At 44.9% G+C, this 72,089-nt stretch overlaps 3 protein-coding genes across 3 annotated transcripts; 2 read left to right on the plus strand and 1 right to left on the minus strand.

The window, feature by feature from the left end:
• The first annotated feature begins 20,606 nt into the window (after positions 1–20,606).
• On the plus strand, positions 20,607–23,510 carry LOC125514473 (heterogeneous nuclear ribonucleoprotein 1-like). Its single transcript, XM_048679814.1, has 6 exons — positions 20,607–20,801; positions 20,937–20,977; positions 21,813–21,976; positions 22,211–22,310; positions 22,396–22,568; positions 22,803–23,510. Exons 1-6 carry the CDS (start codon positions 20,773–20,775, stop codon positions 23,319–23,321), a joined length of 1,026 nt encoding a protein of 341 aa, XP_048535771.1. The 5' UTR covers positions 20,607–20,772; the 3' UTR covers positions 23,322–23,510.
• Positions 23,511–27,670: 4,160 nt separating this feature from the next.
• On the plus strand, positions 27,671–31,678 carry LOC125514472 (aspartyl protease APCB1). Its single transcript, XM_048679813.1, has 9 exons — positions 27,671–28,332; positions 29,551–29,668; positions 29,779–30,002; positions 30,110–30,346; positions 30,514–30,667; positions 30,744–30,826; positions 30,931–31,027; positions 31,153–31,225; positions 31,327–31,678. The coding sequence occupies exons 1-9, from the start codon at positions 27,767–27,769 to the stop codon at positions 31,440–31,442; spliced, it is 1,668 nt and encodes a 555-aa protein (XP_048535770.1). The 5' UTR covers positions 27,671–27,766; the 3' UTR covers positions 31,443–31,678.
• Positions 31,679–44,470: 12,792 nt separating this feature from the next.
• LOC125516869 (aluminum-activated malate transporter 6-like) lies at positions 44,471–48,329 on the minus strand. The gene is made up of 5 exons (XM_048682154.1): positions 47,987–48,329; positions 46,770–46,907; positions 45,956–46,228; positions 45,719–45,855; positions 44,471–45,628 (listed from the first exon to the last, which is right to left on the minus strand). The coding sequence occupies exons 1-5, from the start codon at positions 48,327–48,329 to the stop codon at positions 44,471–44,473; spliced, it is 2,049 nt and encodes a 682-aa protein (XP_048538111.1).
• Between the last annotated feature and the right edge of the window lie 23,760 nt (positions 48,330–72,089).

Raw genomic sequence — 72,089 nt, forward strand, 5'->3', positions numbered from 1 at the left:
TCTGAGCTTGCCGCGGCCTGTGAGAGCGCGAAGAGTGCCAAGGCCGAAGCCCAAAAGGCCCTCCAAGAGATCGACGCGATGAAGAAGATAGCGGCGGGTAAGGCTTTCTATATGCAAAGCAAGCATGTAAAAGTAATTTACCGATTACTTACCCGAATCTGGAGCTCTTCAGGAGCATTCGCAGATTTGCCCCACAGTGTGTCCGATGCCGCACAATTTTACCAGGCCAAGGATGGAAGCTCGACGGAGAAGCTGTTTTGGTCTCAGTATGCTGAGGCCGAACATCCGGTGCCAATGAGCGACCAGCTGAAGCAGATGGTCGAGCTACATAAGGCGGCCGACCAGGCCATGAAGGGCCTCATAGTCCGGCTGTGGCCTGGCGACGCCCTTCCGAATAGCTTCTTTGGCCCGGTGAGGCGGCTTGTGGATGCCTGCCCACGGCTGGAGGTCGTCAAGCGATCCGTCTGCATTGAAGGAGCACGCCGGGCTTTCGCCCGTGTCAAAACGCAGTGGGTCAAGCTAGACGCCGTGAAGCTGATCAAGGAGGGGCCGCTGGAGGGCAAGGAGCACCGCCACCCCGAGATGTACTACGAGGGTGTTCTGTCGGGCGCCCGTCTTATCGCGGATGAGTGTTCACGAAATGTAATATTTGAATGAGACTTGCTCGTTTTTTATCCTGTGTGATGAAAACTTGTTTCATATGCGCTATGCAACGCTTGTGTGAATTTAAAATATTACCTTCTGTTTGGCTGTTTATCCAATCTGAGAGATGGCTAGTCCTCGGCTTCTGCCCCCATACCATGAGTGCTGGGGTGTTCGGGATAAACCTGAGCACTCTTGTTCCCATGTTTGGGTCCTTCGAGGGAGGTGCTCAGCACAACGAACAAGGCAACCGGACTAATAATGCTTTATCACTCTCACTTAGCCATAGAATTCTATAATTTTAAATTTCGGCGAAGCCCCTGGTATTCGGAAGGCCGAATTCGGGGCGCGATACACACCTGTAAGCCGGACAGAGCCGGCCCCTCGCCCTAAGCGGCATAAGTCTTTAGGGACTCGAAAAACCTCGCCGAACAGCGACCAGTCTCTCGCCTTATCATGACAGTCAGTTTTAGCTTTCTCTACCGAGGTGCTCAGCCCGGCAGAACCAGGGCACAATCGCAGTAGTTCTCCTAGCGCTACCTTAGCCGATAGAGCGGAACATAAGGTACCAAAACATAGGAGCCGGGCAAACCCAACATTTGACCAAAGACATGATTCAGAGCTGATGCATATAATGCTATAAGTTCGGGGTGCCGCACTTTTGGAAGTGTTCGGACACCATACTGTGGGTACGTAAGCCCCTGGTGCTTTGGCCATACCAGAGTGTACGGTTGCAAGGCGTCGTTGATGAACACATAGATATATATAACAAGAATGCAATAATAGTCGTAATGTCATGCATTGTTTATTAAAAATTGCATTACAACAGAGTGATACAGATAGTGTAATAAGCAAAAGAGTAGGACTATGTCCCTTCCAAGGGCAAGATGAGGAATGATATGAAATTTGTAATCAACCTGGGGATTCCGTTATATAACGTAGTTGTCTGTCGCCTTGGTTGTTGTATCATGTGTGCGGCAATAGAGCTGCCGGACGGTGTCTCCAGAGATTAAAGTCCTGAAAGAAAAAGAAAAATAACCAAACGGGAAGCCCCTAGTGCGGTTTAGGACGCGTTTTGGGGCGTGCCGCAGTTGTGCCCCCCCCTCCCCACCTGTGCCCATGGTATTTTTAACGTGTACTTATGTACGCGCGGCACGAATAACGCCGTTGGGCTGGGATTGGGGTGGCCGCTGTATTGCTACGCGAGCTCAGATCGCGCCAGGCGGTCTGTCTGCCGATTGCCCCGAGCGTGCTTGAAGGTGTCCGGGCTTTGAAACGCCGAACTGGTAGATTGCCTTGAGAGGCTGCTTTGCGCTTCTGTTGCAAGGGCCGCAGTGTGCTCCTCTGTTCGGAGAGAGCGCTCTATGTTTCCATTGACTGTGATAACTCCGCGAGGTCCTGGCATCTTGAGCTTGAGGTATGCATAATGTGGTACCGCATTGAATCTAGCGAATGCGGTTCGTCCGAGCAGCGCGTGATAACCACTGCGGAACGGGACTATATCGAAGATTAACTCTTCGCTTCGGAAGTTATCCAGGGATCCGAAGACCCCTTCCAGTGTAATTGAGCCTGTGCAGTGGGCCTCTACGCCTGGAATGACGCCTTTAAAGGTAGTTTTTGTGGGTTTGATCCTTGAGGGGTCTATACCCATTTTGCACACTGTGTCCTGATAAAGCAGGTTCAGGCTGCTGCCGCCATCCATAAGGACTCGAGTGAGGTGAAATCCGTCGATGATTGGGTCTAAGACCAGTGCGGCGAATCCGCCATGACGGATACTAGTGGGGTGGTCCCTGCGATCGAAGGTGATCGGACAGGAGGACCAAGGGTTGAACTTTGGGGCGACTGGCTCCAATGCATATACGTCCCTGAGCGCACGCTTCCGCTCCCTCTTGGGGATGTGGGTTGCGTATATCATGTTCACTGTCCGCGCTTGCGGGGGAAACCTCTTCTGTCCTCCAGTGTGCGGCTATCGGGGTTCTTCCTCGTCATCGCTATGCGGCCCATTGTCCTTGTTTTCGGCAATTAACTTGCCGGCCTGCTTGAACAACCAACAATCCCTGTTGGTGTGATTGGCTGGCTTGTCTGGGGTGCCGTGTATTTGACACAAGCGATCGAGTATATGGTCCAAGCTGGACGGACCCGGCGTACTTTGTTTGAACGGCTTTTCCCGCTGACCGGGTTTAGAGCCTTTGAATCCGACATTGACTGCCGTATCCTCAGTACTTTCGTTGTTAATGCGGCGCTTATGCTTGTTGCGACGTGACCTGCTATTGCCGTCCTTGGTATCGGAGGTACCATGGTTCTTTGATATGTTATTACTGCGAGCCAACCAGCTGTCTTCTCCCGCACAGAAGCGGGTCATGAGCGTCGTGAGAGCTGCCATAGATTTTGGCTTTTCCTGACCAAGGTGCCGGGCTAGCCACTCGTCTCGGATGTTGTGCTTGAAAGCCGCTAAGGCCTCCGCATCCGGATAGTCGACGATTTGATTCTTCTTTGTAAGGAACCGAGTCTAGAATTGCCTGGCCGACTCTTCTGGCTGCTGAATTATGTGGCTCAAGTCATCGGCGTCTGGTGGTCACACATAAGTGCCCTGAAAGTTGTCGAGGAATGCAGCCTGCAGATCCTCCCAACAGCTAATGGAGTCTGCTGGCAAGCTATTAAGCCAATGCCGCGCTGGTCCTTTGAGTTTTAGTGGGAGGTACTTGATGGCATGTAAGTCATCACCGCGGGCCATGTGGATGTGGAGGAGGAAGTCCTCAATCCATACTGCGGGATCTGTTTTGCCGTCGTACGATTCAATGTTTACAGGTTTGAAACCTTCTGGGAATTGATGTTCCATTACTTCGTCTGTGAAGCATAAGGGGTGTGCGGCGCCTCTGTATTGGGCTATATCGCGACGCAGCTAGTATGGGTCCTGCTCGCTGTGTTCGGCCCAGCCGGATTTGCTTTTACTCTATCCGGCGTGACGTTTACCGTCTCGTAGAGTGATGGGCCCCCGTGATCCGTAGATCGATCTTGAATGCTTTGCTTTGTCCTCCAATATGTCTCGCAGGTCTGGCGTATCTCCCCATGCCTTTTTATTTGGATGGCGTTGGGGTGGAGGCTGAGCTTTTGGCTGGAATGCCTCTCTATCGCGGCCACGAGGTGGCCGATCAGCCGTATCATACGCTCCTTCCTCCAGTTGGGGTAGTAACCTGCGCCTTGGGTAACTCTTGGAGGGACGCTCGGGTTTATATTCCTCGGCCGCGAGGACTTCAGTCCATTTGTTAGCTAGCAGATCTTGATCAGCTTGAAGCTGCTGCTATTTTTTCTTCAGGCTATTTGCCGTGGCCATAAGCCTGCGCTTGAAGCGCTCTTGTTCGACGGGATCCTCTGGTACGGCGAATTCATCGTCGCCGAGGCTTGCCTCATCTTCGGAGGGGGGCATGTAATTGTCATCCTCCTCCTCTCCGCCAGCCGCCCTCTCAGGAGAGCTGGATCCTTCATCCTCCTGCTCTAAATCTTGCTGGAGGGGATTGTTGTTGTCTTCGGCGCTATCCGAAGTGTTATTATCTCCTGTGCCGGTATCACCACTTTTGCTTTGGTGGGACTTAGAGCGGCGCCGCTGACGTCGGCGCTTGGGTTGCTTCTTGGAGGGGTCATCCTCCACTATCTCGTCGCCGTTGCCTTCATTGGGTGTATTCACCATGTATATGTCATACGATGAGGTGGCTTTCCAGTGCCCTATAGGTGCTGGTTCATGTTCGTCTCCTACATCGTCGTCCATACCGTCGATTTCTTTGGAGTCGAAGTCGAGCATGCCGGTTAAATCATCGACAGTGGCTACAAAGTGGGTGATGGGTGGGCGTCGAATTTCTTCATCGTCCGCATCCCAATCCTATTGGCCATAATCCGGCCAGGGCTCTCCTGACAAAGAGAGAGACCTTGGTGAATTCAGAATGTCGTCGAAGGGCGAGTGCTGAAAGATATCTGCAACGGTGAATTCCATGATCGGTGCCCAATCGGATTCGATTGGCGGTGGCGCGGATGGTTCAGGATCCGTAAGAGAGTCCGGCACCTTGGAGTCACGGGTTGCGTAGAGGATTATGCTGGTGTTTGGCTCGATCGCCGTTGAGACTGCAGCCCCTGAGGCGGTGTATAGCCACCCGTCCTCGATTGGCGCAGCTGGCTCCGAGCTAAGGGTCGGAGCTGATGTGGGCGCGGCCTCTGGGGTACCGTCCGGTGGCGACGACACAGAGGAACTCTCAATGAAAGCACCAATGTCGGTGTCAAAACCGACGGATCTCGGGTAGGGGGGCCCGAACTGTGCGTCTAGGCCGGATGGTAACAGGAGGCAAGGGACACGAAGTTTTACCCAGGTTTGGGCCCTCTTGATGGAGGTAAAACCCTACGTCCTGCTTGATTAATATTGAATATATGGGTGTTACAAGAGTAGATCTACCACGAGATCAGAGAGGCTAAACCCTAGAAGCTAGCCTATGGTATGATTGTATGTTGTGATTGTTGTCCTACGGACTAAAACCCTTCGGTTTATATAGACACCGGAGAGGGTTAGGGTTACACAAGGTCGGTTACAAAGGAGGAGATATCCATATACGTATTTCCTAGCTTGCCTTCCACGCCAAGTAGAGTCCCATCCGGACACGAGACGAAGTCTTCAATCTTGTATCTTCATAGTCTAACAGTCCGGCCAATGGAGATAGTCCGGCTGTCCGGAGACCCCCTAATCCAGGACTCCCTCAATGGGCATCTCCATAGCCCATTTATTAGCCTCGTTGATGTGAGACTTTCTCTTTTTTTGTCTTCTCCACATAACCCCCTCATTATATTCTATTCCACCCATAGTGCTATGTCCATGGCTCGCGCTCATATATTGCGTGAAAGTTTATATGTTTGAGATTACTAAAGTATGAAACAATTGCTTGGCTTGTCATCGGGGTTGTACATGATGAGAGCATTCTTGTGTGACGAAAATGAAACATGACTAAACTATATGATTTTGTAGGGATGAACTTTCTTTGGCCATGTTATTTTGAGAAGACATAATTGCTTAGTTAGTATGCTTGAAGTATTATTATTTTTATGTCAATATGAACTTTTCTCTTGAATCTTTCGGATCTGAATATTCATGCCACAATTAAGAAGAATTACATCAAAATTATGCCAAGTAGCACTCAGCATCAAAAATTCTGTTTTTATCATTTACCTACTCGAGGACGAGCAGGAATTAAGCTTGGGGATGCTTGATACGTCTCCAACGTATCTATAATTTTTGATTGCTCCATGCTATATTATCTACTGTTTTGGACATTATTGGGCTTTATTATCCACTTTTATTTTATTTTTGGGACTAACCTATTAACCGGAGGCCCAGCCCAGAATTGCTGTTTTTTTGCCTATTTCAGGGTTTCGAAGAAAAGGAATATCAAACGGAGTCCAAACGGAATGAAACCTTCAGGAACGTGATTTTCTCAATGAACAAGACCCAGGAGACTTGGACCCTACGTCAAGATACAAAAGAGGAGGCCACGAGGTAGGGGGCGCGCCTACCCCCCCAGGCGCGCCCTCCACCCTCATGGGCCCCCTGTTGCTCCACCGATGTACTGCGTTGGTTATCCCCGAAGAGGAAGGGATGATGCAGCAAAGTAGCGTAAGTATTTCCCTCAGTTTTTGAGAACCAAGGTATCAATCCAGTAGGAGGCTACGCGCGAGTCCCTCGTACCTGCACAAAACAAATAAATCCTCGCAACCAACGTGTTAAGGGGTTGTCAATCCCTACATGGCCACTTACGAGAGTGAGATCTGATAGATATGATAAGATAATATTTTTGGTATTTTTATGATAAAGATGCAAAGTAAAATAAAAGCAAAGTAAAAGCAAAAGGAAATAACTAAGTATTGGTAGATTAATATGATGAAGATAGACCCGGGGGCATAGGTTTCACTAGTGGCTTCTCTTGAGAGCATACGTATTCTACGGTGGGTGAACAAATTACTGTTGAGCAATTGACAGAATTGAGCATAGTTATGAGAATATCTAGGTATGATCATGTATATAGGCATCATGTCCAAGACAAGTAGACCGACTCCTGCCTGCATCTACTACTATTACTCCACTCGTCGACCGCTATCCAGCATGCATCTAGAGTATTAAGTTAATGAAAACAGAGTAACGCCTTAAGCAAGATGACATGCTGTAGAAGGATAAACTCATGCAATATGATGAAAACCCCATCTTGTTATCCTCGATGGCAACAATACAATACGTGCCTTGCTGCCCCTACTGTCACTGGGAAAGGACACCGCAAGATTGAACCCAAAGCTAAGCACTTCTCCCATTGCAAGAAAGATCAATCTAGTAGGCCAAACCAAACTGATAATTCGAAGAGACTTGCAAAGATAACCAATCATACATAAAAGAATTCAGAGAAGATTCAAATATTGTTCATAGATAGACTTGATCATAAACCCACAATTCGTCAGTCTCAACAAACACACAGCAAAAAGAAGATTACATCGAATAGATCTCCACAAGAGAGGGGGAGAACATTGTATTGAGATCCAAAAAGAGAGAAGAAGCCATCTAGCTACTAACTATGGACCCGTAGGTCTGAGGTAAACTACTCACACTTCATCGGAGGGGCTATGGTGTTGATGTAGAAGCCCTCTGTGATCGATGGCCCCTCCGGCGGAGCTCCGGAACAGGCCCCAAGATGGGATCTCGTGGATACAAAAAGTTGTGGCGGTGGAATTAGGGTTTTGGCTCCATATCTGATCGTTTGGGGGTACGTAGGTATATATAGGAGGAAGGAGTATGTCGGTGGAGCAACAAGGGGCCCATGAGGGTGGAGGGTGCGCCTGGGGGGGGGGGGGTAGGCGCGCCCCCTACCTCGTGGCCTCCTCTTTTGTGTCTTGACGTAGGGTCCAAGTCTACTGGGTCTTGTTCGTTGAGAAAATCACGTTCCCGAAGGTTTCATTCCATCTGGACTCCGTTTGATATTCCTTTTCTTCGAAACCCTGAAATAGGCAAAAACAGCAATTCTGGGCTGGGCCTCTGATTAATAGGCTAGTCCAAAAAATAATATAAAAGTGGATAATAAAGCCCAATAATGTCCAAAACAGTAGATAATATAGCATGGAGCAATCAAAAATTATAGATATGTTGGAGATGTATCAGTCACCCATCCTAACACTACTCCAAGCTGAGCACGCTTAACTTTGGAGTTCTGTCCGAATGGGCTCTCGGAAAAGAAGGAATTCCTTATTGATATGAGTAGTCTATCATCCCTAATAAGCCAGGCCATCACATACACCCCCACTCAGAGGAACCGGCGTCCTCGTTGGGCCACAAGAACGTTCCCTCTTGGCACATACGTTTGTGCATTCAGTCCGGTACATGTACCATGCCGTGTGCCACGACGGGTCACACACATCATGAACAACATGACCGCGCACCTGTCCGCAAACATCCGTGTAACCGTGAGGGTCGGCTCTGATACCAACTTGTAACACCCACGATGCGGCTATATCTCTCACGTGTCGGAGCACGACTTAGAGGCATAACCGCATGGTAGGCATGTCGCAAGAGGGGTAATCTTTACACATCCCATGCACTGAATAAGAAAGGTATAAAGAGTTGGCTTACAATCGCCACTTCACACTAATACAAAGTTAAACATACATCATCCATAATACAATCAAGGTCCGACTACGGAACCAAAGTAAAAGAAGACAACCCCAAATGCTAGATCCCCGATCGACCCGACTGGGCTCCACTACTGATCAACAGGAAACGAAACAACACAACGAACACGAGCTTCATCAAGATCCCACTTGAGCTGGGTTGCGTCATCTGCACTGGTATCATCGACACCTACAACTGACAACGCTATAAGAGGGGCTGAGCAAAGCGGTAATATAGCCAAACAACGGTTTGCTAGGAAAGGTGGGTTAGGGGCTTGACATGGCAATATGGGAGGCATGATAAAGCAAGTGGTAGGTATCGCGGCATAGCAATAGAGCGAACAACTAGCAAGCAAAGATAGAAGTGATTTTGAGGGTATGGTCATCTTTCCTGAGATCCCACAAGGAAGAAGAATGAGTCCATGAAGAAGACAAACAGACGTAGTCGAACGAATCCTCACAAACACGACGTTATCGGAACTAACCCGAAGAAGCAACACCGGAAAGAAGCAAACAACATAGTAAACAACCATCACATGACCATGGCATGATTCACAACCAAGTATGATGCATGTCCGGTTTAATGAAACATGGCATGGCAAAAATGCACAAAACAATCCCACAAATTAAGTGGAGCTCAATATGCAACGAGTTGCATATTGACGGAACACCACAACAATTATTTAGTTCTCTCCCGTTTAAGTACTCAAGAAAATTAAATGTTGGTTAGCATGGCAAGGGTGAAGCATATGAAAACTACCTATCTAGGCAAGTTTAAATGAGGCCAGAACAACAAACAACAAGTCCGGAAACTCCTAATGTGCATATTTTTAGGTTTGGTACTATTCTGCCCTAAACCAAATTTTAGAGTTATTAAACATGCAAAGTAATGCCACCATGTTAAACTAGGCATTTTTCTACCCCATTTACATATAAAGTTTGTTAAGTTTGGAGCTACGGTTATTTAGTTATGAATTAAATCATTTTAGCATGGCAATAGAGCAAATTTAAACAAACAACATTTTAAGCATTTAAAACATGGATGAAAGTAGCAAATTATTAATCTACACAAAATTCTAAGCATTTTTCATATTTGAAGTTTTTACATATGATGCATGGTTATAAAGTTATTAAATGCATGGACTATAGGGACTATTCTGTAAAACTGGTCTCTCTGGAAATTAGACAAAATCGCAGGTCAGAAAAAAAAACAATATGGGCCGAATCTGCTAGCCCAATTGTATACAGGAGGGGGCTCTGGAAGTGGCCTCACCACGGGCCTGGCCCAGCTCGGTGGGAGGAGGTCGGGCAGGCCGGCTGGTGCTGGGCCTGGGAGGCTGAGGCCCATGCGGTGACCCACGCGGGCGAGAGGGCTCATCTCCCCCGCGCGAGATCGAGCGAGGCCATGGCGTGGCCGGCGGCAGCTTGCAGCCGGCGGGGCAAGGGAGGTCTGGCGCGACGCGGGACAAGGCGGATCCGGGCATGGGGCCTCCGGATCTGGCCGTGGTGGTGGGAGGCGGCGACTGGCAGAGATCCAGGGCGGCGGCGATCCCTACGGGGAGAAGAGAGAGAGAGAGAGCGAGGTTAGAGAGAGATCGGGCCAGAGGAGGAAGAAGAGAGGAAGGAGGGAGAGACGGGCACGGCGACCTGGCTCCTGGGCGACTGAAGGAGGTCGCCGGTGGTGAGGTGAACGGCGACGGGGTCGGGCGGCGCTGGGGCAGAGGAGCTCAGCTCCTCCGAACCAGATCGGGGGCGAGGGAGCAGGAGGCGACGCGGTCAGGCCCCGATGGGCTCGCGCGGGCTCGGGCGGGGCCGCGGCTTGCTAAGGTCTGAGGTGGCGCTGCAGGATTGGTCGGGGTGACGCTGCGGGGTGAGGTGGCGCGCGCTGGTTGGTCCGGACACGGTGGCGGCGGTGCCAAGTGGCGGGAAGGGGTTTGGCCGGCGCAGAATTCGAGGCGGCGGCGGCTAGGAGGTTAGGGAAGGCTAGGAGGGTAGGGTTTAGGCTAGGAATGGCCATAATTGGAAGGAGGGGGTCTATATGTAGCAAGGGGGGCTAGGGTTTGGGGGTTATCATCCGTTTTCGGGCATCGGATCTCGATCCGACGGTTCGGAGTGGAGGGGGTTTTAGGTGGGCTGCAGGTGGGCTGTGCAGAAGGCCAATGGCTGAGAAGAGAGGGAAGATGGCAGCCCGGCAAGGGTTTCGGAGACTGAAAATGTCCGACGATAGATCGACTACTATGTTGGAAATATGCCCTAGAGGCAATAATAAATTGGTTATTATTATATTTCCTTGTTCATGATAATCGTTTATTATCCATGCTAGAATTGTATTGATAGGAAACTCAGATACATGTGTGGATACATAGACAACACCATGTCCCTAGTAAGCCTCTAGTTGACTAGCTCGTTGATCAATAGATGGTTACGGTTTCCTGACCATGGACATTGGATGTCGTTGATAACGGGATCACATCATTAGGAGAATGATGTGATGGACAAGACCCAATCCTAAGCCTAGCACAAGATCGTGTAGTTCGTATGCTAAAGCTTTTCTAATGTCAAGTATCATTTCCTTAGACCATGAGATTGTGCAACTTCCGGATACCGTAGGAGTGCTTTGGGTGTGCCAAACGTCACAACGTAACTGGGTGGCTATAAAGGTACACTACAGGTATCTCCGAAAGTGTCTGTTGGGTTGGCACGAATCGAGACTGGGATTTGTCACTCCGTGTGAACGGAGAGGTATCTCTGGGCCCACTCGGTAGGACATCATCATAATGTGCACAATGTGACCAAGGAGTTGATCACGGGATGATGTGTTACGGAACGAGTAAAGAGACTTGCCGGTAACGAGATTGAATAAGGTATCGGGATACCGACGATCGAATCTCGGGCAAGTATCGTACCGATGGACAAAGGGAATTGAATACGGGATTGATTGAATCCACGACATCGTGGTTCATCCGATGAGATCATCGTGGAACATGTGGGAGCCAACATGGGTATCCAGATCCCGCTGTTGGTTATTTACCGGAGAGTCATCTCGGTCATGTCTGCATGTCTCCCGAACCCGTAGGGTCTACACACTTAAGGTTCGATAACGCTAGGGTTATAGGGAAAGTGTGTACGTGGTTACCGAATGTTGTTCAGAGTCCCGGATGAGATCCCGGACGTCACGAGGAGCTCCGGAATGGTCCGGAGGTAAAGATTGATATATAGGAAGTATGTTTTGGCCACCGGAATTGTTCCGGGCATCACCGGTAGTGTACCGGGACCACCGGAGGGGTCCGGGGTTCCACCAGGTGGGGCCACCAGCCCCGGAGGCCTACATGGGCCAATAGTGGGAAGGGACCAGCCCCTAGGTGGGCTGGGGCGCCTCCCACCAAGGCCCAAGGCGCCTCCAAGAGGGGAAGGGGGCAAACCCTAGGGCAGATGGGCCCTAAGGCCCACCCTAGGTGCGCCTCCCCCTCTCCCCCTTGTGGCCGCCTCCCAGATGGGATCTAGGGGCTGCCGGCACCCCTAGGGAGGGAACCCTAGGTGGGGGCGCAGCCCCTCCCCTCCCCCTATATATACTTGAGGTATGTGGGCTGCCCAACACACGATTTGCTCTCCCTGTTGGCGCAGCCCTACCCCTCTCCCTCCTCGCCTCTCGTAGTGCTTGGCGAAGCCCTGTTGGAGTCCCGCGCTCCTCCACCACCACCACGCCGTCGTGCTACTGCTGGATGGAGTCTTCCCCAACCTCTCCTTCTCCCCTTGCTGGATCAAGGCGTAGGAGACGTCACCGGGCTGTACGTGTGTTGAACACGGAGGTGTCGTCCGTTCGGCACTAGGATCATCGGTGATTTGGATCACGACGAGTACGACTCCATTAACCCCGTTCACTTGAACGCTTCCGCTTAGCGATCTACAAGGGTATGTAGATGCACTTTCCTTCCCTCGTTGCTAGACTTCTCCATAGATTGATCTTGGTGATGCGTAGAAAATTTTGAATTTCTGCTACGTTCCCCAACAGTGGCATCATGAGCTAGGTCTATGCGTAGTTTCTATGCACGAGTAGAACACAAAGTAGTTGTGGGCGTCGATTTTGTCAATTTACTTGCTGTTACTAGTCTTATCTTGATTCGGCGGCATCATGGGATGAAGCGGCCCGGACCGACCTTACACGTACTCTTACGTGAGACTGGTTCCACCGACTGACATGCAGTAGTTGCATAAGGTGGCTAGTGGGTGTCTGTCTCTCCCACTTTAGTCGGATCGGATTCGATGAAAAGGGTCCTTATGAAGGGTAAATAGAAATTGGCATATCACGTTGTGGTTTTCGCGTAGGTAAGAAATGTTCTTGCTAGAAACCTATAGCAGCCACGTAAAAACTTGCAACAACAATTAGAGGACGTCTAACTTGTTTTTGCAGCATATGCCTTGTGATGTGATATGGCCAAAAGGATGTGATGAATGATATATGTGATGTATGAGATTGATCATGTTCTTGTAATAGGAATCACGACTTGCATGTCGATGAGTATGACAACCGGCAGGAGCCATAGGAGTTGTCTTAATTTATTTATGACCTGCGTGTCAACATAAACGTCATGTAATTACTTTACTTTATTGCTAAAGCGTTAGCCATAGTAGTAGAAGTAATAGATGACGAGACAACTTCAAGAAGACACAATGATGGAGATCATGATGATGGAGATCATGGTGTCATGCCGGTGACAACGATGATCATGGAGACCCGAAGATGGAGATCAAAAGGAGCAAAATGATATTGGCCATATCATGTCACTATTTGATTGCATGTGATGTTTATCATGTTTTACATCTTATTTGCTTAGAACGACGGTAGCTTAAATAAGATGATCCCTCACTAAAATTTCAAGAAAAGTGTTTCCCCTAACTGTGCACCGTTGCGAAGGTTCGTTGTTTCGAAGCACCACGTGATGATCGGGTGTGATAGATTCTAACGTTCGAATACAACGGGTGTTGACGAGCCTAGCATGTACACACATGGCCTCGGGACACATGCAAAACACTTAGGTTGACTTGATGAGCCTAGCATGTACAGACATGGCCTCGGAACACAGAAGACCGAAAGGTCGAACATGAGTCGTATAGAAGATACGATCAACATGAGATGTTCACCGATGTTGACTAGTCCGTCTCACGTGATGATCGGACACGGCCTAGTTGACTCGGATCATGTTTCACTTAGATGACTAGAGGGATGTCTATCTGAGTGGGAGTTCATTAGATGAACTCAATTATCATGAACATAGTCTGAATTGTCTTCGCAAATATATTGTAGATAAATAGCTCACGTTGTAACTCCCTGTTTCAATACGTTCCTAAAGAAAGACCAAGTTGAAAGATATTGTAAGCACTGATGCGGACTAGGTCCGTAGTCCGAGGAGTGTCCTCACTGCTACACAGAAGGCTTACGTCTTTGATGCACCGCTCGATGTGCAAACCCCTACAACGTCGTCTGTGGATGCTGTGAACACCTGACAGACACACTGATGACTACTTGATAGTTTAGTGCACCATACTTTACGGCTTAGAATCGGGATTCCAATGACGTTTTGAACGCCATAGAACATATGAGATGTTCCAAGAGCTGAAATTGGGATTTTAGGCTCATGCCCGTGTTGAGAGGTGTGAGACCTCTGACAAGTTCTTTAGCCAACAAGATGGAGGAGAATAGCTCAACTAGTGAGCATGTGCTCAGAATGTCTGGGTGCTACAATCACTTAAATCAAGTGGAAATTAAACTTCCAGATAAGATAGTGATTGATAGAGTTCTCTAGCCACTATCACTAAGCTACTAGATCTTCGTGATGAACTATGACATGCAAGGGATAGAGTTGATCCCGGAGCTGTTCGCGGTGCTTGAGACCGCAAAAGGTAGAAATCAAGAAGGAGCATCAAGTGTTGATGGTTTAACAAGACCACTGGTTTCAAGAAGGGCAAGGGCTAGAAGGGAAACTTCATGGATGGCAAACCAGTTGCCGCTCCAGTGAAGGAACCCAAGGTTGAACCCAAACTCGAGACTAAGTGCTTCTATTGTAAAGGGAACGGTCACTGGTAGCGGGATTACCCCAAATGCATGGTAGATAAGAAGGCTGGCAACTTCAACAAAATTTATACGTGTCATTAATGTGTACCTCACTAGTACTCCCAGTAGCACCTGGGTATTGGATACCGGTTCAGTTACTATTATTGGTGACTTGAAGCAAAAGCTATGGACTAAACGGAGACTGGCTGAGGGCAAGGTGACGATGTGTGTTGGAAGTGTTTCCAAAGTTGATGAGATCACCATCGCACGCTCCATCTGCCTTCGGGATTAGTATTGAACCTAGATAAATGTTATCAGGTGTCTACATTGAGCATGAATATGATTAGATCATGTTCATTGCAATACGGTCATTCATTTAAGTTAGAGAATAATGGTTATTCTGTTTACATGAATGATACCTTTTATGGTCATGCACCCTATGTGAATGGTTCATTGAATCTCGGTCATGGTGATACACATGTTCACGCCAAAAGATATAGAGTTAATAATGATAGTACCACTTTCTTGTGGCACTGCCGCTTAGGTCATATTGGCGTAAGATGCATGAAGAAACCCCGTATCGATGGATGTTTGGATTCACTTGATTTTGAATCGCTTGACACATGCGAGCCATGCCTCATGGGCAGGATGACTAAGACCCCGTTTTCAGGTACAATGAAACGGGCAAGTGACTTGTTGGAAATCATGCATGCTGATACGTGTGATCCAATGAGAATTGAAGCGTGCGGTGGATATCGCTATTTTCTCATCTTCACTGACGATTTGAGTAGATATAGGTATATTTACTTAATGAAGCACAAGTCTGAAATGTTTGAAAAGTTTAAGCGATTTCAGAGTGAAGTTAAGAATCATCATAACAAGAAGATCAAATTCCTACGATCTGATCAATGAGAATTTCTGAGTTATGAGTTTGGCAAACACTTAAGACATTGTGGAATTGTTTCACAATTGAAGCCACCTGGAACACCATAGGGTAATGGTGTGTCCGGACGTCATAGTCGAACCCTATGAGGTATGGTGCGATCTATGATGTCTCTTACCAATCTACCATTTTCATTTTGAGGTTATGCGTTAGAGACAGCTGCATTCACTTTAGATAAGACACCATCTAAGTCCGTTGAGACGACATCATATGAACATTGGTTTGGCAAGAAACCAAAGTTGTCGTTTCTTAAATGTTTGGGGCTGCGATGCTTAAGGCTTCAGCCGGATAAGCTCGAACCCAAAGCGGACAAACACATCTTCATAGGATACCCAAGGGTGACAGTTGGGTATACCTTCTATCTCAGATCCGAGGGCAAATTGTTTGTCGCTAAGAACGGGTCCTTTCTCAAGAAGGAGTTTCTCTCAAAAGAATTGAGTGGGAGGAAGATAGAACTTGATGAGGTTGTCGAACCTTTATTTCAACAGAAAGTGATGCAACACAGAAAGATGTTTTCTGTGGCACCCACATCTGTTGAATAGGAAGTTAATGATAGTGATCATGAAGCTTCGGATCAAGTTGCTATCGAACCTCGTAGGTCGACAAGGATATGTACTACTCCTGAGTGGTACGGTAATCCTGTCTTAGATATCATGTTGTTAGACAACAATGAACCTACGAACTATGGAGAAGCGATGGTGGGCCCGTATTCCGACAAATGGTTAGAAGCCGTGAAATCCGAGATAGGATCCATATATCAGAACAAAGTATGGACTTTGGTGGACTTGCCCGATGATCGACAAGCCATAGAGATAAATGGTTCTTTAAGAAGAAGACGAACGTGGGCGGTAATGTTACCGTCTATGAAGCTCGACTTGTGGGAAAGAATCTTTTCACAAGTTCAAGGAGTTGACTACGATGAGAATTTCTCACCCGTAGCGATGCTTAAGTCCGTCGGATTCATGATAGCATTAGCTGTATTTTTCGATTATGAAATCTTACAGATGGATGTCAAAACAAGTTTTCTTACCAGTTTTCGTAAGAAAAGTTGTATGTGATACAATAAAAGGTTTTGTCGATCCTAAGGATGCTAAAAGGTATGCTGGCTCCAGCAATCCTTCTATGGACTAGAGCAAGCATCTCGGAGTCGGAATATATGCTTTGATGGAGTGATCAAAGCTTTTAGGTTTATACAATGTTTGCTAGAAACTTGTATTTACAAGAAAGTGAGTGGGAGCACTACAAAATTTCTGATAAGTGTATGTGGATGACATATTGTTGATCCGAAATAATGTAGAATTTCTGGAAAGCATAAATGGTTGTTTGAAAGAGTATTTTTCAAAGGAAGACCTGGATAAAGCTGCTTACATATTAGGCATCAAGATCTATAGAGATAGATCAAGACGACTGATGGTACTTTCAAAGAACACACACCTTGACATGTTTTGAAGGAGTTCAAAATAGATCAGTCAAAGAAGGGGTTCTTACCTGAGTTGTAAGGTGTGAAGTTGAGTAAGACTCAAAGCTTGACCATGGCATAAGAAAGAGAAAGGACGAAGGTCGTCCCCTATGCTTTTGTCATAGGCTCTATACGGTATGCCATGCTGAAGTACCGCACCTGATGTGTGCCTTGCCACATGTCTGGCAAGAGGGTACAAAGGTGATTTAGGAGTAGATCACCAGATAGCGGTCAAAATTATCCTTAGAGGAATAAGGAAGTGTTTCTCGGTTATGGAGGTGATAAAGAGTTCGACGTAAAGAGTTACGTCGATGCAAGCTTAACACCTATCCGGATAGCTCTGAGTAGAGATATCGGATACGTATAATGAAGCAATAATTTGGAATAGCTCCAAGTGGAACGTGGTAGCAGCATCTACGATATAAAGTTTTGCGAAATACATAGGGATCTGAATATGGCAAGACCCGTTGACTACAACCTCTCTCACAGCATAACATGATCAAACCCAAAACTCTTTGAGTGTTTATCACATAGTGATGTGAACTAGATCATTGAGTCTAGTAGACTCTTGGATGTTGGTCACATGGCGATGTGACCTGCGAGTGTTGATCACATGGCGATGTGAACTAGATTATTGACTCTAGTGCAAGTGGGAGACTGTTGGAAATATGCCCTAGAGGCAATAATAAATTGGTTATTATTATATTTCCTTGTTCACGATAATCGTTTATTATCCATGCTAGAATTGTATTGATAGGAAACTCAGATACATGTGTGGATACATAGACAACACCATGTCCCTAGTAAGCCTCTAGTTGACTAGCTCGTTGATCAATAGATGGTTACGGTTTCCTGACCATGGACATTGGATGTCGTTGATAACGGGATCACATCATTAGGAGAATGATGTGATGGACAAGACCCAATCATAAGCCTAGCACAAGATCGTGTAGTTCGTATGCTAAAGCTTTTCTAATGTCAAGTATCATTTCCTTAGACCATGAGATTGTGCAACTCCCGGATACCGTAGGAGTGCTTTGGGTGTGCCAAACGTCACAACGTAACTGGGTGGCTATAAAGGTACACTACAGGTATCTCCGAAAGTGTCTGTTGGGTTGGCACGAATCGAGACTGGGATTTGTCACTCCGTGTGAACGGAGAGGTATCTCTGGGCCCACTCGGTAGGACATCATCATAATGTGCACAATGTGACCAAGGAGTTGATCACGGGATGATGTGTTACGGAACGAGTAAATAGACTTGCCGGTAACGAGATTGAATAAGGTATCGGGATACCGACGATCGAATCTCGGGCAAGTATCGTACCGATGGACAAAGGGAATTGAATACGGGATTGATTGAATCCATGACATCGTGGTTCATCCGATGAGATCATCGTGGAACATGTGGGAGCCAACATGGGTATCCAGATCCCGCTCTTGGTTATTGACCGGAGAGTCATCTCGGTCATGTCTGCATGTCTCCCGAACCCATAGGGTCTACACACTTAAGGTTCGATAACGCTAGGGTTATAGGGAAAGTGTGTACGCGGTTACCGAATGTTGTTCGGAGTCCCGGATGAGATCCCGGACGTCACGAGGAGCTCCGGATGAGATCCCGAACCCATAGGGTCTACACACTTAAGGTTCGATAACGCTAGGGTTATAGGGAAAGTGCGTACGCGGTTACCGAATGTTGTTCGGAGTCCCGGATGAGATCCCGGACGTCACGAGGAGCTCCGGAATGGTCCGGAGATAAAGATTGATATATAGGAAGTATGGTTTTGGCCACCGGAATTGTTCCGGGCATCACCGGTAGTGTATCGGGACCATCGGAGGGGTTCGGGGTCCACCAGGTGGGGCCACCAGCCCCGGAGGCCTACATGGGCCAATAGTGGGAAGGGACCAGCCCCTAGGTGGGCTGGGGCGCCTCCCACCAAGGCCCAAGGTGCCTCCAAGAGGGGAAGGGGGCAAACCCTAGGGCAGATGGGCCCTAAGGCCCACCCTAGGTGCGCCTCCCCCTCTCCCCCTTGTGGCCGCCTCCCAGATGGGATCTAGGGGCTGCCGCCACCCCTAGGGAGGGAACCCTAGGTGGGGGCACAGCCCCTCCCCTCCCCCTATATATACTTGAGGTATGTGGGCTGCCCAACACACGATTTGCTCTCCTTGTTGGCGCAGCCCTACCCCTCTCCCTCCTCGCCTCTCGTAGTGCTTGGCGAAGCCCTGCTGGAGTCCCGCGCTCCTCCACCACCACCACGCCGTTGTGCTGCTGCTGGATGGAGTCTTCCCCAACCTCTTCTTCTCCCCTTGCTGGATCAAGGCGTAGGAGACGTCACCGGGCTGTACGTGTGTTGAACACGGAGGTGCCGTCCGTTCGGCACTAGGATCATCGGTGATTTGGATCACGACGAGTATGACTCTATCAACCCCGTTCACTTGAACGCTTCCGCTTAGCGATCTACAAGGGTATGTAGATGCACTTTCCTTCCCTCGTTGCTAGACTTCTCCATAGATTGATCTTGGTGATGCGTAGAAAATTTTGAATTTCTGCTACGTTCCCCAACATACTATTGCCGCTAAATTTATCCGCTGGGGCATCAAACGAACTCCGAATGCGATGAAACATGGCAGGCGACCTACTAACAACATAACAACACCGCATGCCAACTTTCAACCCATTCCGAGAACATTTTCCGGCCACTTATAAAATAATATTTCGGACGTGCCGCAAGCACGTGCAAGTGTGTCTGGACTCAGAACGGACAACGGAAGAAACGGGGAGGCCGGGACGGATGCAAGCTTTGAAAACATGATGATGTGCACATGATGACATGACAAGATGTGACACGCAAGCGAATGACATGGCAACAACAACGAATAACTGTAAGACACCTAGCGCAACGGACTCGGGGCGTCACAACACTCCACCACTACGAGAGGATCTCGTCCTGAGATCTAGGATGGCACCGGAGAGAAACGGAAAAGGAAGAGGAGAGGTAAACTAAGTTGCTTCTTTGACAAACGAGTGAAACCAAAGAATCTTGAGAGGTTGAACAAATTAAAAGAAAGAAAAAACACAATAAAGTTGAACGAATTTGAGAGCACTCCGGTAGAAAACAGAAAAAAGGAACATTACTAGAACCTTGTAGGTTGAAAGACATAAGAAAAATGGCTGCAATGGATAAGAAGTATATGCAAGCACTCTGGTAGAAACGAGATGTACAAAGAACGATAAGGATCAATTATGACAACACTCCGGTTGAAAATGGAGGGCAGTAATATGAACTTGATAAAAAATGAAGGCACTTGGATGTGAGTCCGGTTAGAAGAGGAATGATAGCCACAACACTCCGGTGCGCTCCTCACCTGCCCCGGCCGATGCGTTTGCGCCAAGCTCAGTTGTAGTAATCAATCAAAAGGGTCGTTGAAGCGGCGAGAGTGAAAGAGAGATTTGAGGTAAGAAATAAGAAAAATAGAGTATGCTTTTCATGAACCCCACTACAAATCGGACGTCAATTTTTTGACCATGGAAAATCAAACTTTTGTATAACAATTTGTGTTTGCCGAGAATAGCAAGTTTAGTTGACAAGCACGGTAAATCCGTCTGAGTTCATTTTTTTTCCAGTCGTGCTCGTAATCTATATCTATCATCCTCACGCCAATTAAATGTGCCTAAAAAACATTTGATTTGCCATGTTTAAAAATATCATGCCAAATTTCTAGCATTACTCTTTTTATTAGGCTGACACATGGGCCCCATGTTGAGGTGGCGGTATAAGTCTTTTTTTTTTGATCGTATGGCGGTATAAGCCCACGGTGTAAACCGCCTCTCGACAACATTGCGAGGGGGGGTTGTAGCCGAATTGTGAGACTCGAGGGGTATATACACCTCCCCGTCCGGCCCAGCCTAGAGTTCCAGCAAAATCCCCAATCCCGCAGAGCACGCTCCCTCCGCCCCTCGTTTCCCCACCCACCAGCCTAGGGTTCCGGCGAGATGAAGCAGCAGGATGGAGCTAGCCCGGCGTGAGCCCTCTCTCCCTCTCTCTCCCTCCCTCCTCGTACCGTCCGTCCGTCGGCTCGTTTTCTGCATCTCGACTGCCGAGACGTGCTTTCGCTGATTATGATTTCTTGTTTTTCCTCTGGGGCGGATTCGTGCAGCAAGATGTTCATCGGCGGGCTCTCCAGGCAGACAAGCATGGGTACGTGCAGATCCGTTCTAGACTTGACCTTGTAGCTTGTTTACTTGTTATCCTGCCGCAAGCTTCTCGAATTCGTTAGGTTCCGTTCGTATTCTTTCAGATCTAGTTCGTTGTTTGCCCTAGATGTCGATTTACCTTGTTGTGGAGGCTTGTAGCCTCGCAGATCCAGCGGATGGCAGTCTGTTTGTTCGCAAAAAAGTTGTGATTTGGTTGGATCGTCGTTAGGGCATGCGAATTGTTAGGATACACGGCGTTGCAGTTAGATATGAAGGGGGGTAGACCTGGAAGTTCTGTTATGGAGTCTATTTGGGTAGAAAGAAGTGAATTGTTTGTTGGAAAATCATTAAACGATACTGGGTGCATATGTTAACTGATTAATTAAAAAAGAAACACTTCTGTGTTATTAAAGAAACGAAATTGCTTCATATACGGCGTTCTATATCCGATTTCCATCCGCTGTCATGCATCGTCGGATTTGCTTGTGACGTTGGATCGAAGGGTCACGACTCAGTGTCGTACATGCATCGGACGAGAAACTGTCGTATGTACATTGTGGGATTTGTGAACACATGTCGCACAGTAGGATTTTTTATGCAGTTATTAAGTCGAGCAATAGTTAAAGCGTTCCACAACTGATATTCACTTTCTTCTTATGTCTTATTATCTTGGTAGGACCTAAAACGCTAACCTTTACGATATTTTTGAACCTGTTAAGCAGGTTACTTTGGTGCTTGATGATGAGTTAGCATACCAATGTAGATGTTTTAATGCTGTTTTGTTCTCCTGTTGAACACCGACTCGCTACTAATTGATTTGCTTGTTTCTTGACGTGCAGGTACGTTCAAAGAGTACTTCGGGAAGTACGGGGAGATAATCGATGCGGTAATAATGAAGGACCGCCATACCCAAAAGCCTAGAGGCTTTGGATTTATTACCTATTCAGATCCTGCTATTGTTGACAGAGTGATTGAAGATAACCATGTCATTGATGGCAAGCAGGTACACTCCGTGGTTCCTATTACTGCTGGAATTATATCAGTTCACATGGGAGTTCATCGCTTTTCCTTGCATTTTTTAGTACGCAAGTCATATGTTATGAAGTTTAAGATCCTTGACTATGCCACAGCAAAAAAAAAGCAGTTCTATCTTTAATGGGGTTTCTTTTTAAGAATCAAAAAGCTTAAAGCCCCCAGTGTCACTTCAAACTAACTAGACATAATATGAAAATTCCAGGTCGAAATTAAAAGGACTATCCCGAAGGGTGCTGCCCCCCTGAAAGATTTCAAGACAAAGAAGATTTTTGTTGGCGGATTGCCTACTGCTCTAACAGATGGTATTATGTGTTCTTTTTTTTACTGCCAGTTAGCTTCGTTGCTCTGGATAATTAGGTTGAAGTCCTCAACTTGTTGATTTAACAGGTGAATTCAAGGACTTCTTTTCAAAGTTTGGAAAGGTGGTGGAACATGAGATCATCTGTGATCATTCGACCAACCGGTCACGAGGATTTGGATTTATAGTGTTTGATGCAGAAAAAACTGTAGATGAATTGTTAGCTAAGAAAGGCAATAAGATTGATCTAAATGGTACTCAGGTGAGACTTCGTTGGTGCTTTCTAAACTTTCGTGAGCTTAGTTTCGTGCAACACACACTAATAATTAGTACGGGCCTCCAGTTACTTGGAGTAATCACACCATATTCGCCTGATTTGCTCTTTCGTTTGAGTCGCCAGTTGTGTTCTTACATAGGTGGCAGATTATTAGCACTCCATTCTTGGAAGTAAATAGAATTGAAAGAGACATAGGTTGACTTTCTTGCTTTGCTGTAGGTGGAGATCAAGAAGGCAGAACCAAAGAAACCCTCTAACCCACCTCATTCACTTGATAGCAAACCTAGGAGATCTCCTTATGCAGATGGTTATGATGGATTTGCCAGCCGTTACAACAATGGTGGTCGCCTTGCCCCCTATAAATCACCTGGTTTTGGCGCTAGGCCTGGCAGCTACAGTAGTGCTTATGTTCCTGGCAGCTACAGTAGTGCTTATGTTCCTGGTGACTATAGTAGCGGCTATGGTGGTTATGATGGAGCATTTGGAGGTTATCATGGAGAATCGTCGCTCTACTCCAGTCGTTTTGGTGGCAGTTATGGTGGTGGTTTAGGTGGTGCATATGGGCGTGATGCTGTGCCTTATGGCACGTCTAGCTATGGGCCTAGTTATGACTCTTCAGGTGCCAGTGCCGATCCTAGTGTTAGGTCTGGCATGGGTGGACTCTATGGTGCTAGGGGAGGCTATGGTAGCAGCAGTGGTGGTGGTGCTACTGGTCGCTACCATCCATATGCAGGGTAAGCCTGTGGATGGTCAATGCTAGATGAGAACTTAAGAGATATCACCTGCAGCTAGAAGAACCTTGTGATCTGCTTAGTTTGCTACTCCATGGTTGTAGAACTTAAAGGCGTTGTTTAGTGTTTGAAATTTAAACATACTGAAGTTGAAATTTAGACTTAACTCAAGACTTGTGCATGTTTCTTTCGGTTAGATGCCAAGTTCCATGTGAAATCGCTTGCTATATTGGTTTTGCTTGTTTTTGGTTGTTGATTTGGAAGTTGCTTCACATACAGCATTGCCAACGTATCCACCATCACAATTTTCAATTGCTGATCCTATAGTGCTCTAGGTTGCTGATCATTTAATTTCCCTTCTTTGGGATGACATTATGGTCCTTTCTTGTAATAAGCTAGTTTAGGCCTTTGTCAGTTAATCCTCTTCCCAAGGGGATTGGAGAGGGTTAGACCTCTGGTTTGCAGGAATCTCATAGGAATTCTGTAGGATATGATTTCTATAGGAAATTTCCCTTTGATCCCTTTGTAGCATTGGTAACTTTTTCAAAGGAAAATAAACATTACGCAAGACTCAATGGAAAAAAAAAATCCTATCCCGTGAACCAAGATTTAACCCCCCTCAGCCCTCTTCCATCCCCACCAAACTGAGTGTGCCCTTGGTTGCATTGTGAACTTGTGTTTAAATCTGAAGATTTTGGTTTGTCGAGTTTACATGTTCAATTATACCATTATTTCTTATGTTCTGATGTGTGTAACATTGTAGTAAGCACTTTTTCACGTCTTTCAATTATTAATGTTGTGAACTAAATGTCTCCGCTTCTGAGATATGGAACTAAATTGACGTATTCATGTGTTCAATGGTTTGATAGAAGCCCTGGCAAAAAAAGAAAAAGGTTAATAGAAGCATGATCATCCATGACCCAAAGTATATCACACCTAATTATTGTAGAAGCCTCTCACCAAAGAAGCCTAGGATGGGAGAAAACCACGAAGTCGCTAGTGTGTCTTTGGTCATGGTAGCAGCCTACCAGTTCCTAATATGTAGGCCGTCCACCTTCACGGTGAAGGGGAGATCCGCCGAGTCGGTGTTTAGAATATAGCTTCGCCAATATCATGGCACAAGTTTCCTCAAAAAATAAAAGATAAAAAAAATCATGGCAGAACTTCTCATGAACACGCATGGGTGTTAAAGCTGGCTTGCAATTTGTCACGTGAGTGCGCTAAGTAGATCAACGCCGTACCTTTCTTTCACAATCACAGGATTGTGAGCCACTTCACTGCCCAAGACGTTAATCATATAGTGGTGTGGTTATTTTGTTAGGCAAAAATGCTTAAGGAAAATATTCTACGGCTGTCTTTGCATGCCACAGAAAGGGCTAGACGATTGGATCACTCACTCTTCTTAGAAGGAAGACACAAAATGGGCCCAGCTTAAAATTAATAAAGCCCTCGACTGGCTATAGGGGCAAGGCAAAGTTGGATCACTTAATTGCATAATTTCCCTATAACACTTTGTTTGCTAAAGCTTTCTATCAAGATGCGCCGGGCCAGGTGGGTGGCCGTCGATGCATAGGCCAAGGCCGTACGGGCACTCGTGCCCCCTCGTCCCCGATGGAGGTGTGGTTGAGGAGGTCAAAGCACCGCTGGTGATTGGTGAGGTCGTGCAAAGATTACTATAGCCACAATCAGGTTCGATAGTGCGTCGTGTGTGAGGTGATGTGACCGGCAGCGGTGAACGAGCAGAACAACCGTCGTCGTTGCCTAGGGGAGGGCTGTCTCGTTTGTGATGGTCATAGTTATTTTCGACATTTCTATGTGCGGATTAGACGCGGTGGCACATGGGTTAGTGTAGCTAGGTGGTGGTGAGGTTTGCCAAATCAGATGGATTTGGCGCGATGCATCGGGCATCGGGTTGGTCACATTGGGTGGTTGTGCGAGGTGCACCCCTCTCCCCCGCTGCTACCGATGATAGTTGTCGAGATGGCGCATCTCATTTTGGTAATTTCCATTTTTTCCCCTTTGGCCGGCTAGTTTCGTGTGAATAGATAGAGTGGTGGGTGGTGACTATGGCGACAAACATCGTGGATGTGTTTTCTTCGGGTGAAAACTCAGGATCTTGCCTTGTTGCTTGATCAGGCAATGTCAATGTTGTTACCTTATTGAATTGCCTATGTTGTTACCTTAATGAAAGTGTTTTGACCCCTTCAAGGGTGATATCCCATTGGCCCGACACATCTGTTTGGACCAACCAACAGGCGCGATTCCTTCTTGAAGTCGTTGTCTTGGAGCTTTGCGTCCTTTTTTCTTCTAAAATATTGTGGTGCATTTGGTGGTATGACATGGAGATGTTGTGAGGCATGTCCCATTTCCTATGTGGGTGGACTCAATTTTTATGATGCTCCTCTTTGTAAGCTGATTTGTTTGGTATTATCAATAATTGGTAACATATGCTTGTGTGCATCCCTCGATATAGAGGGCCTTCCCTCCCCTCTTTCTAAAAAAAGAACTTGAGATCATTGTAATTGAGGCAGGCATGCTGCCATCAACATCTTCACCCAAATTCTACCTTTGCATTTCTCAATATGGCAAGTCACATATGCGAGTAACCAACAAATTATCATCATAGCACGTATATGCTTTGCAGAAACAATTTTTTCCACTGTCCGATAGCTCGTTGAGATTGGCCAAGAAGAATCAACAAGGCAAGCCTAAAAACTGTCACCAGCTAGCTCTTTAGGAGTGACTTTGTCACAAGCTCACGTGGTAAAAATAACTAGCTCCTACCGTGCCAGGGTGACCAGGCAAAGTACGCAAGAATGTGGTCTGACCGTCGCAGCGTTGGAATCTCTACAGCAAAAGAAGGTTACGAGGCTACACTTATTTCCGCGTGCAAAACCTCAACAGCATATCGACGGCCGATACATCCTTGTTTTTTGTTGCGAGATGACGGCCTATACATCTACTTCCTCCGTCTCAAAATAAATGATTCAAGTTTGTACTAACTTTATACTCCTATTAAAGTTATAAAATTGAGTCATTTATTTTGGCAGGAAGGGAGTATTTTTTTAGGGAATGCCAGTATGGCTTACTTTATTGACCAAATAAGAACACTTACATCATTCACAAGAGACACATTAATGAAAGACAGAGGATCATCTATTACAAGATAAATAGTTATCTTATTTTTTTAGAATGATAGTTCTCATAGCTATACTTGGCAATTTCATGTGCGACTCCATTGGCCTCCCGAAGACAATGAGTAAGCCGGGCATTGCCCATCTCCATGATCAAATCAGCGTAGTCTGCAAACATTGTAGCTCCTTCATACCACCATGTACTTCCTCCACCACGAGCATCAATTACTTCTAAACAGTCCGATTCCGTCACAGCATGTTGGAGGCCTAAAGAAGACGCCAAAGGTAATCCTTCTTTCATTGCCAAGGACTCCATCATCAGGGCGACTAAGCATAGGGGACAAATGAACATGATGTGGCAATAAAATTCCCATACCCGTCCTCCGTAATTGCGCCTATTGCTCCATCTCCTTGATCACTATGGTACATAGGAAGCATCTACGGCCGATACATCTAACTATGAGAATTATGAATAATTTGCCAATAAATTTCAAAACTAGACCTCATCAACACACTCGTCGCGGTAGCATCAACATGCGCACGCCATAGCAGCCCACCAACCTCCGGCCCACCAAGCTCCCCGTGATTGGAACCCCGCTGCCCGCACCACGCCGGCTTTGCCTGGCAACGCACCCCGGCTGTGGTGAGAGGGGCGGTAGACGGGTTGGTGGCTAGGGTTTCTAGTCACCTCGTGAGACCTCGTAACGCTTCGTGTACCGTCTGAACGAAAAAAACTAAAATATTAAAATGTACAAAGAAGAGGTCAGATTGGAGGGGCTACAATTCAAGGTCCTCCTATTCTTGGAACACGTCTTGCGATGCACATTAACAACACTCGGACATAGCCCATGTTACATCTACACGTCCACGTCCTGATTCTTATAAAATTACGAACTTCCTAGTTCAACATTGCAACGTAGGCTCGCTCTGTTTTCCTCCTCCTTGGCACTAAGCAGTATTTGCAGCACATGGTTTTGGTTTCATCGCTAAACTCTCGGCAACTTATATAACGCACATGTCACCAGCGATTATATATTATTATTCAGAAGCAATGTTCACTCCCGTGCGTAAGCCAATGCGCGTCGCCAACGTAAACAAAAATCATGGCAGCTCCAAGAATATTATCTGCCGAGAAATTCCAATCATGCCCTTCTGTGCCAAAAGTCAAGTCAGCGGACCAATCACAGTCCGCCGAGCTCACCAAAGCCATCCCCCCCCTTTCCCCAGCCAGTTTCCTCATCACTTGCCCCCGATGGCCTGCCCTCCCCGCCGCCTCTGACCCCGCCCCGCCGGAGCGCCGCCGGGATCTCGACCGGAGATGCCGATGCCGCCGCCGCCGCCCCCTCCCCCGCCGCCGGAGCCCCCGCAGCTCCACGGCGTGGTCATCATCACCCTCCCGCCCCCCGACCAGCCCTCCAAGGGCAAGACCATCACCGCCTTCACCTACACCGACGAGCCGGGCGCCGGCGCTCCGGCCCCGCCGCTGAACCGGGGACCTCCGATGGCTACCGCGGGGAGGGAGGCCAGGCGATCGAGGCGGGCGGTCTCGCGGCGCGCGGGGGCGATGGTGCTCGTGCTGGGCGCGCTCGCGCTCGCGGCCTACTACAGCTTCTACTCGGACGTGGCCGTGCAGTTCCTCGGGATGGAGGAGGAGGAGGCGCAGAAGGAGCGGAACGAGACCAAGTCGTTCCTCTTCCAGCTCTACCCCAAGGCGCACCAGGGCCGCGCGCTGCGGGAATTCGGCAACATCAAGCTCGCCGCCAAGAGGGTCGATGACGGCGGCGGCAGGAAGGTCACGAAGAAGCTGGATGTCAAGGGGGCGACATCGGCTGGGACTAACTCCACGGTTCTGCTCCCGATCAAGGGCAATGTGTTCCCCGATGGGTGCGTACCAATTCTTCAGAAGTTTAATTTGACTCCAAGAGTAAATTTTACTCCGTTGCCTTATGATTCAATTTCAAGAAAGAGGGGGGTTGCTTTTGATGATCAGATGTACTAAAACAGGTTAGATCCCTCTTTGGGAGTGGATGGACAAAGCGAACTTTTAGAATTTAGATCCCTCTTAATGCTTTTATATCACAAAATTGGGTTCAATCTGATCCCAAGAAAATGTTTGGGTGATGTGATGATACTATTTTGATTTAGTAAGTACTAAAACAGGTTAGAAGTTTCGCTTTCAACAAATTGCACATTTCTGTTCCATATACTAGTAAATTATATGTCCATTGCCATGCGAGAGTTAAGATAATCAAATTACAACCAACGATCGGTATATTGTTACTTTATTATGATAGACAGATGAAATCATTTTAGGCATATGCGTGAAGTATAAGATGCAAAACTCGGGTAAAATATATCCAGTGTGTTTTGTCTAGGTGTATTTTTGGGTATATCATATTAAAATATTAAGAATAGCTACTTCTGTATCTGGAAAGATAAGTATGATTTATGAAGGCACATCCATAGCCATAAAGAAATAATGGATGATAGTTAGATAGAAAAGTAGTTAAGAGAGTCTAGATATGGAAGAGTCTAGAACAAAGTAGAAGTGTGTTTAAGTTTTGTGCAAAATGTCCATAGGGCTTAAGCCCAGCCATAGAATCTTCTAGGTAGTACACATGGCAGAATCTGGTGTAGTAAAGAGAATATCCAATGCTCAGCAACACTCGGATTGGCCACCTCTACCGTCTGATCGACTTCATCCAACAGTTGTTTTTCAAAGTTATTCGTACATATATGAAGAACTTAAGGTGTAGTTAGTTTAGTTGTACTGGTGTAGGCTGTAATGAGTATATACATCAAAGCTAGAAAGTCCTTTTATGTTCCAGAAATGCAATTCTGCTCCCAAGGTCATAAGCAGACAGTTCTTAAGGTCTGAGGATCTATCATTTTTAGTTAAGGCTACTATTTATGCTAATGTGTCTGATATATTTATAGCCTATTTACCAGAATAATCTCTATATTCGATGGACTGTTCTCTATCCATAAAAGGCTACTATTTATGCTAATGTGTCTGATAGTAAGCCATGCTCTCTTATTTTAGATTTCTATAAAGCTGGGTCTGCAGCTGTTGAGGCTAATATTATCTTACCCCGATTGCAGGCAGTATTACACATCTATCTTTGTTGGCAATCCACCAAGACCTTATTTCCTTGATGTTGATACTGGAAGTGATTTAACATGGATTCAGTGTGACGCACCATGCACAAACTGTGCCCAAGTAAGAAATTTAACAAATCTGGATGTTTGAGTATATCAGTTTGTGATTAGCTGCGCTATTCTATCCAAGTTTATTCAACTGCTCTAAAAAAATATGTACCGCAATTGCAGGGACCTCATCCTTTATATAAGCCAGCAAAAGAAAAGATAGTCCCTCCCAGGGATTTGCTATGTCAAGAGTTGCAAGGCGATCAGAACAACTGCGAAACATGCAAGCAATGTGACTATGAGATTGAATATGCCGATAGAAGCTCGTCTATGGGTGTTCTTGCAAAGGATGATATGCATCTAATCGCTACAAATGGTGGAAGGGAAAAGCTAGACTTTGTATTTGGGTACGGTCAAACCTTTTAGGAGATGACCCTTTTGCACATTCCTGATACATTAGAGCAAATGCTTTTAAATGATCTAAGTATCTTACTGGTTTTTATCTACCAAATAGGTGTGCATATGATCAGCAAGGCCAGCTTTTGTCCTCGCCAGCAAAGACCGATGGGATTCTTGGTCTTAGCAGTGCAGCAATAAGCCTTCCTAGTCAGCTGGCCAGCAAAGGAATTATTTCCAACATTTTCGGTCATTGTATCACTAGAGAAACAAATGGTGGGGGGTACATGTTTCTGGGTGATGATTATGTACCAAGATGGGGAATGACATGGGCTCCTATTCGAGGTGGTCCAGAGTAAGTTGCATCCTCCTTTTTAAAAGTTTATTAATTGCATGCACTGCCATTATTAGCATTTTTCTTTGGCTCCTAAATCACACACATAATGAACTTGTATTTTTGTTGCAACAATCCTTGAAAACCTTGCGCTGTTCTTTGATGATTTTGGTTTTCAATATTGTCAGCAACTTATACCACACAAAAGCCCAGAAAGTAAATTATGGAGATCAGGAGCTCAGCATGCATGGGCACGCAGGAAATTCTGTTCAAGTGATTTTTGATAGCGGGAGCTCATATACATACCTTCCAGAGGAAATGTATAAAAACCTTATTGATGCTGTAAGTCTCATTAATTATTCGTTTGGGTGAAGTTATCCGATTTCATTTACTAACTTTGTGTCTTGTAACATGTCAGATTAAGGATGATTCTCCCAGTTTTGTCCAAGATAGCTCAGATACGACATTACCTTTGTGCTGGAAAGCTGATTTTTCTGTTAGGTAATACTCCTGTAAGATGTCTCTTTTAGGGGCGGTAGTTCGACAGGCAAGCCCCGGTAAAAAAAAACTACTTTCTCTTTTTCTAATCATATCGGGATTTTCAGGTCCTTCTTCAAGCCCTTGAACCTTCATTTTGGGAGAAGATGGTTTGTCGTGCCGAAAACATTCACCATTGTTCCCGATGATTACTTGATTATCAGTGTAAGTCTTCTATGTATTTTCCATAAAATTCTGTTAGGTCTTGTAACATCGATCTGCATCTCTAACACGAGTTCCATGCTGAGAACTCATGCTTATGCTTATTGTTCTTGCTTGACTTATTCCAGGAAAAGGGCAATGTTTGTCTTGGGCTGCTAAATGGAACAGAGATCAATCATGGGTCGACCATAATTGTCGGAGGTATAGATTCTTCTCTTACCCCCCAATCGGTAATCTTGCTGTGCAGTGACACGATTAATTGTGTCAAACTTGCAATGATCATTTCTTGGTTCTCCATTCAGATGTTTCTCTGCGTGGCAAACTAGTTGTGTATGACAATGAGCGGAGGCAGATCGGATGGGCTAATTCAGAGTGCACCAAGCCACAATCACAGAAGGGCTTTCCCTTCTTCCTCTGACGGGCATTGTTGCAAAATATACATATGTAAGTGGCACAATAGAGAATACGGTTGGAGCTGCACTCTAGATAGCAGCTGCCATCAGTGCCGTATTTCATCTAAAGTCACTAGCCATGGTTCCCGCTTTCTGTTGTAATACTTGTTTGTAATGCACTGCATTGTTTGTATATACACAAGAATCAATGTATGTACGTATTATGAGCTGTAGATAGAATTTCAGCCTATATTGAAGTCAATAGCGCGTCTTGAAATTATGCAAAGCTGTGGTGCTTCCTAAATGACCTGATAACTAATTTTGATGCAACCAAAGGCTGTGTAGTTTCCAGGCCTAGCAAAAAGCTCCTTCAGTGCATGGTGTTCACTGGTATGTTTATCCATGGAGTACATGAACTTGCTTAGCGATAACCGATTTATACAAAAACTTGAAAAAGCATGAAAACTGGTCACTTAAGCCTTGATGTGGTAACAGTTTGATACAAAACCTTGATCAGCTGCCAGATCGGACACCATGTCATCAAAGTGGCGTGCACTTGTGCTCGTTCTTTTTTGTGAAAACCCCCTGATTGAATCACATATATTTCTGAGAAGTCCTTAACGATGAGATGAAATGAAAACTTGTAAAAATGGTCCTGTTTTGCCATGAAATAACACGTGTATGTACTCAATGTGGCTGCTCCCTCAAGAGCTTGGTGCCTCAATTTTGTTAGGTTTTTACCCGTATATGATCAGTTCATGTTCTCCATGATCCTTTTTTTTGCGAAAATAATTCTTGCATTACTCAAAGTTCAGTTTACATCTCGTTCAACAATCTCCAGGACCTTTTCCGGACCAGAGCCTAGCCAAACAGCAGTTTGGCATTGCAACCTACCAAAATTAGCCATGAAGTGACTAGCCCTATTACAATTCCGACGAGAATGAGTAATGCAAGAATCTCTCTCTCTCTCTCTCGTACTGTACTATCAATGATCTCTCACTGTAAAAGCATATTTTGATTTGTTTCCAGCTCCTTATCATCTCTAAACAATCTGTTTCGATGTCAATGGGTAAATTACTCCATTGCAGTGCCAAAGAAATTCCTTCTTTCAAAGCCAACAACCCAGCTTCCAATATACTCCGTATATCTGCATGAGTAAAGGTGCCTGCATGATGTAAAGATGATTGATCCAGCGTGATCTCTAAGGATCATACCTGCTCCTGCATTTGATCGTGACACTGAACCATCTGTTTTTAATTTTACCCTTCCGGTAGTTGATTTTGACCATGATCCGGCTGTGCTCTAGGTCAATAAACATTGATGCACTTTATGTTTGTATTCCGGACAAAGGACAGATTTGCCCTTTACTGGATCAATGACCGTGGTATCTTCTATGACTTGCAAAGAGGCCAAGTAGCTTGCTAGGAACCGGACTGAAACATGTACAGGAGGCAATGGTTTAGAGTGCACCAATTCATTCCTAACATACCATATTCTCCAACGCATAGATCGTGTTTTTTGGCTGGAAATGATCTGTTGGTACCCGAAGTACATCTCCTTTGCATGATTTTGGCTAGGTCGGCTAGATGTGCTTGTTGGATTTTGGGAAAATTAATTCAGAGAATCGACTTACGTATAGCTGACCACAGTAGTGTAGAGGCTAGAGTCAAAATGCACTTTTGTGTGATTCGTGTTTGTGAATGCATCCAGGATGTTGCTGTAGAATGTAGCTTTTCTTAGGGGAAATAATTACTTTGCCTGTCATACATCTGTAGTCCAACCTCTTAGCAAGCGGCAAGGGTGTACTACAAAAATTCAGTCATAAGCTCCAGGACGTTCAAATATTCAATTAAAAAGGTTTCATCATAATAAACAATTCAAGATTATGAGCATGGGGAGCATAAACAAACAAAGCCAGTACATGGTTATAACACAAGCACATTCAACTGTGCTGAACAGAGCCTACTAGGATTCTCCATGCTTGAGCCGCTCAATCTGTCAACATCAAAGTGATCAACGACCACATTTCATTATTTTACACACACCAGTCCAAAAGATGGCCGTTATTCAGTATCTACATGCTCGTTACAATAATACTACAGATAACTGTATTTCAATGTTTAGGCTTTTTGTTCTCGGCTGCTGAAGTTTGAAATAGATAGCTCTGAATTATTATGTTTGAACATACTTTGGGGCAATTAATTTTTGAAAAGTGCATGGTGGGTTGGAACTTAAGGCTTAACTACTTCTCCAAACAGAGTTTGGCTTTCATGCTCTTCCTTCTCTCATTGAAATGCATTAAAGATTTAGTCACGAGTTTCAGAAAATGTGTCATATAATACATGAACTAGTCGTTCCGCAATCCTGATTCGCTAAAGGAAAAGTAAATAGAAAGAAAGTCAAGAAGTCATAAATTACGAACAGTGTCTACATTATTTTGTACAGGCCAGAAGAGACTAAATTGTTTTGTAATTTTTACTATTTACTACAACAGACAGTGTCTTTTGCTGTATCTTGTTACTGCAATTCTAACTATGTACTGCACCAAACAGAGGCTTTTTTCATGTGCAAATTTGATGTAAACTTCCTTTTTTTGCAGTTACTTCATGGGAATTTACACCTATGTTCTCAGTAGAATTTGAACACAATGGACTTTTCTGTGGATTGGGTGCTATTAGGCAATATGTTGGATGCACACATGTGTTCGATTATTGTCATCCTGATAGTTTGTCAACACAAGTTATGAAGGACTGCTTGGAGAAGATTGGATATGATACTTTAGATCCTAAGATGTGCTTGCCTGAGAACAAGTCAATTTTTGATGGTATGATTTGTGTGGATAATGATGAAGTAATTGCTGCAATCAACGCTCCAAGTAGAGAACACAAGACACTATATTTGCTTGTGGATGAGAAAGATCACATATGGTATGATGTGGTAATAGAATTGCCAACAAGAGCTAGACGGGGTGAAGGAACTTCAAGGATCAATGCTGCAACAAATATTGAAGAGCAAGAACAACATCCAGAGCAAGAGCAAGCAGAACCAGAGGTAGCGGAGCAAGCACATGAAGTAGAGGGAGAAGTTGAAGAGACTGACTCTGAATTTTATGAAAGTGATTATGATGTGGAAGATGGAGACAATGATCTCTTTGATGAAAATGTAGACAAAAATGTGGAGGATAACAATGTGCAGAATGAGTACATGGAAGAGGGGTATCCACCAGACGAGGATGATTTAATCCTTTCAAAGGAAGAGCTACAAAAGCTGAAGTATACTTTCAGGACTTTCAGTGCAGAGATTGACATGGACAATCCAGTGTTTAGGGTTGGATTAGTTTTCAGCGATATGAAAGAGGTGAGAAGGGTGTTGGATGCATATAGTGTCAAAGAGACAGAGTTAAGATCCGGAGAGCTAGAAATGAGGCGACTAGGATGAATGCATTTTGTTTAGAAGGTTGTCCTTGGATTTTTAAAACATCTAAAGACAACAGGACAGGGAGCATTGTCATTAAGAAGTACAATGGCAACCACACCTGTCAGTAGAGCTGGGATTCTTAGTGCTTGACTGTGAACTTGCTTGTAGAGAAGTACATTGAGCAATTTACCGAAAAAGGCTTTCACCCCACTTTATATATAAAGCACCACACATTGAGCAATTTAGGGATGACCAGAAGATGGATTTGAGCACCTTTGGGAAGAAAGTTCAAAGAGATTACAAACTACTCCCAAATAAGATGAAGTTGAGCAGGGCGAGAAAGGCAACACTGAAAATGACAGTTAATATCACCATAAGTACATGAACTTGCATAGCGATAACAGATCCATACAAAAACTTAAAAAAAGCATGAAACTGGTCACTTAAGTCTTGATGCGGTAACAGTTTGATACAAAATGTTGATCAACTGCCAGATCGGACGCCATGTCACCAAAGTGGCACACGCTTATGTTATTTTTGTTGCACAAAGCCCCCTAGTGTTATTATGTAGATGCATTATAAGGTCTTGCTCAGTTGCTTACAGAGAAGTTCATCAGGATAATATTCTCTGCGCAAGCGTTTTGAGAGCTAAATATTATCCTGATGGAAATCTCTTGAAGGTAGGACCGAAGAAGGGATCTTCATTTACATGGAAAGTATTGTTGTCGGTCTCCAGACTTTCAAAAGAGGGCATATTTGGAGAGTGGGATCGGGAAGTAAATCAATATCTAGGATGATCACTGGATACCGAGTAGTCCGTCCAGGAAAGTTATATCTAGAAAGGGGGTTTTCCTTCTGAATACTGTTGATGAGTTGATTAATCCATGGAGAGGGAGATGGGATGAAGATTTAATTTTGGACAATTTTGTTTCGGTTGATGTTGAAAGAATTTTGAGGATCCCTTTGAGCACAAATTAACTGAGGATTTTGTTGCCTGGCACAAGACTCGGACATACTCCTTTTCAGTCAGGTCCACGTATTATACTGAGTGGGAACACCAATTTGGTGCAAGAATCAGAAGAGTTGAGGTTGGACCATCAAAGTCTAACCCAGTTTGGGAGATTCTGAAGCTTCAAGTTCCTAGTAAAATAAATACCTTTGGTTGGAAGGCTTTACATGGGATGATATCGGGTATGTCAGTCCTTGCAAATCGTTGTATACCGGTATCTGGATAATGTCCTTCTTGTAAGGGGGGAGCTGAAGACTTGCGACACCTCATGTTTACATGTGTTTGAGCTAAAGAAGTGTGGAAAGCTTTGAGTCTTCAGGAAACGGTCACCCAAGCCCTTGTTTCGGACCGATTTGGTGGTGTCGTGCTTGAGAATATCCTCAGAGATCAAAGGTGTAACTCAACCACACTGCAACATCTTGCCTTCCAAGAGTCTATCTTGGTTGGAGCTTGGTACATTAGGTGGCAGAGAAGGGAAGCTGTGAAGGGCGAAGGTGTGGCCATTTCTTCCGAAACAACACTCTCCATACATGCGATAACATCCAATTATGCTGGCTCAAGGAGTGCGACCAGTGTACCTGATGTTAAATGGTCTAAACCTGCTCAAAATCTTTATAAAGTGAACGTGGATGCATACTTCATGGAAGATGGAAGCAGAGCCACAACGGCGGTTCTTCGAAACCACTGAGGTGAGGCTTTTACTGGGTTAACAACTCTCTTTACGCATGTGCTTGATGCCGCTACAGCGGAAGCTTTGGTGTTGAAGAATGGTATGGAGCTAGCGGGCCAGTGGGGATGCTCAAATGTGATCTTTGAATCTGGTTGTATTGAGATTATCCTAGCATGTAAGAGGGAAGTTGATAATCCTGAGTCCTTATTCTACTACTCTGAATGAGTGTTTTCATTTAGCTCAAAGTATTGGTTCAGTCTTGTACTCTCACTTTTCAAGGGAAGGGAACAAAATGACACACAAGCTTGCTAGGAGTTCCTATGATTCTAATTCTATAATTTCTTGGGAGGACGATCCTCCGCAGATTATTCTAGCTGAACTTGTTAGTAATGTAACAATTATTTGATTTAAATAAAGTATGACACAAGTTAAAAAAACTCTCATTTTGATAAATAAAAACAATAAACTATTTTTTCTAAAAGGAAAATCCGGTCGATTATTTGGGTAAGGTCTAACGTCCTACAGTTGGACCAAAAAGTCAAAAAAGCATTAGCACATGCTTAGGGAAATAAACCGAGCCCATTCAAGAATGTATCTGGTGCACTGGTGCTTGTGATGCTACCGGTGCACTGGACGCATTAGCGCATTTTAAAATGTTTCAAAAAATTAAAAAAATTCTAACACATTGGCATACCATCAATATACACAAAATTTTGTATGAAAATTCAAAACATTGCTCAAGATATAAAAATGGCAAATTTGACATCAGTGTGATAATGAGCCAAATCTAAAGCCTCACTTGTGTTATATACTATTCAATGTCGAATTTGTCATTTTTATATCTCAAGCTATGCTTCGAATTTTGATACGAAATTTTATGACAACATACATTAATATTATGGTGGTGTGCTAGATTTTTTTTTTCATTTTTTTTGAAATATTTTAAAAAGTTCTAAAAAAGTTTGATGCACTGGTAGCACCAAATGGTCCGATGCATTTCTCCTCCGTGGTCTACGTACTCACTAGCCCAACTGATCCAAGAACCAACGTTGCCCATCTCAGCCTCTAAACCGAGTCAAGAACACAAAAAGAGTTAGGGTTTCTGCCTCTCGCCGGCGCCGCCGCAGATCCGCTCCTCTCCGGTGGCCATAGGGCCATGGGGCGCGGTGGATCTCGGCAAGGGCTGGCAGGAGGGCTCCATTTTTAGTCGTTTCTTTCAATTTTGCTAGGGTTTGTGTCCTGTTCAGGAAGACGAGACGGCGACGGCTTTATGAAGATGAAATAAAGGTCTCCCCGCCTAGACCCTGTTCCGGCGGTGTGTCTAGCACTGTTGGTGGGCATGTGGAGGTGTGTCTCCGGCGGATCTATCTTTGGTGGATTTGCTCGGTCTCGTCGTTGTTCGTCTACGTTCGTGTGTCTTCGAGTTGGATCCTTCTGATCTATGTTATTCTTCATCTGCGGCGGTTGCTGTTCTAGTGCGCTGGTCCTACGTGGCCTTAGCACGACGACTTCCTGACTGTCTACTACAACAAGTTGTGCCCGACTCCGGCGATGGAGGGGCAATGATGGCGGCGCGCCTTCGGTTCGCTTCAGTGCTTGTAGTTTTCGCTGTGTGGTCTACGGATCCGGATGTAATTATTTTCATTATTTCTGGTATTCGTTGTACTGCCATGATTGAAGATAAATAGATTGAAAATTTTCTTAAAAAAACCAGAGAGGAAAAAAAGAGTAAAGCAAGAGAGAGAAAACAAGACGACAAGCGAGAGAGAGAAAACGCGAGCGCGAGGCGGGCGTAAAACGCCGCGCGAGACGAGTGGGCCCTGTATGTATCCCGCCGCTCTCGATATAAGATGTGGAGAAAAGCAATTCTCCCATGTATGGAAGGTCCCGTGCATGGCTCAACCGTTGGATTTAGATGGAGACTTTGGAGTAGTTGTATTTCATCCATTAATGAACCCACCCTTTCCCATGCAGCACACTACACCCATGCTTTTTCATGTGATTCCAAAGTTTGAAGTCATTTTATCTTATGAACCAAAATCCCGATTTCACCTTTGTTTGCATATTTATGTTCCTGGTGACGAGGACTTTTAAACAAGATCACTATTCAATATATTTTTCATAATTTTTGAAACATGAATAAACCTTACGAAAGATGGTGAAATTCCATGAAACATGCATGGTGTAAAATTCTATGATATAGTCTGCGGAACTCATTTCATGTCAATTTGTTTCTATTAAGAACATCGTATACAGTTTTGTAATTTGATGAGCTTTATATTCTATAGTTTCACCAAGTTAAAAATTTCTTTAAAAAAATTATGAAAATATATCCATGATTGATCTTGTTTAAAAGATCTTCTTTTCAGGACCCCAAATATGCAAACAAACCAGAAATAAAAAATTTCATTCAAAAGCTACATGGTTTTAAAATTTCAGGCTCTGACTTAAAATGCATGAGTAAATATGAGAAGGGGAAGAATCAGATAAGGTCATAGGATGAAGTAACTATAGGTTATAGCCTCATAGGTAGTACGGTGGGACACTAGCATGCACGGGAGATCCCGTGCATGGTAGAAAAACCATTCTCGAGAGCTCTCTGCGTGTTCAATCCGCGCGCACTCCATAGTCCATACCCAGCCCAATCACCAGTGATGGATGCCTCCGGCGAGACCGCCGAGAAGCGCTCCGGCCCGGCGGACGACTCCGTCGGCGAGGCCGCCCACACGCTTTCTGGCAAGAAGCGCTCCCGCCCGGCGGACGACTCCGTCGGCGAGGCCGCCCACAAGCTTTCCAGCCCGCCGGAGAATCCGCGCGTGACGCGGCTTCGTCATCGGCGCCTCATCGCGTTCCTCTGGGACCAAGGCTTCCGCGACTCCTACAACGAGTACGGTACGCGCGCCTCTGTTCAAACTTGAAATTTCCTTCCTTCTAATCTAAGCGCAATGAAAAGCAGTTCAAAATTCAAATCAAGAACATATCAATGGCTCCCCAGCTAGCTTCTTTCCTAACGCTCGCTTGGCTCCATCCAATTCAGGTTGACGAACAAGACGCGCGCGCACATGAGCATGCGGCACCTGGGCGGCCTGGTCCAGCGGGGCCTGTGGCTGGACGCCGTCGAATACCTGGACAGGTACCTGCCGCCGCCCGCCAGTCCCATGAGCTTCCGCGCCCAGGTCCTCCGTCAATTCCTCCTGATGCACCACCGCTTCGCCAGCGCCGTCGACGGCATCGTTGACAAGGCCGTGCCCAGGAACTACCTCCAACTTGACAACGGCAGGGCCATCAGCCACGCCGATCTGAGGCTCCGCTCCATCTCCTTGTCCATACTCGCCGTCGACGAAGTCAGGTACTACGTACGTACCATGTAATTTCTGCATCCGCGCGCGGCCAAGATAGATTAGATTAACACCTCTGCCTTTCCATTCCATTACAAAAGAAGATAGATTAATTCATTCGTGCGGACTCACTCATAAACGTAAGTACGAACGGGACGCAGGGCCAACATGGACTGGGAGACAGTGCGGCGCAAGGCATCGCTTGCCGTCTCCAGGTTGGCTGGTTCTACTCCAGAGCTGCGAGGCTGCATCGCGCTGCCGGCCACCAGCAACAAGCTGCACCACGTATGTTCAACGAGACTGCAATTAGGGGCGGGAAAAGGGTTGTCAGCCAGTTGTATGTTCACATTTGAAAACAAAATCATTTTTTTTCATTTACATTTTAAAAAAATCACGAATATTTTCTTAAAATTATGAACTTTTTTAAAGGTCATGTTTTTTCCCCAAATTCCTGTTTTACTGTTTTTAAAAAATTAATGAACTTTTTCCAAATTTGTCAACATTTTTTCACGAACATATTTTTGTATTCGATGACTTTTAAAATTCGTGAAAACATTCAAATTTCCCACTCCTTTCTAATCCACGGACTTTTAAAATTTGCAAACAATTTTTTATTTCACCAAATAGTTTATAGAAAAAATAGAAAAAAAAGCCACAACATTTCTCGCGAGCTCTACATCGAGATGCCTCATACTTTCGCCAAGGAGATCCACTGTTTTACCAAATTATTCGTGCGTTCATTCATCAAGCCACGTGCAATGGTTCAAACATGTCAAACTACAAGCTGTAGCCCGAAGCCCAGATCCACCCGTGGACAACTTGTTTTTCTGTCTATCTTCTTTTTCACTTCTGCTTCGGTAGACCCCCCTTAAACACATCGATGGCTCAGATTATCCCATACACCTTCATAATTAAGGGTAAAATTGTCCTTTTTAAAAGTACGTTGCGAGACTTCGTATACAAATTGCACGGGCCGGCCCATTAAGCCACGTCCAATATAAGGAACATAAAAATATTAAGAAAAACGGATACCTGACGAATTGAACTCAAGACCTTACAGCTAGAGCCCTACGCTGCTAGCCAGTTCCCCACACAGCTGCTTGCATTATTTTGTAGTGCGAAATATATAAGAAGACGCAACAGTGTTCACATATAAGAAATATTTTCTGAAAAAAAGTTTGAAACTCTAATTGAAAAAATGTGATCAATTTTGAAATGCCGAATATTTATTGAATTTATGAACGGAATTTGACCTAATATTTTTTGAAATTTGAACAAAATTTCAAAACATGAATAATTTCCAAACATCTTTCGAAACATGAACAATTTTTAAAATTTGTTGTTTTACTTTTTCGTTATTGTTTGTCCTGTTTTCCTTCTATTTTTTATCTTTACTTCATTTTATTTTCTTTATTAAAATCAATGAACTATTTCTAAATCTTGAACCTTTTCTAGAATTCGTGAGCTTTTCAAATTTGTGAATATTTCTTAAATTTACAAACTTTGTTTTCATATCCATGAACTTTTTTGCAAGTAGTGGGCATTCCCATGGTAGGCATCCATGTCATATTTGAACGATTTCCGACAAAGTATGCAAGTTGCGACACGTCTGGCCATTTATCGGCCCTTTTTATCGAGAAATCTCCAGAAAATAAAAAAATTGTCGAAAACAAAAACAACTTGGTACGGGGCCTTTAATTGGTCATATAAGAGCATCCAATTGCCATAATTATTTGTTGGACCTGCCTACATGTTTAATTGTGTTAAGCTAGTATGAAGCTTGATAAAAGAAACATGTACTAACACCTACCACCGGTCATTTTTTTTGTTCATTGTTTTTGATATAGCTTACCGCTCATGCCAAGTGGTCACCCACCACCGGTCACTGTAGCATGAGAAAGAAAATTTTCATTATCCTGTAGTGAATGCATGGCCAATTTGATTGTTCGAAAGTAAAATATAACAGAGTACTAGTAGTTTAGCTCCGTTGTGTATAGCTGTAACACAGCCCCAACATGCCCGCAGTTGTGGTGCTATAAAACTCCTGCGCATGCGGCAGTCACGGGACAAGCACTACTTGGTCCATCGCGCAGCGGCCGCACGGGATGGACGGCGTGCTGCGTCCCTAATTTGATTTTTCCAAAAAAGAAAACTAAACTGACAAGATGCGCAATAATAAGAGCAGTAAAAAAAAGTAACTAGACACAGCAAGTGGGTTGTCTCAGTTGGTTATGGTGGTGAAAGAAAACTAAGAGGTTGGTAGATCGAATCCTACCTCTCACAACAATTTTTTGAAGGTTAAAAGAAGTAGAAGAATAATGGGCCAGGCCCAGGACGGAGGTGTGTGAGGGGCGGCCGATCTGCTATGTACCTCTTGTACATATCACATATCGTATAAATATTCCCCTAGAAAAACATATCGTATAAATATACCTTATGAACAAATGACAATACTATCCTTATACGGTTTGTGAGAGGGGTCTACCGAAGCAAAGCTCCTTTTTTTTTCCTGTTTTGTGCAACAACAATAGAGCCCACCCAATAACAAAAACAACAATTTTTTGAAGGTTAAAAGAAGTAGAAGAATAATGGGCCAGGCCCAGGACGGAGGTGTGTGAGGGGCGGCCGATCTGCTATGTACCTCTTGTACATATCACATATCGTATAAATATTCCCCTAGAAAAACATATCGTATAAATATACCTTATGAACAAATGACAATACTATCCTTATACGGTTTGTGAGAGGGGTCTACCGAAGCAAAGCTCCTTTTTTTTTCCTGTTTTGTGCAACAACAATAGAGCCCACCCAATAACAAAAACAACAATTTTTTGAAGGTTAAAAGAAGTAGAAGAATAATGGGCCAGGCCCAGGACGGAGGTGTGTGAGGGGCGGCCGATCTGCTATGTACCTCTTGTACATATCACATATCGTATAAATATTCCCCTAGAAAAACATATCGTATAAATATACCTTATGAACAAATGACAATACTATCCTTATACGGTTTGTGAGAGGGGTCTACCGAAGCAAAGCTCCTTTTTTTTTCCTGTTTTGTGCAACAACAATAGAGCCCACCCAATAACAAAAACAACAATTTTTTGAAGGTTAAAAGAAGTAGAAGAATAATGGGCCAGGCCCAGGACGGAGGTGTGTGAGGGGCGGCCGATCTGCTATGTACCTCTTGTACATATCACATATCGTATAAATATTCCCCTAGAAAAACATATCGTATAAATATACCTTATGAACAAATGACAATACTATCCTTATACGGTTTGTGGAGAGGGGTCTACCGAAGCAAAGCTCCTTTTTTTTTCCTGTTTTGTGCAACAACAATAGAGCCCACCCAATAACAAAAACAACAATTTTTTGAAGGTTAAAAGAAGTAGAAGAATAATGGGCCAGGCCCAGGACGGAGGTGTGTGAGGGGCGGCCGATCTGCTATGTACCTCTTGTACATATCACATATCGTATAAATATTCCCCTAGAAAAACATATCGTATAAATATACCTTATGAACAAATGACAATACTATCCTTATACGGTTTGTGAGAGGGGTCTACCGAAGCAAAGCTCCTTTTTTTTTCCTGTTTTGTGCAACAACAATAGAGCCCACCCAATAACAAAAACAACAATTTTTTGAAGGTTAAAAGAAGTAGAAGAATAATGGGCCAGGCCCAGGACGGAGGTGTGTGAGGGGCGGCCGATCTGCTATGTACCTCTTGTACATATCACATATCGTATAAATATTCCCCTAGAAAAACATATCGTATAAATATACCTTATGAACAAATGACAATACTATCCTTATACGGTTTGTGAGAGGGGTCTACCGAAGCAAAGCTCCTTTTTTTTTCCTGTTTTGTGCAACAACAATAGAGCCCACCCAATAACAAAAACAACAATTTTTTGAAGGTTAAAAGAAGTAGAAGAATAATGGGCCAGGCCCAGGACGGAGGTGTGTGAGGGGCGGCCGATCTGCTATGTACCTCTTGTACATATCACATATCGTATAAATATTCCCCTAGAAAAACATATCGTATAAATATACCTTATGAACAAATGACAATACTATCCTTATACGGTTTGTGAGAGGGGTCTACCGAAGCAAAGCTCCTTTTTTTTTCCTGTTTTGTGCAACAACAATAGAGCCCACCCAATAACAAAAACAACCAAGACTAAAAAGCCTAGACCCAACTTAGACAAACCCTTATTTATCTACTGATGTACAATGATGTTATAAGTAGATGTGAGGTATTATCTCACATCTAGATGTGACATAGTGTTATAACAACGGCGATAGTCTAAAACTGCTAAATTGTACAAAGACGACGTTGTTTAGTGAGACCCTACTAAATGCGGTATAGTCCGCTATTCAAAAACATTGGTATATTACAGAGTATCCCTCTCACCCTGTTTCACTTTACTGCATGAGAGAGCATTTTATATTCTCCGATTTTCACATTTGTATTTACATGTATACCTTGTACAGTATATATCAGACCTTCTACATGCTTCTTTGGTACACCCAATTAGTCTGGCTAATTGAACAACATCGGGCTATCCATTTACCACCGGTCAATTAGTGTTTTATAGTCTCTTCTCTTGCCGTCCACATCATCTCTTCAGCCTGAAAAACTTTGTCATTCTGCCAAAAACACCAGTCTCCTCCTCCCTTGTTAACACGGATGGCTCCTCCACGGGATCCTTGAAGGCGGCCTTGTCGCTGAGCTCCTCGACGGCGTTGACGAGGTTCCCGAGCCGCGCCACGAACTCGATGAGGAGCGACGCGAAGGTGCCCAGAGACAGCGCGCTCGCGCTCTCGTACGTCCTCGCCTCCGCGGCGTCGACCGGCTGGCCCGGGTGGAACGGCGGCACCCGGTGGTGCCAGGACCCCTGGGGCTTGAGCGCCAGGCCGTCCGCCAGCGACATGGCCGCCCACGACGCCGCCGAGTCGAACCGGGCGAGCGACGTGCTCGACTCCGACTTGTGCACGTTGCCGAGGGCCGCGGCCCGGGCGACGGTCGTGGTGGACTCCGACTTGTGCAGTGGAGGGATGCTGACGCTGGCGGCCCGGGCGAGGGTCGTGCTCGACTCCGACTTATGCAGTGGAGGGACGCTGACGCTGGCGGTCCGGGCGAGGGTCGTGCTCGACTCCGACTTGTGCAGTGGAGGGATGCTGACGCTGGCGGCCCGGGCGAGGGTCGTGTTCGACTCCGACTTGTGCAGTGGAGGGACGTTGACGCCGGCGGCCCGGGCGACAGTCGTGTTCGACTCCGACTTGTGCATTGGAGGGATGTTGATGACGACGGCCTGCTCCGGCGGCGGCGGTGGCGCCTCATTTTCACTGGAGGCTCCGGCTCCTGCCTCGTGCCGGCTGCAGGTGGTGGTGGAGGCGGCGGTGTCCTCCCTCTCCCCCCAACGATCCGTGTTGACGAGGAGGTAGGACCGCTGGTCGATCTTCTTCTGCAACTCCTCAGCGGCGTGGAGGACCTCGGAGAGGATGTTGGGCGAGCTCAGCCTGGTCATGGTCTTCACCCGGTGCCCGAGCTCCCGCAGCACCTTGGCCGCCTCATCGCCCACCCTGTGGAGCTCGGCGCTGAACACCTGCCTGTTCTCCGGCGCCGACTGGATCTCCGACAGTATGCACCCGTGCAGCGCCATGACGGCGAAGGAGCAGTGCCTCAGCGCGCCGCCAACCTTGGTGTAGCTCTGCCAGGGGTACTTCATCATCTTGTATGGTCCGTGCGGTGGCTCCCATATGGCAAACCCCAGCTGCCAACACAGTATCACAAGTCACAACCATGTTAGAAACACGCACCAAAAACCTAGATTGAATGAAGCTTGAGCAAGAAGAAGACAGACCAGTGCTTCCTCTTGTGTCTGTGCTTCGACAGCCGCCCTGTACCCACTGTACAGAGGATCATCGGAAGCTTGGTACGTGAGAATCTTGGAAGGAACCCTTTGGTACTCCATGCATGTCAGGTATCCATCGACGCACCCTGCAACAACCAGCAACCAAAGCGGTTTTCGAGATCTTAGAAGCAAACCAGGTGGTGCAGAAGCAGTTGCCCACCAGCACCAGGTGGTCAATGCTCATACCTTCTAAGGATTCAGCGACTCTGGCGAAGTTCCTGGCCACCAGGTGGTGCAGGTCCTCTCCCGCCCAGATCGGGTATATGCCTATGTTCACCGCCAGGCTGACGGCGGCGCCGATGACGATGAGCAAGAACCTGCTCAGGGCCGTGCCGCCGACGAACTCCCCCGTGTTGTACCCGGACACCGTCACGTAGCAGAAGGTGAGCAGGAAGACGCGGAGCCCGTACTCGTACAGCTTCATCTTGGGGTGCACCTTTATCAAGGTTGTAGCGAATCCTGCAGGCAATCATATTATCATCAGTTATGAGAGATACGTTGGAACTTCACTAGTGGTAGGAGTACCAGTGCATGATGATTTGATACCCAAGCTTGTTTTGGTAGGGGGAAATATCAGGTGGTACTACCACACACATGCTCCCAGTTTGAAGATGTCAAATTTAGATGTCCCATGTGTCTACAACCTTAAAAATTCAGAACCAAATTCGAAAAACACATGGAGAGATAAAAAGGACAAATCCAGTTGTGAATAGTGTGGTTTTGACACTATTCATCCTTTTGTCTGTATTTTATTGACACTATTCATGTTGGATTTCTGTTTCGAAAAAAATATTCATGTTGGATTTTTTGTCCTTTTGTTTTTCTTTGTGTATTTCAGTTTTGATCTAAATTTTTTAGGAGTTGTAGACACATGTGTTGTGAACATTCGCAAAAAAAAAAAACCGAGCATTTTGAAACAAGCAAATTTGAAAATTTCAAACTGGGAGTATAGGAGCATTTGAGTGGTGGTATCAGCTGATATTCACCTGGGAGTACTCACCAACGGCGAAGGTGGTGATGATGAGAAACACTATGTCCTGGTCGCCCATGTGCCTAGCCGATTCAGCAACTGCTAGAGCAAGCCCGCCTGCCGTCAGAGTCCCCAATCCCCTGTTAAGGCCTTTGCTCAAGGTTGCACCTGTGTGGAGAAGAAAAATAAATAAATCAACCACTGAATATGTGTACGGCAAATTTTAACATGGTCCCTCTTACCTTCTTTTTTTACATGTGAGGTAAAAAGGTAAAAGTCAATCAAGCCATTCATTGATGAGCACCAGGTAAATATGATCATAGCACATTTCTTTCTTGCCGTTTCATACTGCCTAAAAAAGAAGTTTCTTACTAGCGCTGGATGGCGAGTACCAGGTGGGTACGCGACCGCGTGATGCCATCGAAGATGCAAATGCTACGATGGTTCGAAACATCACCATTACCCTTTTAACATTGCTGATATTGGAAAATAATGGTATTGGCTAGGGGTAAGTCGACTGAAAATTCTATTTGGGTCAGTCGATCTGTTTCAGCCGTTTGATGCAAAACAAGTGGTTCAGATTGCTTCTTCAACCTCCAGTTCCCACCTTCTTCTTCTTCCCCAACATCCCAACCACTGAACGTACCACCAGCCGGACCGCTAGCCACCACCGCCTGCAGCCGGCAGTGCTCCCGCACCAACCTTGCCGCCCCACCTTCCCCTAAACCTCCTCCCACGGCCATGCTACCGCCACCCACAACCATCCCTGTAACTCCGACGATGACTAGTTTTTTCTGGCGAACCCGCATCACCCTTAACACCCTTAAGATAGATATAATGAGGTAGCCTGCCATCCTAAAATAGATAATAGGGTTGCCTACCATCCTAAGATAGACCCAGGGGCTTCTCCAGAGCCAACAACTGCTTCTTCCCTCCGAAATCGAGTGACCCAGAATGCGTTTTCAGGCGACTAAGCTAAACTGGAAAATAATACCCTAACTTCACCATCGTAGCGATCGCATTGCATTACCCTAGTACTATTTGCATGCTGGTGCATTGCTGATTTCTTTTGTGTCAAAAGTAAAGCTTTCTACTCCAAGAGAAAATATTGATCAACAAATAGACGAGGAGGCGGTGCATTAGGGCATAGCAAGACAATCGGACGTGTTTAGCTCAAGGGTCGCAGAAAAGAACCTTGATAGATTCATCGCGATCGGAAAGAGGAAAATAAAAGAAGAGACGCTGACCGATGCTGAACTCGAAGACGACGACGACGGTGAGGATGGCCCAGACGGAGTGGCTGACAATGTCGCTGGGCTCGCGGAGGAAGACGAGCAGCGTGATGAGCGCGAGCGCCGTGGCCACCTTGGCCGCGTACACGGGCTTCCTGGGGTCATTGCGCGAGAACGTCCACAGCTCCCTACCGGCCGCGCACACCGCCCCCGCCGCCCGCCGAAGGGGCCCATCGCCCCGCGCGTCGTAGTGGCCGTCGCTCCAGTAGGACGACAGCAGCGGCTCCGCGAGCCCCCGCTGGTCCAGCGCCGCGCGCAGCGTGCGCTGCTCCGGCGGCAGAAGCGGCTGCGTCGCCATCGTCGGCGAGGAGGCGGCGATCCGTCCGGGCCTCGGCGTGAGGACCCTCCTTGCGACAGCGGCGCGCGCGTACGTAGGACGCCGCGGGAGCCCGGGGCTCCGCCATGGTCGGAGCTATTTATTGCTTTTGTTGTACCGGGTTTCCTTCCTGACTTGTGTGGCTCGGCCGGAGTCCCGCCCTGGACTCTTGGTTGGGTTGGTTTTGCTCCCGCGTGCGCGCAACCGTATGGGTCTCGTCTCTCCGGCTGACTCGCTCGCCACCCGTCCCGTCCCGTACCTAACCGGCTAACCGTATGCGTTGGGGCGTGGTGGTAAACCTGTTCATTAAGGGCCTGTACAATGTACAATGGTAGGATATAGATATATATGCCTCATTACAAAAAGTAATTTGAAGCATATGTGTTGATTTTTTCTTCACAATGCAAGCTATTATTAGTGGACCTCATCAAAGAATAAAAAGTGACTCTTACTACACATGCATCCTTCCTCTTCATTTTAACTTTTTTAACTTTATGCACTGGACTACACTTTTTGTTTCTAAGCATCCGTCTCCTGAAGAGGATCCCGCTTCCTCATCCGAACCTATTTTTTCTGTTATCCGATCCTACATGACATGTGAGGCATCACCCTGAGGCTATGCATTGGCCACGCCCCAACCCGACCCGGAGGCCCGAACCCGAAACCCGACATTCGGGCCGGGCTTGAGCTCCAATTTCTCTCCCGAAGCTGGCCCAAAAGTCTGAAATAAGCCCGAAATGACGAGTGGGGCGTTTCGGTGCCCAGGCTCATCTGCACCTGGTTAGAAAAAAATCGTAAAAAAAATCATTTTTTAAAAAAAAATCTAATTTTTGTGTGTGGGAGAAAATTTGATGCGTGAGACCCGCTCCAAATTTCAAGTCATTTCGACATCTGAGTAGCTCTCTGCAAAAAAGACAAATTGGGTCAAAACAATACATGAACAATAAACATTTTTACAGACCTCCAATTTGTCTTTTTTGCTGAGAGCTTCTCATATATCCAATTGAAATTTGGAGCGGATCTCACGCAACAAATTGTCTACCACACACACAAAAAAGATTTTTTTGAATTTTTCTAGTATTAGTTTTGAATTTTTTTTGTCAGCACGGGTGCAGATGAGCTCGGGTGCAGAGATGGATTTTCACGAAATGACTATATATATTATGTCTATTTGAAATATAGGTATAATATGATGGATTATAGATGGGCTTAGGCCCATATAAAACCATAATCCCTGGTTAATCTCTAAGGCCCATGTGTGTGCACGGCAAGTGGTGGGAAGTATGAGAAGTTTAGTACCATACCGCTACAGTAAGAAGAGTGAGACCTCTTTATAAGGGCTGCTCCATCACTTGCTATTGGGAACTTGGGAATAGGAGTTGTACACACGCGTTCCTCCTCCTCCGTCACCCGCCTCGCCACGACGCGCGCGCCACGGATTGCGGGAATGAGCCGAAGCTTATTTTTGCCGGTCAGTAATGGTTAATTAATCTTGAATTAATTAACTATCTGTTTACGGAAGTGCCACAGTCCGAGACGTTGGACCGCAGACTCGGTCGCGGGCTTGAGCCCAGGCCCATCTACCCGACAGCCTATATAAGAAGGCGCTAGCCAGTGAAGTGAATCCTAACTCAGTTCACTCACTCCCTCTCGCATAAACCTAGCCGCCATCTGTTGTTCCTCTCTCTATGCTGCTTCTGGCGATCCCATCCCGACGACTGCGTGCACGGTTGGTCAGGAGAGCAGGTGCCTCCGGAACCCTGTCGTTCGAGATCCTGTCCGGGAGAACGACAATAAGGTTTTTGAGGAGAGTCTCGACGCGACTGCTCCCGATCCGCCCCAGTCTCCGTCTGCCTCTGCTTCCACTACGTCCCCTGCATCGACTCCATGGCTGACGACGAAGCCGCCAAGAAGAAGGCCTTGGCCAATGCCGAGGTTGCTGCTGCCGCCGCCGCGTTGGCCTGGCCAACCGGAGGGTATGACTCGTTCATCTCCTTTTTGCTCGTTCATGTGCTAGCCGTATATATGTTATTCATAGATGTTTCATTTCTATGTATTGTACGTGCTCACATGCTTAGGTATTGCTATAAGATGCATACCGTATTTGCCATGTTTGCTGCTTACTCATGGATTAGATTAATCAAAAAAATGCTAATATTTCTAACATAATAAACTAATATAATATCCCAAATATGATTAATTTAATTAAAAACGCCACTGTTCATGTGCTTCAGGCCGGGCTCGGGCATGGAATTTTTTCATCGGGCTTTGCCAAGCCCGGCCCAAACCTGAACCGTCCCAGGGAATGATCAGGTTTACGTGGTGGCATGCAAATGCGTTGTCTCTACAGTCTACGCTCACGTACTGACGTACATCGACGACGAAGCAGCAGGCAGGTGCTTCTCTTTACGTGGCGCGACGCCCGGTGATGGCGTCTCGCCATGCCGAGACAGGCTGGAGGCGTCGTGCCAAGTTCAAGTACGTTTTCTTCCTGGTCCTATGTTATTCCTCAGTGATAAGTGTCGTCATGTCCTTTACAACTAAAATTGTTATTCGAAAAGAGAAAACAACCCCCCCCTAAAAAAACTGAAACTTGCAATCCTGAAAAACATATAAAACTAGCAAAAAAGCCCGTGCCATGAAACGAATGACAAATAACGTCTTCAAATCAAACCGTTGATAATATAATACCTAACATGATTATTGTGTCTCAAAAAATACCTGTCATGATTATTAATAATGTACAAATTATGTTAATATAAAATATCCATATTGTTCAACTAATAAATTTCAGATTTTATTGCGCTACCTCAACGTATGTGCTTTGCTACATAGCAAACATCTAGAAACGTGAGAGTGTGACAAAGGGCGAAGCTCCCATGTAAGCATTGGGGTCATTTGACCCCAATGAAATTAGATAATCCTTCATTATTTTAGTACTAATTACTGTCAATGTATAGAAGATGGCCTCATTATCATAGACATGACCTCACCAAACATTTTTTTAGCTTCGTCCCTGGCTGCCACGTGTACCACATGGACCTCGTATGTTTTGTGATACTAGTAAGTGGCACGTGCTTTGCACGTTGATGGAGTGCATGTAGCTAGTTCATATTGGCATTTTATAAAGTACACACTTGCGTGCGTGTATGTAGCAGTCTTTTGACAACTTCGTGTATGTAGCAGTTCATTAGTATTCCATCCGTTCGGAAATACTTGTCGTCAAAATAGATATGAATGAATGTATTTATAATTAAAATACATCTAGATACATCCATTCCTCGAACAAATATTTCCGGACGAAGGAAGTAGTACTCTTTATATGTATTTTTTACAGAATGCTCCTCATGGTCTTATGTCTTTTTTTGAGAAAGTCATGGTCTTATGTTTATAATCCATTGATTATGGCACGATTTCATTCTTTAGGCCCATTACCACCTATTACAACACAACGTCATGTCACTTGGAACAAGAAATTCCAATATGGCCCACCTACCTAGTCGGAGAAGAGGTAATCCACGGCCCATGAAAGCTCAGCTTTATGAAACTACGCTGCATCTCATCCATGGTCCATCTACACGTCCCTCGAACTCTCCCATATCTTCTCTCCCTACTCCCTCGTCTCCAGATCCTTCACACAACTTCTTCACATCTCTACAACATCCTCAGTCTACCAATACCGCCATCTTTCCTACCCTTGCCGATGTCATCTAGCTACGGCTCAACCAACTATGGCTTCTTGGCCCTCCCATAGGCTGCAGTACCTGCTGCTGCACACAACTGGCAGCTTCCCCATCCTACTGTTGGCCACCATCCCTTTGGCTGATAATGAGGTCTTGAGCGTGTTCTTCTCGAATGAAATTAAGCCAGCTCTGGGTAAGGCTTTAGAGAAGATGGGAGATGCGTGCGTGTACGAGGGGGGCGGGAGCTTGGCCGTTGAGGAGGAGAAAGGAACATGGACGGCGAGCGCGATGCGACACAGAGCAAACATGACCATGCTGTAGGGATTTGCCACATCCTGGACATTTGGATGTGTGGATTGGATGGTCTATATTGAAAGTTATTCCCTCACTATATAGTAGTATAGATATAGAAAAATCTTTACAAGGGGATGGGCCCTCAACCGAAGGGGTTCTCGAAGACTCGATATCTTTCGCGGGGTTCTCGAATACTTAACGCGGCGTGATATTGTGTTTGAGTCGCCTCTTCTCCAACATTCCATATAATGTGCGGGGTGTCTTTGTAAAAGTGCAAGTTAACTGTCAAGACAACCTCCTTAGTTTCAGCCGTAGATTCCAGATCGGACGGTGCAGATGGCACGAAAGCAGGCACACCATCATCACCAACTCGTATTTTTATAGGAGTAGAGACATGCTAAACTTATGGTCTACAACCTCACCCCAGTCTGATGTTTTATGGTGAGCACAACTATTCCAATTGACATTATAAAAAACTAGCAAAAGAGAACATGGAAAAAAAGATACCCCACACTCCTAACCCATTTACCATGACTCAAGACCCCATAGGTCCATGTGCATCCCATATGCGTTGCCGCTTATCCTCATTATCACCCTCGCCGACGGTGATCTCAGTGCTCACAGAATCACAACACATTTGGATGTGGTCAATCTTAAGGTGTGTGTCTTTTCCTCTGCATAAGGTGGGCAATTAAATATGTTTTATTTTTCCCCATGCGAGTTTTGTCGAGATGTGCATGCGTCATGCAATATTGATTGAAGTAACACCCTAAATAACATTTTAAAAATGTTTAACAGGTAAAACAAACATCATATTCAGACCTACACATTGTTCTAATCAATTTTTCTATATATAACATGTCAAAGTTGAAGTTAGGGTTTAAAAGATGTGAATATTTTTTTTAAAACATTTGAATCAGTCCAAAAATAATGTTATTTTTTAGATGGACTGCGAGTTTATAAACGAAAATATCAGGGTTTTTCTTTTGGAAAAGCACGTTTTCTAGATTAACTTAAAACAGACTGCAAGTTGATTAACCAAAAGATCAAGGGATTTTATGCAAAAAAACATTTATCTAGACTCACTTAAAACATGGCCGCAGATTGATTTCGGGAAAAGCATGGGGTTTTATGCAAAAAAGCGATGGATGAGCACAAATAATCCTTCCTTTCTTAGTAGGTATCGGTTGGGCACTTCCCCTGGTTCAATAGAGAACTGAAAAGGTGGTTCAAATCAGAAATTGGCACTCCCATGATTCAATAGAGAGCCAAAAAGGTGGTTCAAAACCGGGTAAGGCTATTTTGGAGCTAGGCTGTCATTTACTCCATCTCGAATCATAACAATTAACTTCATCACCTTCTTGCTTGTCCGGTCGTGCCACCTTTCCTTCACAACAATTCCCTCTCACCCCGTAAATTATAGAGCATCCACGTCGATCGGGAAGCTATGGCCCCTGATGAGTCCATGATGGTTATTTTATGCCTACACCATAGGCTGCAGGAAATTTTACCGTGTTCGCGCACTAGTTTTCTTGGCTTTCCTAGAAAATGTCTTTTGGAGCAAATAAAATACTATTGAAGGAATCCTAGAAAATTATGGTGGAATCACATCATTTATTGCGATTATCATCTACCATAAAATAAATAAAGCAGCAGAAGAAAGTTCGACGCTGTGCGATGCCTCCACAGCACAAGACGTCCAGCCATACGAGCAGTCATATGTCATGGCGGCTTCCTCTCCTGGTCGACTACTCCCCCCCATGCATTTGGATCATAGAACAGACGTCCAGAATCACCAGAAACGCATCCAGAAGGAGAACCCTAGCCTCTGGAATCTATCCGAGGGGGAATTGGCAAGGAGGAGACCGCCATATTTACCACCACGTGCAAGGGGACGTCGACATCATCACCACTGTCATCAGCATCCACATCCATCTTCATGTTGGGGAACGTAGTATTTCAAAAAAATTGCCTACGATCACGCAAGATCTATCTAGGAGAAGCATAGCAACGACCGGGGAGAGTGTGTCTATGTACCCTTGTAGACCGAAAGCGGAAGCGTTTAGTAAAGCGGTTGATGTAGTCAAACGTCTTCTTGATCCAACCGATCCAAGTACCGAACGTACGGCATCTCCACGATCAGCACACGTTCAGCTCGGTGACGTCCCTCGAACTCTTGATCCAGTTGAGGCCGAGGGAGAGTTCCGTCAGCACGACGACGTGGTGACGGCGGCGCAGGGCTTCGCCTAAGCACTACGACGATATGACCAAGGTGTGTAACTGTGGAGGGGGGCACCACACACGGCTAAGAGAAACTTTGGTGTCCCTTTAGGGTGCCCCCCTCCCATGTATATAAAGGGGGGAGGAGAGGAGGCCGTCCATAGGTGTGGCGCGCCAAGGGGGGAGTCCTACTTGGACTCCCGGTCCAAGTAGGATTCGGGCCCCCTTTTCTTATTCCCACAAGGAGAAGGGGGGAAAGAGGAGGAGGAGAGAAGGAAAGGGCCCCCCAACCCTAGTTCAATTCGGTTTGGACTTCGGGGGCACGCGCCTCCACCTGGCCGCTGCCTCCTCTCTCCCACTAGGGTCCATGAAGGCTGATAACCCACAAGTATAGGGGATCGCAATAGTTTTCGAGGGTAGAGTATTCAACCCAAATTTATTGATTCGACACAAGGGGAGCCAAAGAATATTCTCAAGTATTAGCAGCTGAGTTGTCAATTCAACCACACCCGGAAACTTAATATCTGCATCAAGGTATTTAGTAGCAAAGTAATATGATAGTAGTGGTAACGCTAGTAAAAGGTAACAGTAGCAAAAGTAATATTTTTGGTGTTTTATAGTGATGATAACAATAGCAACGGAAAAGTAAATAAGCGAAGAACAATATATGGAAAGCTCGTAGGCAATGGTTCGGTGATAGAGAATTATGCCGGATGCGGTTCATCATGTAACAGTCATAACCTAGGGTGACACCGAACTAGCTCCAATTCATCAATGTAATGTAGGCATGTATTCTGAATATAGTCATACGTGCTTATGGAAAAACTTGCATGCCATCTTTTGTCTTACCCTCCCGTGGCAGCGGGGTCCTAGTGGAAACTAAGGGATATTAAGGCCTCCTTTTAATAGAGTACCGGACCAAAGCATTAACACATAGTGAATACATGAACTCCTCAAATTACGGTCATCACCGGGAGTGGTCCTGATTATTGTCACTTCGGGGTTGCCGGATCATAACACATAGTAGGTGACTATAGACTTGCAAGATAGGATCAAGAACTCATATATATTCATGAAAACATAATAGGTTCAGATCTGAAATCATGGCACTCGGGCCCTGGTGACAAGCATTAAGCATAGCAAGGTCATAGCAACATCAATCTCAGAACATAGTGGATACTAGGGATCAAACCATAACAAAACTAACTCGATTACATGATAAATCTCATCCAACCCATCACCGTCCAGCAAGCCTACGATGAGATTACTCACGCACGGCGGTGAGCACCATAAAATTGGTGATGGAGGAAGGTTGATGATGACGATGGCAACGGATTCCCCTCTCCGGAGCCCCGAACGGACTCCAGATCAGCCCTCCCGAGAGAGTTTAGGGCTTGGCGGCGGCTCCGTATCGTAAAACGCGATGAATCCTTCTCCTCTATTTTTTCTCCCCGAACACGAATATATGGAGTTGGAGTTGAGGTCGGTGGAGCTCCAGGGGCCCCACGAGGCAGGGGGCGCGCCCAGGGGGGCAGGCGCGCCCCACCCTCGTGGTTAGGGTGTGGGCCCCTAGCCTTGATGCTTTGCCAGTATTTTTTATTATTTCCAAAAATAATCTCCGTGGAGTTTCAGGTCATTCCGAGAACTTTTGTTTCTGCACATAAATAACACCACGGCAATTCTGCTGAAAACAACGTCAGTCCGGGTTAGTTCCGTTCAAATCATGCAAGTTAGAGTCCAAAACAAGGGCAAAGGTGTTTGAAAAAGTAGATATGACAGAGACGTATCAACTCCCCCAAGCTTAAACCTTTGCTTGTCCTCAAGCAATTCAGTTGGCAAACTGAAAGTGATAAAGAAAAACTTTTACAAACTCTGTTTGCTCTTGTTGTTGTAAATATGTAAAGCCAACATTCAAGTTTTCAGCAAATATTATGAACTAACCATATTCACAATAACTCTTAGGTCTCATGTTTACTCATATCAATGGCATAATCAACTAGCGAGCAATAATAATAAATCTCAGATGACAACACTTTCTCAAAACAGTCATAATATGATATAACAAGATGGTATCTCGCTAGCCCTTTCTGAGACCGCAAAACATAAATGCAGATCACCTTTAAAGACCAAGGACTAACTAGACATTGTAATTCATGGTAAAAGAGATCCAGTCAAGTCATACTCAATGTAAACTAACAGTAATGAATGCAAATGACAACGATGCTCTCCAACTGGTGCTTTTTAGAGGGAAGCAGGGATTTGTAGAGGTGCCAGAGCTCGGTTTTGAAATAAATATGAATAATATTTTGAGCGGTATACTTTCATTGTCAACATAATAACCAAGAGATGGCGATATCTTCCATGTTACAGACATTATAGGCGGTTCCCAAACAGAATGGTAAAGTTTATACTCCCCCTCCACCAACAAGCATCAATCCATGGCTTGCTCGAAACAACGAGTGCCTCCAACTAACAACAGTCCCAGGGGGAGTTTTGTTTGCAATTATTTTGATTTGATTTGCATAAAGCATGGGACTGGGCATCCCGGTGACCAGCCATTTTCTCGCGAGTGAGGAGCGGAGTCCACTCCTCTTGAGAATAACCCGCCTAACATGGAAGATACGGACAACCCTAGTTGATACATGAGCTATTCGAGCATACAAAACAGAATGTTTATTTGAAGGTTTAGAGTTTGGCACATACAAATTTACTTGGAACGGCAGGTAGATACCGTATATAGGTAGGTATTGTGGACTCATATGGAACAACTTTGGGGTTTATGGGATTGGATGCACAAGCAGTATTCCCACTTAGTACAGATGAAGGCTAGAAAAAGACTAGGAAGTGACCAGCTAGAGAGCGACAACAGTCATGAACATGCATTAAAATTAATCAACACCAAATGCAAGCATGAGTAGGATATAATGCACCATGAACATAAATATCGTAGAGGCTATGTTGATTTTGTTTCAACTACATGCGTGAACATGTGCCAAGTCAAGCCACTCGAATCGTTCAAAAGAGGATACCACCCTATCATACCACATCACAACCATTTTAATAGCATGTTGGCACGCAAGGTAAACCATTATAAGCTCCTAGCTAATTAAGCATGGCATAAGCAACTATAATCTCTAATTGTCATTGCGAACATGTTTATTCATAATAGGCTGAATCAGGAACGATGAACTAATCATATTTACAAAAACAAGAGAGGTCGAGTTCATACCAGCTTCTCCCATCTCAATCAGTCCATCATATATCGTCATAATTGCCTTTCACTTGCACGATCGAATGATGTGAATAATAATAACAATGCACGTGCATTGGACTAAGCTGGAACCTGCAAGCATTCAATAAACAGGAGAAGACAAGGCAACATGGGCTCTTTTGTTAGATCAACAATAATGCATATAAGATCCATTTTAACAGTATAATTAAGGTCTTTGTCGGTGTCAAAACCGGCAGATCTCGGGTAGGGGGTCCCGAACTATGCGTCTAGGATCGATGGTAACAGGAGGCAGGGAACACGATGTTTTACCCAGGTTCGGGCCCTCTTGATGGAGGTAAAACCCTACGTCCTGCTTGATTAATATTGATGATATGGGTAGTACAAGAGTAGATCTACCACGAGATCAAGGAGGCTAAACCCTAGAAGCTAGCCTATGGTACGATTGTTGTTATGTATATATTGTATCTCTATCAACTAGCCTGGCCTTGGTTTATATAATGCACCGGAGGCCTAGGATAACAAGAGTCCTAGCCAAATACGCCGGTGGGGAGAAGTCCTTGTCTTGATCGCCAAGTCTTGTGGAATCTTCCTTGTATGCGGTAGCCGTCCGAACTGGCCCATGAGTATACGGCCACGGGGGTCCTCGGCCCAATCTAATAGATCGGGAGACGACGTGGTGAGTACCCCCTAGTCCAGGACACCATCAGTAGCCCCCTGAACCGGTCTTCAAGTTAGGGACGCTCCTCGATTCTTCCAAACTGTCCTTCATCTTCGGTCGCCGGTCTTGAAAACTGGTTCAACAAATCTTCTTTATCTTTGATCTTGAGGATCGCCGAAATGAATTCGACAAGTTTATACATCGGGTATCCGAGGAGCCCCTTTAAGTTTCCGGCCTTTATCAATGCCTTGTTATTTTTATGCCACACCTCGGGTTTGAAGTTGTTCCCGGGCGGCAGCGTCCTCTTGCGTCCGAGCTCCAACGCCGGACTGCATTCGAGGTATCTTTTGCAGCCGAGCACCAACGCCCGACCGCTTCCCAGCTCTAGCGCCAGAATGTATCCGAGCTCCAACGCCGGACTATGTATCCGAGCTCCAACGCTGGACTATATCCGAGGTGTCATAAATCACCTTGGTTCAAAGAAGTTTGAAGGAGTTTAGCCGAGCTTAATGCCGGAAATGCCCTCTATGGAGCCAGCCACTAGCGCCCGAGCTTTATGTCGGGCTGCTTCCGAGGTGGTGCACCACCCTGAATGTGGGTCGATTTTTGTGAATATTTTTTATTGGTGCAATTTATTCTCTGCCGAGATATATAGCCAGTAACCCTCAATGTGTGTATCGGTCTAAAACCCGAGATGCACCTGAAGGATGACGTAAGACCACTGATCCCAGTAGCCACTGAGACTCAGGTTGATTTGCAAAATCGGCCTGAGGATCAAGTCCAAGCTCGGCAGAATACTTCGGGACACTAAAAGCGGCGTGCTCAGTCCTCGAGACTCAGGTTGGGTGCGGCCGACCAACCTGAGGATCAAAATATCCTCGAAAACTATATTGCACATAAAATTTTCTGCATTGGACAAGCAATGCAGTAGCCCCCGAGACACTGGTCGGGTGGCAACACCAGATCAGGGGATCGATGTGCCCCTTTAATATTTGTAAATAATAAGCCCGAAGCCCAGTAGCCCCCGAGCCTTAATGCGGGCACGGGTGGCTGAATTAAGGATCAATATCCATAGTAAAATCACAAATTATGTGTAATGACTCTATGTATCCAAGTACTTTACGTCATTAATGCTCGGATCCGCATTGTACAAAACTTTGTTGATCGACCATCGGCTTCCACCTCCTTGGCCAGTAACCGAGGAGTGTTTGTCCTACTTTATAAAGCCTTTATGAGGGCAAAGATTTGCGACAAACAAGGCAATCTGGCCACACGGTTTTATAAACAAAGGTACGCAGAGAGATATGTTATATTACTGTTTAACAGAAGAAATGTATTCCAAAGAAAATAGTCCCGCTATCGGTTCCTTTCTTTGGGTTGTCATGCTAAGCATGATCATGAAACCTCAGCTCGAATGTAAGAGCAAAATATCGAGGATTTAGTTTGGGAGGCCAGTTAATAGCCCCCGGTAGTGTTCGGCAACAGTCGAGGTCAAGCCGTAAACACTTCGGCCAATTTTATGAATGGCCCGTCATAGTCATCGGATCGCTGACCAGTTTACACTTATTGTGACAGTCAGTTTTCGGCTTTCTCCACTAAGGTGCTTAACCATGTGAGCTGGAAGCACAATCGCAGTGGTTCTCCCTTTGCACGCCTAGCCGAACAAAACGGAACGTAGGAAGCAAGTGCAGGAGCCGGGCAACCCAACTATTGACCGAAGACACAATTCGAAACCAATGTATATATAGCAATATCTGAGAATGTTTTTGCCGAATCCCTAAAGGTGTCCGGCGTTGCACTGCGAGACTAATGCTGGAAAAGCACAAATAGTTTAAAAGTGCCAAAAAGCTTGGAAAACCAAGAAACGTCAGTAAAAACATGACGTCCGAACAAGATCAAGTGTTCGGTGCCAATCCGAAAATTGGTCTTAGAAAAAAGAAGTGCTTCTATCGTCCTTTAACATGACACATCCTATCTCAAGACTTCGAGCGGGTCAGCCTACGGCTTCAACCTCCTATCCTGAGGGCGGAGTACTTCTCATTAGGCTAGTTTAGCAAACTAAACTCTAGCGGCTTTGAGAGAGAAATTAGGCTCCCCGGCTAGTGACCGCACACTCACGTCGAAAAAAGGAGTGATAAATAATAATAATAGAACTTTGCAACGACTGAGAAGAAAAACACTTATTATAAAACGACTCAAATAAACTTAAGAGCCCCCAAGTGACTTGGGTAGAAGAATGATTGCATGTACCGAAGTACTTATATCATATCTATGTTCAACCGAACTTTAAACGCGTCTTAACCGACCGTCGGCTTCTCCCTCTTCGGTTAAGGACTGAAAAGTGTTATGTACTCCATCGGTCGAGAATATCGACGGTGTTTCCAATAACCAGGCAATCAGGCCATAAGGCTGTAACAGACAAAGCGCGCTCATGTAACTTATGCTATATTACTGCGAAGAGTAAGAAGCATCTTCGAAGAAAATAGTACCCCCACCGATACCTTTCTTCGGTGCTCATTGTTATTATGAGACTTGTGCAATAGATTTTTTGTACTCATGAGTTCCGTTGTGTGCCGACCATCATTGAATAACTATAAGAGCGCTAGCTTTCGACTTCACCCAGTCTGAGGTCCGGCTCGGGTGACCCGATCGTGACAATCACAGAGGTGCTCCCTTTACTCCCTAGCCGAACACTCGGGAACGTAGGGGTAAACACAGGAGCGAGGCAACCCAGCTTGCAAATCGCTTAAGTCAATATAGTGCATATTATGGCATAATACACGAACAAGGAACGAAGCCGTACAAGTATAATCATATGCAACAGGAAAAGCTTCATAAAGGAAGCCCCCAAGTAAACGGGGTATTTGAATTTATGCGTCACAAACAAAGTTTGGACAAGGAAATTTTTTAGAAGCAACTTTTTTCCAAAAAAGTATAATGCTTGGTCGAACCGAACGTAAGTTAGAAATTAAAGCTTTGAGCATGAAAGCGACTTAGCTGGTTAATGTGTTCGGTATTGATGACGCGGTCCGAGCTTGATGCGGGGCAAGGTTTCATCCCTCAAGCCAGTCCCGAGGTGGCGGAGCGGAGAGCTTGACACGCCAAAGTGGTGACATAGCACGATCAATGCAGACCGGCAGAGTGACGCCGAAGTCACCGGATCGTTTACCTGTGCACAAAAAATAGTGCAAACCGGAGATAATGGTAATAATGATAATTAAAAAAAATCGTTGCATAATAAATAATTTATGCAAAGTGAGTAATAAAAGAAATATGGCCTGGCGCCGAAGTCAATGTCGATGCAGGGCGTTGGCGTGATGCGGTAAAGGCGTGGCAAAGCCTGAATTCACAGGTCGGTCCAAGCTCTGGATGCGGCGTTCGCCGGACTATGTATGGAAACTGACCGAACCACCATGCGACTGTCGTTAATGCGGCAACCATTTGATAGACCTGGTTTATTTGTTGTAGCAATCCGAAGGAAGGTGATTCCCAAAATTGGGACTCGCTCGGCACACCCATTGCCTGATGGGCGATAAAACGACGGCATGGCAATGCTGGTAAAGGTTGGCTCGCCGAGGCAAAGCCCTCGGCCCAGCTAACGTGACGGAGCTGGTCGGCTAGTGACGCCGAAGTGTCTGGAGTAGGTTGATGAAGAGATGGCGAAGCCCCCGGTCCAGCCGAGATATCGAAGCCTCGATGTCAGCCGATGAGTCGAAGTAGGTCGGCGTGATGGACACCAGCTTGAAGAAGCAATAGTGCGGCCCTGTCGATGCAGGTCGTGACGTGGTCGATGCCGGCTTCATGAAGCGACCGTGCGGCGATGCCAGTATGCCCACTCCGTGTAATCCGTGGGCGGCGATGTTGGTGATGATTTATCCTTCGCGATGCCGGGCTCTTGTTCGGCTTGCCGAGATGATGATCCGAAGAAGTTGAGCTCGGCTCAACAAAGTGACGCTGTGTCTAGTGCAGGTCGGCAGCCGTGGAGTAATATTGCCGGACTGGTTTGACACCAGCATGATGTTGAAGATCATGTTCAAAAGATCTTACAGTTAGTGGGATGTGTTCGGGAACAAAACACAATACCCCATACAAAACTTCCTTCAAAAGGGATGTCCGAAATCCTGCTCATAAAAAAGATGAACTCGGGTCGGATTCATTTTCGCGCAGAAAACAGATCCGAAAAGTGATGCACTAATCGGAAGGTTCCCGGAGTTTGGACGGTCGGATCGAGCCGAAATTTTGAGAGGTGGTAGATATAGGAATTCCGCAGCCGATCAACGGTTGGATCTTCCAAAGGACATCCGACCTAGAAGCTGGACACCACGCCCTAAACTCATCCAAATTCCCGTCCAGATTTGACAGGGCTCCGGTATATCGTGGATTGCCAGAGATTCCTCCATCGGAACTCGACGAAATTTTCCAGGGTTGTTGTAGACTCAATTACGCACAATTCCAGCAAAGCGATCGTCAAAGCGATACTCGAGGAGGTGGTGGTGGCAGATACGAGTTCGCTGTCCAGAAAAACAGCACGGTCGCTTGAGGGCAATGTTGACATTGAGCCACCGAGCTCCATAGATGATTCCTCTGTGATCTTGATAGAGATCGGAGTTGATGTTTGATGAAGGCCCTCGTCCGAACATGGTGGTCCGAACACGGGGCGCAATTCTTGGTCGAACCAAGGTGACTAGTCGAACTGGTGACGAAGACGCCGAAGTCGCAGTTGATCTGCAGGCGAGCCATCGATCCTTTTGTCGATCACACAGCGTAACCCTCAATGAAAGCACTAATGTCGGTGTCAAAACTGGCGGATCTCGGGTAGGGGGTCCCGAACAATGCGTCTAGGATCGATGGTAACAGGAGGCAGGGAACACGATGTTTTACCCAGGTTCGGGCCCTCTTGATGGAGGTAAAACCCTACGTCCTGCTTGATTAATATTGATGATATGGGTAGTACAAGAGTAGATCTACCACGAGATCAAGGAGGCTAAACCCTAGAAGCTAGCCTATGGTACGATTGTTGTTATGTATATATTGTATCTCTATCGACTAGCCTGGCCTTGGTTTATATAATGCACCGGAGGCCTAGGATAACAAGAGTCCTAGCCGAATACGCCGGTGGGGAGAAGTCCTTGTCTTGATCGCCAAGTCTTGTGGAATCTTTCTTGTATGCGGTAGCCGTCCGAACTGGCCCATGAGTATACGGCCACGGGGGTCCTCGGCCCAATCTAATAGATCGGGAGACGACGTGTTGAGTACCCCCTAGTCCAGGACACCGTCAGTCTTCTCCTATCGACCCCCAAAGAAAAGAAAAAAAATAAAACTATTAACACAGGAAAACTCCCAACAAGCAAAAGAAGAACATGAAATCTTTTTGGGTTTTCTTTTTAATTACTACTACAAGCATAGAAATTAAAGCTAGCTAAAAGCTACAACTAATTTTTTTTCTTAGGGTTTATCAAACACACAAGAAGAAAGCATAAAAAAGAAATAAACTAGTATGGATGATACAATGAAAAGTATGAACACCGACAACTAGCAGTGAGTGTGTGAACATGAATGTAATGTCGGTGGGAAATACGTACTTCCCCAAGTTTAGGCTTTTGGCCTAAGTTGGTCTAATGCCACGGATGGCCCGGTGGATATCCAAAGTTGTAGTTGGGGTCGTACTGAGATGCAACAGTCATTGCATCGTGGGCTGCAGCTTGGAGGTGAGATATCTCAGCCCTCCTCTTATACTCTTCCGCCTCCTCTCTGGTTATAAAATATCTCCCTTTTGCCTGAAAGTCCAAGAAAGTAGAAGCAGGGAGAGCGACGTGATAGGTGCGTCGTCTGTCAAAGATTAGTTGGTACTGGAGGAACTGATCATTCCTCTCAACAAAATGATGACGATCCATAGCCTCATAATCCAAATAAGCAGGAGGCAACTCAATATCATCCTCACGTATGGTTATACCAAGAAAATTAGCTATACGGGTTGCATAAATTCCACCGAAGAAATCTTCATTAAATCTATTATGATGCAACCTACGTGCAACAATGGCTCCCAAATTATAAGATTTATCTCCTAACATAGCACTCCTAAGAATACTGAGGTCAGGAACACACATATGGCATGCTTCATCTTTACCATTTATGCACCTACCTATGAAGAGAGCAAAATAATGTATAACAGGAAAATGAATGCTCCCTATGGTAGCTTGTGCTATATCTCTAGATTCCCCCATAGTTATACTAGCAAGAAAATCTCTAAATTCAGATTTGTGAGGTTCACTAGTACTACCCCATTGTGGAAGTTTGCAAGCAGTGGTAAAGTCCTCTAAGTCCATAGTATAAGAATTTTCATAAAGATCAAACAGGACAGTTTGAGAATTATGTGAAGATGAAAATTTAAACCTCCTCACAAAGGAACTAGTGAGATAGTGGTACTGACGGCACTTTTCTGCCCGAAGCTTACAAGATCAGCGTTACGCAAATATGCGTTAAATTCTTCCTTAATTCCTGCTCGATCCATGAAGTCCTCTGAAGGCCATTCACAAGGCCGCACTGGAGCGTCCCTTGGTGGCTCATCATCAGCATCACGCATTGTAAGCCTGGGTCCTTGTTTCCTTGAAGAACCACCTTGGTACATTTTCCTAAGCATATTTTTTTCTCTGATTTTTTTTGAAATTTCTAGAAACTTTAAATAAAAGTAAACCAAACTCAACAAAATTGATAGCAACTACTCCTACAAGTGCCTAGAGCCTATATCATGTATTAGAACTACTTGGAACCATATAAATTTGACATGCAAGCTCAAGAACATGGTCACCTAGGCATCACAAATTTGCAATGAATACAGTACTAGAACAAAAACTAATTGGACCAATTGAGGAGTCACATACCAAGGAACAATCCCCCAAAGCAATTTTGTGAGAGGTGCTTTGAGCAAGGAGATCAAAAATCGCAACAAAATGAGCTAGAACTCGTGGTTGAACTGGATGGTGATTTTTTTGGGAGGAAGAAGAAGTGTGTGGGTGCAGGAATAAGTGGAGGGGAGCCACCGTGGGGCCACGAGGCAGGGGGCGCGCCCAGGGGGGTGGGCGCGCCGTGGACCCTCGTGGCCAGGTGCTTGCTCCCCCTGCTGTATTCTCAGTGCCAGATATTCTCAAATATTCCAGAAAAAATTGTATTTAAATTTCAGGGCATTTGGAGAACTTTTATTTTCGGGGTATTTTTATATTGCACGGATAATTCAGAAAACAGACAGAAATTACTATTTTTGCTTTATTTAATGTAAATAACAGAAAGTAAAAAGAGGTTACAGAGAGTTGTGTTTCCTAAATTCATCCATCTCATGCTCATCAAAAGGAATCCACTAACAAGGTTGATCAAGTCTTGTTAACAAACTCATTCCGAGTAACATGGAACCGGAGAATTTTCAAATAACACTAGGTTACCTCAACGGGGACATGCACATCCCCAACAACAAGAATATCATATTTCTTCTTGACAGTAGGAAGAGGAAATTCAAAACCTCCAAAAATAACCGATGGAATTTTTCTAATAGAATTGATACTGTGGACTTGAGGTTGTTTCCTCGGAAAGTGTACCGTATGCTCATTACCATTAACATGGAAAGTGGCATTGCCCTTGTTGCAATCAATAACAGCCCCTGCAGTATTCAAAAAGGGTCTTCCAAGAATAATAGACATACTATCGTCCTCGGGAATATCAAGAATAACAAAGTCCGTTAAAATAGTAACGTTTGCAACTACAACAAGCACATCCTCACAAATACCGACAGGTATAGCAGTTGATTTATCATCCATTTGCAAAGATATTTCGGTAGGTCTCAACTTATTCAAATCAAATCTATGATATAAAGAGAGAGGCATAACACTAACACCGGCTCCAAGATCACATAAAGCAGTTCTAACATAGTTTCTTTTAATGGAGCATGGTATAGTTGGTACTCCTGGATCTCCTAGTTTCTTAGGTATTCCACCCTTAAAAGTATAATCAGCAAGCATGGTGAAAATTTCAGCTTCCGGTATCTTTCTTTTATTAGTAACAATATCTTTCATGTACTTAGCATAAGGATTCATTTTAAGCATATTAGTCAAACACATACACAAAAAGATAGGTCTAATCATTTCAGCAAAGCGCTCAAAATCCTTATCATCCTTTTTCTTGGATGGCTTAGGAGGAAAAGGCATGGGTTTCTGAACCCAATGCTCTCTTTCCTTATTGTGTTTCCTAGCAACAAAGTCTCTTTTATCATAACATTGATTCTTTGATTGTGGGTTATCAAGATCAACAACAGGTTCAATTTCTATATCATTATCATTACTAGGTTGAGCATCAACATGAACATCATCATTAACATTATCACTAGTTTCATGTTCATTACCAGATTGTGTTTCAACATCAGAAATAGAGATATCATTAGGATTCTCAGGTGTGTCAATAACAGGTTCACTAGAAGCATGCAAAGTCCTATCATTTTTATTTTTCTTCCTTTTAGAAGGACTAGGTGCATCTATACTATTTCTTCGAGAATCTTGCTCAATTCTCTTAGGATGGCCTTTAGGATACAAAGGTTCCTGAGTCATTTTACCAGTTCTAGTAGCCACTCTAATAGCATAGTCATTATTCTTACTATTCAATTCATTGAGCAAATCATTTTGAGCTTTAAGTACTTGTTCTACTTGAGTGGTAACCATAGAAGCATGTTTACTAATGAGTTTAAGTTCACCTTTAACTCTAAACATATAATCACCCAAGTGTTCAATCATATAAGCATTTTGTTTCAATTGTCTACCAAAATAAGCATTGAAGTCTTCTTGCTTAACCATAAAGTTATCAAACTCATCCAAACATTGGCTAGCAAACTTAGTAGGAGGGATTTCAGCTTTATCATATCTATAGAGAGAATTTACCTTTACTACTTGTGTCGGGTTATCAAGACCATGCGTTTCTTCAATAGGCGGTAAATTAAGACCATGTGTTTCTTCAATAGGAGGTAAATTCTTAACATCTTCAGCTTTAATACCCTTTTCTTTCATAGATTTCTTTGCCTCTTGCATATCTTCAGGACTGAGAAATAGAACACCTCTTTTCTTCGGAGTTGGTTTAGGAATAGGCTCAGGAGTTGGTTCAGGAGCTGGCTAAGGAAGTGTCCAATTATTTTCATTTGTCAACATATTATTAAATAGAATTTCAGCTTCATCCGGTGTTCTTTCCCTGAAAACAGAACCAGCACAACTATCCAGGTAATCTCTGAAAGCATCGGTTAGTCCATTATAAAAGATATCAAGTATTTCATTTTTCTTAAGAGGATGATTACGCCAAGCTATTTAGGTGAGACTATAGAATACTCAAGCTTGTGGGAGACTCTCTTCTTCAATTTGCACAAAATTATATATATCCCTTAAGGCAGCTTGTTTCTTATGAGCAGGGAAATATTTAGCAGAGAAGTAATAAATCATATCCTGGGGACTACGCACACAACCAGGATCAAGAGAATTAAACCATATCTTAGCATCACCCTTTAATGAGAACGAAAATATTTTAAGGATATAAAAGTAGCGAGTTCTCTCATCATTAGTGAACAGGGTGGCTATATCATTTAATTTAGTAAGATGTGCCACAACAGTTTCAGATTCATAACCATAAAAAGGATCAGATTCAACCAAAGTAATTACATCAGGATCAATAGAGAATTCATAATCGTTATCAGTAACAAAGATAGGTGAAGTAGCATAAGCAGGATCATATTTTATTCTAGCATTCAGAGTTTTTTGTTTAAGCTTAGCTAATAATTTCTTAAGATCACTTCTATCATTGCATGCAAGAAAGTCTCTTTTAGTTTATTCATCCATAACATAGCCCTCAGGCACAACAGGCAATTCATATTTATTAGGAGAGCCTTCATCATCAATTTCATCAATATTATCAGTTTCAATAATTTCATTCTCTCCAGCCCTAGCAAGTTGTTCATCAAGAAATTCACCAAGTGGCGCAGTAGTATCTAGCATAGAAGTAGTTTCATCATAAGTATCATGCATAGCAGAAGTGGCATCATCAATAATATGCGACATATCAGAATTAATAGCAGAAGCAGGTTTAGGTGTCGCAAGCTTACTCAAAACAGAAGGTGAATCAAGTGCAGAGCTAGATGGAAGTTCCTTACCTCCCCTCGTAGTTGAGGGATAAAATTTTGTTTTCACGTATTTCAAGTTCTTCATAGTGACCAGCAGATATAAATTCCAAGTGACTCAAAGAATAGAGCTATGCTCCCTGGCAACGGCACCAGAAAATAGTCTTGATAACCCACAAGTATAGGGGATCGCAATAGTTTTCGAGGGTAGAGTATTCAACCCAAATTTATTGATTCGACACAAGGGGAGCCAAAGAATATTCTCAAGTATTAGCAGCTGAGTTGTCAATTCAACCACACCTGGAAACTTAACATCTGCAGCAAGGTATTTAGTAGCAAAGTAATATGATAGTAGTGGTAACGGTAGTAAAAGGTAATAGTAGCAAAAGTAATATTTTTGGTGTTTATAGTGATGATAACAATAGCAACGAAAAAGTAAATAAGCGAAGAACAATATATGGAAAGCTCGTAGGCAATGGATCGGTGATAGAGAATTATGCCGGATGCGGTTCATCATGTAACAGTCATAACCTAGGGTGACACAAAACTAGCTTCAATTCATCAATGTAATGTAGGCATGTATTCCGAATATAGTCATACGTGCTTATGGAAAAGAACTTACATGACATCTTTTGTCCTACCCTCCCGTGGCAGCAGGGTCCTAGTGGAAACTAAGGGATATTAAGGCCTCCTTTTAATAGAGTACCTGACCAAAGCATTAACACATAGTGAATACATGAACTCCTCAAACTACGGTCATCACCGGGAGTGGTCCTGATTATTGTCACTTCGGGGTTGCCGGATCATAACACATAGTAGGTGACTATAGGCTTGCAAGATAGGATCAAGAACTCACATATATTCATGAAAACATAATAGATTCAGATCTGAAATCATGGCACTCGGGCCCTAGTGACAAGCATTAAGCATAGCAAAGTCATAGCAACATCAATCTCATAACATAGTGGATACTAGGGATCAAACCATAACAAAACTAACTCGATTACATGATAAATCTCATCCAACCCATCACTGTCCAGCAAGCCTACGATGGGATTACTCACGCACGGCGGTGAGCATCATGAAATCGGTGATGGATGAAGGTTAATGATGACGATGGCGATGGATTCCCCTCTCCGGAGCCCCGAACGGACTCCAGATCAGCCCTCCCGAGAGAGTTTAGGGCTTGGCGGCGGCTCCGTATCATAAAATGCGATGAATCCTTCTCCTCTATTTTTTTCTCCCTGAACACGAATATATGGAGTTGGAGTTGAGGTCGGTGGAGCTCCAGGGGGCCCACGAGGCAGGGGCGCGCCCAGGGGGGCAGGCACGCCCCCACCCTCGTGGCTAGGGTGTGGGCCCCCTGGCCTTGATACTTTGCCAGTATTTTTTATTATTTCCAAAAATAATCTTCGTGGAGTTTCAGGTCATTCGGAGAACTTTTGTTTCTACACATAAATAACACCATGGCAATTCTGCTGAAAACAGCGTCAGTCCGGGTTAGTTCCATTCAAATCATGCAAGTTAGAGTCCAAAACAAGGGCAAAAGTGTTTGAAAAGGTAGATACGACGGAGACGTATCAAAGGCCCATTAACCCCCAGGGGGGTTCCGGTAACCTCCCGGTACTCCAGAAAATACCTGAAACACTTCAGAACCATTCCGGTTTCCGAATATAACCTTCCAATATATCGATATTCATGCCTCGACCATTTCGAGACTCCTCGTCATGTCCGTGATCACATCCGGGACTCTGAACAAACTTCGATACATCAAGTCACATAACTCATAATACAAATCGTCATCGAATGTTAAGCGTGCGGACCCTACGGGTTCGAGAACTATGTAGACATGACCGAGACACATCTCTGGTCAATAACCAATAGCTTAACCTGGATGCTCATATTGGCTCCTACATATACTACTAAGATCTTTATCGGTCAAACCGCACAACAACATACGTCATTCGCTTTGTCATCGGTATGTTACTTGCCCGAGATTCGATCGTCGGTATCATCATACCTAGTTCAATCTCGTTACCGACAAGTCTCTTTACTCGTTCTGTAATGCATCATCCCGTAACTAACTCATTTGTACATTGCTTGAGAGGCTTATAGTGATGATCATTACCGAGAGGGCCCAGAGATACCTCTCCGATAAACGGAGTGACAAATCCTAATCTCGATCTATGCCAACTCAACAAACACCATCGGAGACACCTGTAGAGCATCTTTATAATCACCCAGTTACATTGTGACGTTTGATAGCACACAAGGTGTTCCTCTGCTATTCGGGAGTTGCATAATCTTATGGTCAGAGGAACATGGTCAAGTCATGATGAAAGCATTAGCAATAAAACTAAACGAACATTTGTCCTAAGCTAACGGATGGGTCTTGTCCATCACATCATTCTCTAATTATGTGATCCCATTCATCAAATGACAACTCATGTCTATGGTCAGGAAACTTAACCATCTTTGATTAACGAGCTTGTCTAGTAGAGACATACTAGGGACACTCTGTTTGTCTATGTATTCACACATGTACTAAGTTTCTAGTTAATATAATTCTAGCATGAATAATAAACATTTATTATGATATAAGGAAATATAAATAACAACTTTATTATTGCCTCTAGGGCATATTTCCTTCAGTCTCCCACTTGAACTAGAGTCAATAATCTAGATACATAGTAATGATTCTAACACCCATGGAGTCTTGGTGCTGATCATCTTTTGCTCATGAGAGAGGCTTAGTCAACGGGTCTGCAACATCCAGATCCGTATGTATTTTGCAAATCTCTATGTCTCCCTCCTTGACTTGATCGCAGATGGAATTGAAGCATCTCTGGATGTGCTTGGTTCTTTTGTGAAATCCGGATTCCATTGCCAAGGCAATTCCACCAGTATTGTCACAAAAGATTTTCATTGGACCCGATGCACTAGGTATGACACCTAGATCGAATATGAACTCCTTCATCCAGACTCCTTCATTTGCTACTTCTGAAGCAGCTATGTACTCCGCTTCACACGTAGATCCCGCCACGACGTTTTTCTTAGAACTGCACCAATTGACAATTCCACCATTCAATATAAATACGTATCAGTGTCAAAGCTTGCATCGACATAACCATTTACGATGAGCTCTTTGTCACCTCCATAAACGAGAAACATATCCTTAGTCCTTTTCAGGTATTTTAGGATGTTCTTGACCGTTGTCCAGTGATCCACTCCTGGATTACTTTGGTACCTCCTTGCTAAACTAATAACAAGGCACACATCAGGTCTGGTACACAACATTGCATTTTCATTTTCTCTCTATCTTCTGAAGTGGTCGGGCATTGAGTCTGACTCAACTTCACACCTTGTAACACATGCAAGAATCCTTTCTTTGCCTGATCCATTTTGAACTTCTTCAACACTTTACCAAGGTATGTGCTTTGTGAAAGTCCAATTAAGCGTATTGATCTATCTGTATAGATCTTGATGCCCAATATATAAGCAGCTTCACCGAGGTCTT

This window comes from Triticum urartu, chromosome 6, assembly GCF_003073215.2.
Source record: "Triticum urartu cultivar G1812 chromosome 6, Tu2.1, whole genome shotgun sequence".
Lineage (NCBI taxonomy): Eukaryota > Viridiplantae > Streptophyta > Magnoliopsida > Poales > Poaceae > Triticum > Triticum urartu.

Coding starts and splice junctions, on each gene's coding strand:
- LOC125514473 (XM_048679814.1), top strand. CDS start 20,773: ATGAAGCAGCAGGATGGAGCTAGCCCGGC. Junction 20,802..20,936: donor CAGGATGGAGCTAGCCCGGC/GTGAGCCCTCTC, acceptor GGATTCGTGCAG/CAAGATGTTCATCGGCGGGC. Junction 21,977..22,210: donor ATGTCATTGATGGCAAGCAG/GTACACTCCGTG, acceptor TGAAAATTCCAG/GTCGAAATTAAAAGGACTAT.
- LOC125514472 (XM_048679813.1), top strand. CDS start 27,767: ATGCCGATGCCGCCGCCGCCGCCCCCTCCCCCGCCGCCGGAGCCCCCG. Junction 29,669..29,778: donor CATGCACAAACTGTGCCCAA/GTAAGAAATTTA, acceptor CCGCAATTGCAG/GGACCTCATCCTTTATATAA. Junction 30,003..30,109: donor AAGCTAGACTTTGTATTTGG/GTACGGTCAAAC, acceptor TCTACCAAATAG/GTGTGCATATGATCAGCAAG.
- LOC125516869 (XM_048682154.1), bottom strand. CDS start 48,329: ATGGCGACGCAGCCGCTTCTGCCGCCGGAGCAGCGCACGCTGCGCGCG. Junction 46,908..47,986: donor CGTCTTCGAGTTCAGCATCG/GTCAGCGTCTCT, acceptor TTCTCCACACAG/GTGCAACCTTGAGCAAAGGC. Junction 45,856..45,955: donor AGTCGCTGAATCCTTAGAAG/GTATGAGCATTG, acceptor TGGTTGTTGCAG/GGTGCGTCGATGGATACCTG.